The sequence below is a fragment of the Lycium barbarum genome, chromosome 8 (genome assembly GCF_019175385.1).
Source record: "Lycium barbarum isolate Lr01 chromosome 8, ASM1917538v2, whole genome shotgun sequence".
Lineage (NCBI taxonomy): Eukaryota > Viridiplantae > Streptophyta > Magnoliopsida > Solanales > Solanaceae > Lycium > Lycium barbarum.
In genome coordinates this window covers 47,550,814-47,622,902 of record NC_083344.1, presented here as the reverse complement: position 1 = coordinate 47,622,902, position 72,089 = coordinate 47,550,814, and the positions used below count along the sequence as shown (strand labels likewise).

Here is a 72,089-nt window from a genome sequence, read left to right as displayed (position 1 = left end):
TAATATGAATATCTCGCGGATTCAGGCCTTCGCCCAGAATCTAGAGGATCAGAGACGCCAACAGCATTTTACTGAGAGGATAGAGAGGGAGAAACATAAAAGAGTATGGTCCACTGGATATATGGGAGATTCTCAGGGTGTCTTCAGGCCAGGATATCATGGTAGGCCACCTAGGCCTCCACCACCTCAGTTCTAGGGCTACCGATTTGACCGTTATCTTTCATCAGGACTAGGCGAGAGTTCTTGAGCATCGGGGTCCCAACAACAGAGGAGTTCAAGGCAGTTGAGGTCCCAGCCACAATACTGTGATAACTGCCGTAGGACACACTGGGGGCGGTGTTAGTCTGGCTCTAATAGTTGTTACTCATATGGTCGTCCGAGTCATGTGATGAGAGAGTATCCACAGAGAGGACGGGGTGGCATGCACAACCGACGGGTTCTGTAGCAAGGTCATCCTCGTCAATGTGTCCCTCAGGGTGCGGGTCACAGTCATAAACTAGTAGAGGTCGAGGTAGAGGCGGAGCTTCCAGTTTAAGCGGTGTACAGAACTGTATCTATGCCTTGGCAGGTCATTAGGATTTGGACTCCTCACCAGATGTCGTAACAGGTACCTTGACAGTCTGTTCATATAATGTTTATAAATTGCTAGATTCGGGGTCCAACTTTTCATATGTTACTTCGTTCGTTGTGGGGAAGTTTAGTATAGTAACCGAGTCGTTAAGTAAGCCATTTTCTGTAGCTATAACAGTTGGTGAGCCTGTTATTGCTAGAAAAGTCTACCGAGGTTGTACTATGGTAGTTTGTAATCGTCCGACCTCAGCAGACCTTATAGAGTTAGATATGGTGGACTTCGATATTATTATGGGTATAGATTAGTTAGCGTCTTCGTATGCTAATGTAGGGTGTTGGACAAAGATTGTCACATTCCATTTTCTAAGGGAACTAGTTTTAGAATGGAAGGGTAATGCGGCTACACCAAGAGGTAGGTTTATTTCCTATCTCAAGGCGAAGAATACGATTACAAAGGTGTAACGACCCAAACCGGAGGGTCACGACCAGCACCCAATGCCTTACTAATCGAGCGCCAACAGACTTTACTATCCATTTATCACTAGAATTGTCTAAGCCATTAAGGCTACATTAGTATGCATCCATAAAAGGGTAATGGAAGCTTAACTTATGAAAGACAATCCAAAAGGATATATATACATACATGCGGGTGAAAAAGGTCATCATGATAGACTGACATGTCATAAGGCTTACAAGGCCGACATAACCATAACTACACACATGACACAGTCTGCAAAGCCTCTAAGGAAACATGGTCATCATACATAAGTCGGGACAGGACCCCCGACATACTTATAAGACAAAATAACATATACATAACCCTAACTCGGTAATTCTTCAAGAGAAAATGGAGCTCACCAACAAAAGCTGATATTTGGAGGCAACCTACCGTAGAGGGTCCTCTACCAGTTTGTCTGAACCTGCGTGGCATGAAACACAGCGTCCCCAGGAAAAAAGGACATCAGGACAGATAATGTACCGAGAATTTAAAGCGGAAATGAAACATAATAGTAGGATATCATATAGGAGAGAGATACGAGTCAACCTCAACCTCTGAAGTGCCACTGAGGGCCATGATATGCACAAAGATCATACTTATCTATAATGTCATTTTATGAGACTATATCCACGTCGTAACTCTAACTACTCGATTGCCCAACTGATCAGTGGTAACTACCTGACAGGCCGTAGCTCGGTGATAAATGCATAACTGCCCGACCAGCCGTAGCTAGGTGGTAAATACATAACTGCCTGACCGGCCATAGCTTGGTGGTGAATACATAATTTCCCAACCTACCGTAGCTCGGTGGTAAATACATAACTGTCTGACCAGTTGTAGCTCGGTGGTAAATACATAACTGCCTGACCGGCCGTAGCTCGGCGGTAAATACATAACTGTTTGACCGGCTGTAGCTTGGTGGTAAAAAGGAATACCATAGCCATGCCCTTATAGATGATGTATATGAGTATATAACGCCATTACTCATTACATATATACAATGCATGAAGATCCTTTCAGGATCATTAGAACATATTCTGGAGTGACCTATAGTCGTTCACCTCCAATTACGTTATGAACATTAACATCTTTATCATATGCCTCAAGACTTAGGAACATATTTAGACATGCATTGATGATACATTTCATAGGAATGAATAACATGGACATCCTTAACTACTAAGAGTAGAACCATTTATGGAATAACATTACATTTAGTTTCATTAATTAGATCATGCCAAAGAAGGAAGGAATTCCCTTAACATACCTCGATCTCCTTGTCTCCTCAATACTTTCAAAGCATCCCACAATACAACTCAATCTACATTAATGCAACAAGGTCCATGATTAATGCCAAGAAGGAACTTAGTGTGAATCTCTAAGTTAGTAACTTGTTTATATATATTTGGGCAGCATCTCCCCTATAACTTTGACTTCCTCCAACTCCACACATCATCAAAAAAAAAAAAAACCAGAGAAACACAACAAAAACAACATCAACAACATGGTACAATATATCATTAACAAGTGATCAACATATCACGACGAGCGGCAAGCTTGGATTGGAACCCATACAACCCTTATCACCCCTTATGAATTTCATACTTTAACTCAGCAATATCAATAACATGATGACAAGTATACTCATCCAATTTTCCAGCCTTATATCTCAAAAAATAACAAGAAAATAGTCCATAAAGTTCAGCAACCTTAAAACTGATTTTTCAGATTACTAAAACACGTTTCCGACTTGTCTTTTCTCTTAATTCGAGCAACACAACCAACAGTACATAATTAAGCCCCTTCTCATACAAACCAGCCATAAACGCAACTTAAAAATAAGTTCACAACACATCATAACCATTGCTTTAAAATAGTCCCATACCACACGATATCGACAAGCTCGTTCTACAGCAATTTAGACAACATCTCCCCCGTTTTCCTTACTTATCCAATTCATAACAACAACAACAACAAACAAAAACAAAATAAACAGTCAACAACCACATATTTTGCCCATGAAAAATAATAAGAACAGCCTCCCAAATGTTATACAACAACACCCTTCACTCAACTTCAACATTGCAACATGTATTTACACTTTCATAGTTTTATAGCACATCTAAAGCTCCATTAAGCTCAAAAACATGAAGAAGAAGAGAACCCTTACCTAAAGTGACATGAATCAGCTCATTTACACCTTAATTCGAGGTGAAGAAATCTTCTATATCAATAACTACTTGCATAAGAAGAGTTCTACTTGTGTTGCGATCTTTCTGAAGGCAAAGTTGTGTTGTAAATGGGTGGAAATGACTATTGGATAGTGGGGGAACCTTTGGAGAGCTCTTAAAAGTTGTAAGGAATGCGGTGGGGTCGAAAAATGACCTGAAATAGGCTCAGCACCACTTTAAATAGGTGGATAAACATCCACCGCCTAAGTGGGTCCGGGGGGGGGGGGGGGGAGGCTGTCTGCGCAGTCGCGTGAAAACGCCAATATCTCTCTACTCCAACGTCGGATCAACGAACGATTTAATGCATTGAAAACTAGACTCATAGGACTTAAATTTGGTGGGTTGATCACCCTGTAAATCCAAGAAGATTGGGAGAAAATCTAAGTGGCATCAGACCCAAATTTCAGTAAACTTATGAATGTAACTTGTGACGACTTTTGTTTTACAACTCGCTTGACTTCAAAACGTAACACACGACTAAAGGACCTAATAAAATGACCTTATTAGCATGTTAAGAACCCCTAGTCTTACCCCCAAAAGTGCGGGTTATAACATTCCTAGTCTTGCCAACTTTCGATGAAACTTATTTTCTTTGATTCGTTTAGAAGTTAAACCTTCCAACCCTCTTGGTACTTGATGATCATGATCTTAAATATTTGTAACCTCTAGGGTATCATGATTAAATTACTTCATATAATTTCGAAGATGATCTTGTTTCCGAGCTTAAATCAATTGACTTACGACGAACTTGACATATGAAAATACGGGATGTAACAAAAGGGTTGTATCTATCACATCATCTGAGTTAGAGATGTAGAGGCTGAGCTAAAAACTCTTCAACCTGTTCCAATGGTTAATGAGTTCCCAGATGTATTTTCAGATGAGCTTCCAAGTATTCCGCCAGAGCGGGAGATCAACTTTGCTATAGTTGTGCTGCCTGACACTCAGCTGATATCGATCCCTCCTTATAGAATGGCTCCTACTGAATTGAAGGAATTGAAGGTGCAACTGAAAACTTTGCTGGAAGAAGGCTTTATTAGGCCTAGTACTTCATTGTGTGGTGCACCAATATTGTTTGTAAGAAAGAAAGATGGTTCGTTAAGAATGTGTATTGATTATCGGCAGCTGAACAAGGCGACAATAAAGGAAAAGTATCCGCTCCCGAGGATCGATGATTTGTTTGATCAGTTACAGGGTGCCAAATAATTTTTGAAGATTGATTTGATTTCTGGCTATCATTAAGTTAGAGTTCGGGAGAAAGACATCCCAAAGATAGCTTTTAGAACTAGATATGGTCATTTTGAGTTCCTTGTAATGTCCTTCGGGTTGACTAATGCTCCAGCAGTATTCATGGACCAGATGAATAGTATATTTAGGCCCTTTTTAGATATGTTCATGATTGTATTTAATAATGATATCCTGGCTTATTCTCGATCAGAAGCAGAGCATGCAGATTATTTGCGAGCAATACTCAGGGTTCTTGAGGATCAGAAGATGTATATGAAGTTCTCTAAGTGCGGGTTTTGGTTAAACTCCGTGGCATTCCTAGCTACATTTTATCGAATGAGGGCATCAGAGTTGATACTCAGAAGATAGAGTCTATGAAGACTTGGCCTAGACCCATAACTCCGATGGAGGTTCGAAGCTTCCTGGGTTTAGCAAGGTATTATAGGAGATTCGTAGAGGGTTTATCTTCCCTTTGAGCTCTATTGAAAATGTTGAATCAGAAAGCAACTAAGTTATAGTGGATAGATGCCTATGAGCGGAGTTTCCAAGAGTTAAAAGACAAATTGATATCAGTACCAGTTCTATCACTTCCAGAAGGATCAGAGGGATATGCTGTTTATTGTGACACTTTGGACGTCAGGTTAGGTTGTGTTTTGATGCAACAACGTAAGGTAATTTCTTATGCTTCGAGGCAGCTAAGAAAGCACAAGAAGAATTATCCGACCTACGAGTTAAAGTTGCTAGCAGTAGTGCATGCGCTTAAGATTTGGAGACATTATTTATACAGCGTCCACATTGATATTGTTACACCCCTCGTGTTCGTAGTAGTAGAACCTATGGTTTCCTAGTCGGGTATCCCTTGGAATAGAGACCCGAGCCCGAGTTGGAGTAGAAAGTGCCTTACCCCGTGTACGAGGGTACCAGTATATATTCTTGAAATTTATAGAGTTAGAAGTTGAGTGAATTGAATCGACACGATCTGAACTAAATTAGGAAATCTGCAGGACGCTAGTCACCGTCGATGGGTCGTCGACATGTTCGATGGACCGTCAACGTGCGGCATCGATGGGATCCCGCAGCCATATATCTACAGGCGCAAGTCGACAGGTTAAGTCGGACGACCTTTGACATGTTGATGGACCGTCAACATGTTGACGGGCCGTCGAACCGGACGTTGTAGCCTTTTTGGCTTCCAAGTATAAATAGGTGGTCCACGACCCTATTTCATATTTTCCTCCTTAAAAAATCAGAAAAACCCCTATATATTCTCTCCCAATATTTTCTATCATATTAGTGAAGATTTGACAAGACTCGGACCCTGTAAACCCGAGATGGTGAAAAAGAAGGTTGCTTCTAGGGTTTCTTCAAGGTTGTGAAGTTAGGGAGTTGAAGTTGAAGTGATTCTTAGGATTCTTGACCCCTCAAGGTATGTAAATGATTTCTACCCTTATATTTAAGTTGAGTATCAAGGTTTTTAGTGTTATTAAGTGAAGAGAAGGTAATTGTGGAAGTGTTAAGTTGATGAAGGGCAATGTAGTGATATAGGGTTATATTAAGAGATGATTGGAAGCGGGTTTACATATATCTTGATATATATATATATATATATATATATATATATATATATATATATATATATATATATATATGTGTGTGTGTGTGTGTGTGTGTGTGTGTGTGTGTGTGTGTGTGTGTGTGTGAGTATCGTAGTGGATGTGGGATCGAATGAGAAGTTGGAGAATTGTAAGCTTACAAAGGAAATTGTTGTCTATAGTTCGTTGAGCTTTATACGTATTTGAGGATGGTTAGTAAGCGAAGTAAATAGTCTATAGATAGTTGTACATAGTAGTTAGATGATGTAGCCTTATCGGCTTCTATTCTTTTGTGTACAGTATATGTAGCAGCCTAGCAGGCTTGCACTGTTCTTCCACATGTCGTGTATATATATGCAGATTGTACAGAGTTCTGATGTCTCTCTCTTATGAGATCAGTTTATGCCATTTATGAGCTTTGATGTTCAGTATGTTCCAGATACGTGTTTAGGGGTGTTTGGTCGCTAGAGGTCAGACTCCTGTCACGGCTCATCGGTTTGGGTTGTGACAGAAGTGGTATCAAGATCACAAGAGTCTCTAGTATATCTTCAAGCAGAGGAGTTGAACTTGCATCAGAGGTGATGGTTAGAGTTATTGAAGGACTACGATGTTGACATTCTGTATCATCCAGGGAAGGCTAATGGTTGAAGTCGATGCCCCCAGTCGTAGATCCATGGGTAGTTTATCATACTTACGGGCCAAGAAAAGAGGGTTAGCTTGAGAACTCCATCAACTAGCTAGAATCGAAATCCGACTATTGGACACAGCTGATACCGAGGTTACTGTTCAGGAGATAACGGAATCGTCCTTGGTAGCAAAGGTAAAGGAGAGACAGTACGAAGATCCTATGTTATTACAGCTTAAAGGTAAGGTCCCGCAGAAGGAGAAGACACCCTTTGAGGTAACAAAAGACGGTGTCCTAAGATATCATGGTAGATTGTGTGTTCCATATATTGCAGGGTTGTCACGACCCAACCGGAGGGCCATAAAGGGCACCCGGAGCTAACCCACCGGGCACCTCTCATCGTACATTCACATTCATATCTAGGTGAGCCACATGGCCTATTAACAATTCTATGCCTCAATAATACCAATTCTAACGGCTAAAACACTTTTATATATCAACGTCAGCAACTATGCCCATACACATATACACAAGCCGATAAGGCTAACAGAATAATATATCAAAACATGAGCCGACAAGGCAAAAGACATCTACTATACATCACTGTCTACGAGCCTCTAAGAAGAGTATGAAACTTCATCATAAGGATGGGACAGGACCCCGCCATGCCCATATATACACAAAAGAATAATACCTAAAAGCTGCAGCTTCGAATCAAATGGAGCTCCTCTATGCAATCTCTGAACAAGCAGTCTATGGGTCAAGTCTATCTCTCTGTCCACCTGCGGGCATGACACAGCGTCCACAAACAAAAGGACGTCAGTACGAATAATGTACTGAGTATGTAAAGCATGATCAACATCATAATAGAAACGTAAGAAATAACATAACATAGAGAGGTCATGAGATAATGAAGCCATTTGTACCTCTAGCGTTGTTCATCATATTTACTTACCCCCTTTCTAATGGGAACCTTCCATATCATACATTTCTACTTGTAGTAGTATCATACCCGACCATAGAGGTTTGGTGTCTCACATAGCCGAGCATGATAAGGTTCGGTGTTATACGTACCTGGCCCTACCATGGCTCAGTGTTATCCGTACCCAACTACAGTGGTGTGCACGCGATAGATATCATACCCGGCCATATAAGCTCGGTGTTCTTAGTAGTCATACTTTAATATATAAATATATATACATAGGAGCACATACACGTTCTCAACATTATCATCGTCATCATCATTTTCATTATATCCCTCCTTAGAGAATCAACTATCATAGGATGGGACCAAAGGTATCATGAGATTTATCAAGGATCATGAGCCTTAGCGATTCTAGGAATGAAGTCATTTGGAAGACGTTATAGAACTGATATGAAGGTATTTAGCAATGGGGCCATGCCTTAATGAAAGAAGGGTTAGACTTACATACCTCATTGTCTTCTTAACTACTTAACGTTCACCGTCGAAGCTTGGAAAATCTACATTTAAAAGGATTCATACCTTGGTTAAGCCTTAAAGATACTCTTTAATCCAAACTAGAACAATTCATGAGTTAACGAAAAATGGGCAGCATTTCCCCTATTTCATCGACTTCCACCATATTACAAAACAACTCCCAAACATCCATAATAACATCCACAATATCATAATCAAGTAATCGCATTCCATTAAGTTTTTGAAATTCATTCCCATATTCAGCTTATACTAACAACTTCACGCCAACCCTTATCACATTTTCATACAACGCTTCCTTATCATTATTATTACCTACTATAACAAGATTATATCCATATCATACTAAGAATCATGACTCAAGTTAGCTTACTACTAAAAAACATCATGAAAACTACATTTAAAACTCATCTTCTACTTTCTCCTTCTACCCAAGTTGTTCAACAACTAAGCATTCTTCATAACATGAAATAAGCATGAAAACTAACCTTTTATCTCACAAGAATAAGCTTTGGAGCAAGCTATCAACTTATATGGAAACCCTAGCTTCAATACCCAAAGAATCCTTGAAGTCTACTAACCCTAGCAAGACTTCTGACACATCGATATCTTGATTCTTGCCTCTTGATCTTTAATCTCCCTTGGATTTTGGCTTGGATTAGTTTATGGAGTTGAAGAGGGGGTTTTTGGAGAGCTCTTGGATCTGATTTGAGAAAATAAAATTCCCAAATGAAGTGGAATGAAATATATAAAGTGTAACTTAAAATCCCGTCGGGCAATCCTTCGCCCACTTTGACGGGCCGTCAAAATTCCTACGGGCCGTCAAAATGCTCCGTCGTACTGCCCGGCCAAACATTGCTCACTGTGACTGTTTTACGCTGGGAAGGTGCAATTTGATGGGCCGCAGAAATTTCTGCGGTCTATCAAACTGGTCCGTCAAAATGTTCTGCTCGGACAGTCTGTCTTAAAACACCCATAACTTTTTACTCTGATGTCACATTGATGAACCGTTTGTGGCGTTGGAAACTAGGCTCAATGAACTTCAATTTGGATAAAAGAAACACACCAAAACTCCTAATATTCTAGGAGATATACCTCTCCAAAGTTGGAACAAAATCCTGTCAAAAAATTTTGCCAAGTTTTCCCAAAGTTCCGACAAACTCAATTCCTTAATTTGCTTGTTCTCAAATCCTTCTATAGCTTATTTCATGAGCTTAAACCCCCCATAACCATAATATAGGAACATATAATCTCATATATCCTAGAAGATAACTCCAGTTTCCATGATTAGGACAACTAACACCTAGCGAATCTCAACAGACGAAACTACGAGGTGTAACAAGGGCTACGCCAGCAGATTATGGCGGAAGCTCATCATTCCCGCTATTCTATTTATCCATGGTCGACAAAGATGTACCACAATATTAAGGAGATCTACTGGTGGAATGATATGAAAAAGAACATAGCTGAGTTCATTGCCCAGTGCCCAATTGTCAACAGGTGAAGGTTGAGCATCAGAAACCCGGTGGGCTATTGCAGGATAGAGAGATTTTGAAATGGAAATGGGAGATGATCAATATGAATTTCATTATAGTTTTAAACCAATACCAGTATAAGTTTGATTCTATATGGGTGATAGTTGACAGACTTACAAAGTTAGACCACTTCTTGCCAGTCAGAACCACTTATACGACTGATGATAATGCGAGATTGTACATCAAAGAGATAGTGCGACTCCATGGTGTCCCAGTGTCTATTATATCAGATAGAGGAGCCCAGTTTATAAATAAATTTTAGAGATCCTTCTAGAAAGGTTTGGGGACACAGATGAACCTTAATACAGCTTTCCACCAACAGATAGACGATCAGGCTGAGCATACTATTCAGACGCTCGAGGATATGTTACGAGCGTGTGTACTGGACTTTAAAAGGAGCTGGGAGGACCATTTTTCGCTCATTGAGTTTTCATATAACAATAGTTATCACTCCAGTATCCATATGGCTCCATATGAAGCCTTATACGGGCGAAAGTGTAGATCTACCAAGGGATGGTTTGAGGTTGGTGAATCAGAGATATTGGGACCTGACTTGGTCCAGCAGGCTGTGGAGAAGGTTAAACTCATCTAAGAGGGGCTATTAGCAGCTTAGAGTCACCAGAAGTCATATGTAGATATTCGACGACGAGACCTGGAGTTCCAGGTTGACGACTGGGTGTTCTTAAAGGTGTTGCCGATGAAGGGCATTATGAGATTTGGTAAGAAGGGAAATCTTAGACCTAGATACATCGGTCCTTATAGGAATTTTTGCAAAGTGGGCTAAGTGGCATACGAGTTAGATCTATCTCTAGACTTAGAGTCAATGCATCTGATCTTTCATGTATCCATGCTTCAGAAGTGCATCAGAGACCCTTTTCGAGTTGTAGCGGTACATGACATTAATATCATAAAGGACTTATCTTACGCTGAAGGCCCAGTTGCTATCCTAGATCGGCAGGTTTGAAGATTGAAGACCAAGCATGTGGCTTCAGTAAAAGTACTCTGGAGAAACAAAAATGTCGAGGAGATGACGTGGGAAGCCGAGGAAGCTATGAAATCTAGATATCCTCACCTATTTCTAATTACAGGTTCTAGATAATCCTAGCTTAGTTATTGATCATTTTAGATATCTCGTGTAGTTTTGAGTTGATCCCTGTCCCGTTTATAAGCAGATGACATTCAGGACGAGGCACCATCGCACTAGTAGAAATAAAATTGTTGTACACGAGGTGAGTATCATTATTTTGAATTGTGAGTATCATTATTTTGATATTTGACATTCATATTCATAGGTCGTGTGAAACTAAGAGTTATTGCTACTTGTTATAGCCCTGTGTGGCATATATGTTGTGTTTGTTGGCTACGTGGAAGGTTCGTGACAGTACAGTTACAAAGGAGACTCTATCAAAATTTTGTAAGTCCCCAAGAGTTAAACATTCAAAAATGGATGTTTCTAAGGCGGGAAGGATGTTATACCTCGTACTTTATTACGTTGAGTTTCATCGTAATTTAACCGATGTAGACTTGGAGAATGAGATTATGTTTGAGGTTATAAGAGATTCGTCATGTTAATCCTAATTGTACAAGGGTTTAAGACCATGTTTAGTAGGTATTGGAAGGGTTAGAGGTTAAACGAGCCGAAGATAATACATTTTGTCAAAAATTGAGTTTTGGGCTGCAATGTACAGCCCGTACAAGTGAGGTACAACCCGTATCTTTATGAGCCTCCACCGTAGGTCTTAACTAGAAACTTGGTATTTTTCATTGCTGGATACAATCCAAATGTATGGACCATACATCATGGCGGCTAAAAAATTTCTTTGATCTATTTAGGTCGTGGGATGCATTTGTGATTCAATATTCACTTTCCTCATATCTCAAACACTCCCTAACCCTCTCCCTAAGTTCTCCTACTAAGTTATACTAAATCCTAAGGGGAATCATGGTGGTCAATACACCAAAAGGCTAGTGAACCTTGTTAGAGTAGTGTTGATCTTCTTGTGGTGTTGGAGTTTCCTTCAAGGTGAAGTAATTTGAAGTTTGAAGTTGTTCTTGTTGTTTGAGGTAAGGTTTCTTCTCTTCTCTTCTTCATGTACTAGTGACGATAGCCCGGGTTTTGTCGGGCCCAACATGAACAAAGTTATATTATTTTATTATACATTATAGATAAATCTGTAGATGTTGTTCCAAACTTTTAAATTTAAACTTATTTTTTCCGTGCAAAATGTATGTTATCGGAAAGCCATATCTTTTTAGAATTTTATTTCTTATGTTCAGGTGTGGCAAAATTATAATATTTTTCCTTAAGAGATAATTCTTAACTTTGAAGTTAATGCTAAATCACTTGTTGAGAAGGACAGAAAATCATAATTTTGTTGGACTCGACTATTACTTGAAAATCAAATTCTAAATGGAGCTTGCTTTATCATCACGTTGGGCTAATCAACATGAGTAAATAAGGAATTTGTTTAACTTATGCTGAATGATGTGAAAATTTATTTTTATCTATAGAAAAATTTGTTGACACTTTAAACATGAAATTCAGTAAGAGTAATTTTGATTGTGTTATCAAAATAAGATTTTTATTTTCTACAGCATAAAAGATTTTACGGAGTTCATGATACTTTTGTCAAATTTTTATTAAGCTCCGCTAGTCCCCTATTTTAGAGTTGGATTATGATTCTAATATCAAAATTTCCAATCCCCTTTCATGTATACTACTTATGTCTGCAAAAGTGTGCTTTTTCTTTTATGCTCCCGCCTTCCCAAATTATATGACAATTTTTTTTAGTCAGTCAAAAAACGAATAACGTCTTTCTATATTTAGAAACATTTTAACTTTAAACTAACCTTTTTACCCTAGTGAAATAATTTTTAGCTACACAAATTTCTATAGTTTGTTCAGATCCCAAGTTTCAAAAGTCTTCCTTTTGTTTCTTAAATTTCATGTCAAGTCAAACACCTTCGTATAAAATGAGAAGGATGGAATACTACTTATGAAGTTGACGTTTAAGAATAAGAAGAAAATAAATTTGATAGCACATAGACATGACACTTGTGAATTTATGAGAGCATGTGTCACTTCCATGTGACATCAGCAGCTATAATGCCTTTTTGGGCATTGAAAGAAGGCGTATTCATTGAATTTACAGAAGTGTACAAATGCATTTATTGTAAAAAAAAAAAAAAAAGGCAAAAGGAGGGGTAAAATGTGATTTTTACAACTCAATCAATTCTAGCAATGAGAATTAGAGCAAAATGCTTGGTTATTCGGTAAACACAGCGAAAAATCGAGTCCCAAAACCAAATAGTGCAATACAACTCAGCAACAAAGACCGGTAATTACAAAAGTACCCCAAGCAGAAGGGCGAGTTAGTCCATTACTATGAACGGGAATCTCCTCTCAATTCGCTTCTATTAATAGTAGTAAATTGAGTTTGTTTAGGATTTAGTCAAATTGTTTGATACAGAAATTGTGGAAGGAAAGTTAGAAATCATGCTAGAACTCTTGATGTATTGTGGACTGTTTTTTAATGTGTTCTTGAGTTGTTATGGTTGAAATTCTTGAAATATTTCTTGAGTATGTTGTTGTTGATGTTATGGATCTTGTTGTTTAGTTTTCGAAGTGAAAGAAGTAGGGGAAATGCTGCCCGATTCTTTATAGAAATGAGTTGTCATTCGATATACACCGTATACTAGTATTCTACAAGTTGACGAACGTATTTTCGTTGTTATAGGTTGAAGTGATATTCGAGGCGAGTTCATTGTTGTGTTCTTATAGATGACAAGAGGTATGTAAAGGCTATCCCTTCTTTCATTGGCATGAATCCATCATAACAGAGAGTTAGACGAATAGTATAAGAGAAGCGTATATCGTAGAGTTCTTATGTCTGTAAGTGCTTCACTTTCCGTATATTCTATCATGTCTTGCCGAGAGAGTTCCTATCCCCTCCATGCTTACTCCATGTTGATAGAGAGATAGCGGATCATATATATATATATATATATATATATATATATATATATATATATATATATATATATATATACTATTGTACGTTTACAGAGTTATTGTTACACCTCGGAACTTTGGGTTGCCAAGCGGTGGATGGACTAACGTAAGTTAAGGTGTACATGATGTCCCTACAAGTAAGAAGGGATGCTTAATGATTCTAATTAAGATTCCAAAGAAGTTGAGGCAAGGGAGAAAAGTTCGTCAAATGAGACTTCACTGCAGTCCTGAGAAAGGGGGATTCGACGGTCGTTCTTTGTACCATCGGACGGGTCGACGCTTCGTCGATTGTGCCGTAGAATTGAGTTAGCGCAAAGGCCATTAGACGGAGCCTATCGACACTCCGTCGATCAGTTCAACGGACCGTCTTTCTCACCGTAGAATTAAAAGAAACGACAGGTTGCTCACTGGAAATTTAACGACTTCGACGATCAGATCAACGCTCCGTCGATTCGATCGACGCTTCGTCGATTGTACCGTATATCTGGTCGGGGACAGATTGGTTCATTAAATAAGGGATTCAAGTCTTATTTCATTTCATTTCCATATCACACCCCTTCTCTCTAGAACATCTCTCTACATTTATTCCACAAGAATTCAAGAGGTATTAGTGATCAACCACATAACTAAGTGAATCAAGTGTAAGAAACCCATTAAAGGTTATCCAAGTCAAGAAACCTCATTGAAGATGAATTAGGGTTTTGGCTCATGTGAAGTATTTCCACCCAAAGCTTGTTCCTACAACATCTAAGGTAAGATTTATGGTATTTCCATGTTGCTTAAGGTATTTGAAAGTTCAAATACTTGGATTGTAGAAGGATATAGAAAAATGGGTCATGGATGTGGAATAGTGCCATCTTGAATAATAGCTTGAATTGAGTTATGATCCTTGCTGTGTTGTGATATGAATATGTTATAAATGATGTTAAGAACGAGAGATAAACATTGTGTATGAATGAATGTAAATGTGTGTTATGGCCATGAATATGGATGAATTGGGGCGAAATGAAAAGTAAGGATAATGTAGGTGAATAAAGGCTATTGTGATGATATTGTGAATGTTATTATTGATGTTTGGGAGTTGATATACGCTACGAAGGAATGTCGTATAAATAAAGGAGACGCTGTCTGATTTTCTCTAGTTTTTGTCATGTATGCTAGCTATCGATTTCTAATGATAGTATGACTTTAATGAAGGTAGAAACGCGAACGTTGAAGGAGATCGTGCAAGTGGTAAATAGTTGAACGGACAGGTATGTAAGGCTAACCCTTCTTTCATAAGGCATGGTTCCTTGACCAATCATCTAAATCTCTCATAAGTCAATGATGTCCTCTAAATGATTATATCTTCAGAGCTATTAAGCTCATGATTCTTGATACGTTATTGTACTAAGTTCCTCATATGACGAGTAAGCCTATAAAGATAGATGTAATGAATGACGATACTAGTGATAATGATATGGATGACGACTATAATAGTAATAGCGATGACGATAACGATGACGATGATGATAGTGATGATAATAGTAAGATGCTTATGAGCTATTATATATGTGTATCTATGTATGCCTATTATGGAACCTCGAGCTTATGAGGCCGGATAGATTATGCATATGATTTATGTAACGCGCACACCTCTGCAGATGGTACGGATAACCCTGAAGCTTTGGTAGGGCCAAGTATATGTAACCCTGAAGCCTTGGTAGGGCCAGGTAGATATAACCCTGAAGCCTTAGTAGGGTCAGGTATGTGTAACCTTGAGCCTTGGTTGGCCAAGTATGTATGAAACACCGATCCTTCATGGTCGGGTATGCTATGCAAATGCTTTGTTTATGATATGATTATGTATATGATATAGATATGAGTATGAATATGAACATGAAACGAATACGAATAAGACTATGTATATGAATACGATTATGGACGCAATGTAAATGAGTACGGATACGGATATGGATGTATGTACACGAATACGCGCCAAAAATGGAAAGTCCCTATGACAAGCTAGTAAGTGCTTATGACGTTGATACTGCCATCTCCCCTCCTATGCTATTTCTCATATTGCCTATCATGCTTCTATATTGATGTTGATCATGCTTTACATACTCAGTACATTCTTCGTATTGATGTCCTTTTGTTTGTGGACGCTGCGTCATGCCCGCAGGTGCCCAGTAAGACAGACTTGATCCATAGCTACATTCTCAGGGACTACATAGCAGAGCTCCATTTCATTCGAAGCTATAGCTTTTGGGTACTTATGCTTTTGTGTACATAATTATGGCTATAGCGAGGTCCTGTCCCGCCTATATGTTATGACATACTATCCTTAGAGGCTCGTAGACATGTGTATATGGTTAGATGTGTTTGGCCTTGTCGGCCTATATTTTGGATTTCATTTTGTTAGCCTCGTCGGCTTATGAATATTGATATGGGCATAGATGCCGATGATGATATAAAAGTGTTGTTGTCCAATGGGACTCGTATGATTGAGGAATGGAAATGTACGATTTAGTATGTGGCTAACCTAGTTGTAAGTGTAAAGGTACTCTAAGGGGTGCCGGGGTGGGCTAGCACCGGGTGCCCGTCGCGGCCCTCCGGTTGGGTCGTGAAAAAAGTGATATCAGAGCAGTTCAGTCCTAGGGTGTGTCTACGAGCCGTGTCTAGTATAGTCTTGGTTATTGGTGATATGTATTACGATTGTACTAAGTTCCTCATATGACGAGTAAGCCTATAAAGATAGATGTAATGAATGACGATAATAGTGATAATGATATGGACGACGACTATAATGGTAATGGCGGTGACGATAACGATGACGATGATGATAGTGATGATAATAGTAAGATGCTTATGAGCTATTATATATGTGTATCTATGTATGCCTATTATGGAACCCCGAGCTGATGAGGCCGGATAGAATATGCATATGATTTATGTAACGCGCGCACACCACTGCAGATGGTACGGATAACCCTGAAGCCTTGGTAGGGCCAGGTAGATGTAACCCTGAAGCCTTGGTAGAGCCATGTAGATTTAACCCTGAAGCCTTGGTAGGGCCAGGTATGTGTAACCTTGAGCCTTGGTTGGCCAAGTATGTATGAAACACCGATCCTTCATGGTCGGGTATGCTATGCAAATGCTATGTATATGATATGATTATGTATATGATATAGATATGAGTATGACTACGAACAGGAAGACAGACTTGATGCTTAGCTACATTCTCAGGGACTACATAGCAGAGCTCCATTTCATTCGGAGCTATAGCCTTTGGGTACTTATTCTTTTGTGTACATAATTATGGGCATAGCGGGGTCCTGTCCCGCCTATATGTTATGACATACTCTCCTTAGAGGCTCGTAGACATGTGTATATGGTTAGATGTGTTTGGCCTTGTCGGCCTATATTTTGGATTTCATTTTGTTAGCCTCGTCGGCTTATGAATATTGATATGGGCATAGATGCCGATGATGATATAAAAGTGTTGTTGTCCAATGGGACTCGTATGATTGAGGAATGGAAATGTACGATTTTGTATGTGGCTAACCTAGATGTAAGTGTAAAGGTACTCTAAGGGGTGCCGGGGTGGGCTAGCACCGGGTGCCCGTCGCGGCCCTCCGGTTGGGTCGTGAAAAAAGTGATATCAGAGCAGTTCAATCCTAGGGTGTGTCTACGAGCCGTGTCTAGTAGAGTCTTGGTTATTGGTGTGTTGCGCGCCACACTTATAAACAAGAAGCTGCGGGTATGTTAGAAATAAATGACCTTCTTTCTTCATAAGAATCGTGCGATAGAGCCGTGATATAAGAACTTCTCATTCCTTAACCGTGTGTTGTGTATTTCAGAAATGCCTGTAAAGAGAAAGGCTACAGCAGCCCAAAAGGGCAAGACGGTGGCAGAAGAGCGGGCTGAAAGAGCACCGCCACAGGTAGTAGAGGAAAGTGAGTCCTAGAGTGCGGCTCAATCTCAGTCCTCCCGTTCAGTACCTATATTAGAGGAGCGTGAGGGAGCCTCAGCCCCAGCTTCAGCATCTCCGGTTCCTCCACCGGATGCTTCAGGCCAAGATGTGAAAGAGGCCATACAGTTGCTTACTCGATTGGTTGCTGCTCAGAATCAGCGGCAAAGTGCAGGGCAAGGTGATAGGGTTGTTAGTGCAAAGGCCCGTGACTTCATTACCTTGAACCCTTCGAAATTCTTTGGATCAAAACCGGATGAGGACCCTCATGACTTTATTGATGGTATGTTGAGGACGCTTCGATTGATACATGCTTCGGACACCGAATCGGTGGAGTTAGCGTCATATAGATTGAGAGATGTTTCGATCCATTCGTACACAGTTTGGATGGCTTCATGGGGAGCCAATGCACCTCCCCTGGTATGGCAAGAGTTTGTTGATGCTTTCCTCCGACATTGTATGCCTCCAGAAGTTCGGCGAGCTAGAGCCGATAAGTTCTTGAATTTGAGGCAAGGTAGCATGAGTGCTTTAGAGTATAGTCTTCGCTTCAATTCTTTGGCTAGGTATGCTTCGGCCATGGTAGCGGATATGGGTGACCGAGTGCACCGATTGGTGAAAGGCCTAGGGCTACATTTGATGGATAGGTGCTTGACTGCGTCCCTTCAGGACAATATGGATATTGCACGCATACTGGCTCATGCTCACAACTTAGAAGAAAGTCTGCAACAACAAATAAGTGAACGTGAGCATGATAGGGGACATAGCAAAAGGGCTAGATCTTCAGGTCCGATGAGCAAGTTCATAGGTGGGCACAGGCAACAGTTTTCTAGGTATTCAGGACATTATATGATTAGTGTGCCTCCACGGTTTTCAGGCCAGATATTCGATAGATCTACTCATTCCGGGCCGAGTCAGAGTTTTTCAGGGTCTCAGTTCAGAGGTGATTCGGGTCAGGCAAGGCCACCCGTATCACGATGTTCCCAGTGTGGGAAGTTACATTGGGGTCAGTGCAGGTCGGGTTCAAAAGTTTACTATTCATATGGTCGACCAGGCCATATTATGCGTGATTGCCCCTCAGTTCATGGTAGGGGTAGGACCCAACCTTCAGGGTCAGTAGCCGGATCTTCATCTTCTATACGCCCTATGGGGCCGGGTTCACATGCGCCAGTCGGCCATGGTAGAGGCAGAGGGAGAGTCCCCAGTTTTAACGGTCTTCAGCACCGTATTTATGCTTTGGCTGGACGCCAAGATCTTGAGTCTTCTCCTGATGTGGTCACAGGTATATTATCGGTATTTTCTCATGATGTATATGCTTTGATAGATCCGGGCTCCACATTGTCATATGTTACTCCGTATATTGCGGGTCAATTTAGAGTCAAACCGGAGTCGATTAAACCTTTTGAGGTGTCTACACCCGTGGGTGAATCGGTAATAGCTAGCCGAGTATATAAAAATTGTGTAATTGTGATTTGTTATCATCGTACCATGATTGCCTTGCATGAGTTAAAAATGGTGGATTTTGTGGTTATTATGGGCATAGATTGGTTGGCTTCTTGCTATGCCAATGTTGATTGTAGAATGAAAGTGGTTCGTTTCCAATTTCCGGGAGAACCAGTTTTAGAATGGAAAGGGAACACTGCGTCACCAAAGGGTAGGTTTATTTCCTATCTAAAGGCAAGGAAAATGATCACGAAAGGATGCATTTATCATCTAGTTCGGGTTCAAGATGTAGAATCTAAATCGCCAACTCTTCAGTCAGTTCCCGTGGTGAATGAATTCCCGGATGTGTTCCCGGAAGAGCTTCCAGGCTTCCTCCCGAGCGGAAGGTTGATTTTTCTATTGATGTGTTGCCAGACACCAAGCCTATATCTATTCCTCCTTATAGAATGGCTCCCGTAGAACTGAAAGAGTTGAAGGAGCAACTGAAAGACTTGCTTGAGAAAGGCTTTATTAAACCTAGTTCATCCCCGTGGGGAGCGCCCGTATTGTTTGTCCGAAAGAAAGATGGCTCCTTGAGAATATGCATCGATTATCGACAATTGAATAAGGTGACGATTAAGAACAAATATCCTCTTCCGAAGATTGACAACTTATTTGATCAATTACAAGGTGCCAAATGGTTTTCAAAGATCGATTTGAGGTTTGATTATCATCGGGTGAGAGTTAGGGAGAAAGATGTCCCTAAGACAGCCTTCAGAACAAGATATGGCCATTTCGAATTCCGAGTGATGTCGTTTGGGCTAACTAATGCACCGGCAGTATTTATGGATTTGATGAACAATGTGTTCAGGCCCTTCCTAGATCTGTTTGTGATTGTATTCATCGACGATATCTTGGTGTATTCCAGATCCGAGGCGGAACATGCAGAACATTTGCGTACAGTCCTCAGAGTTCTTCAAACTCGAAAGTTGTTTGCAAAATTTTCCAAGTGTGAGTTTTGGTTGAACTCAGTGACATTTCTGGGACATATTGTTGCAGCCGTGGTATTCGGGTAGATAGCCAAAAGATTGAGGCCGTGAAGACTTGGCCAAGGCCCACAACTCCTACGGAGGTTCGTAGTTTTCTGGGCTTAACAGGTTATTACAGGAGATTTTTTGAAGGTTTTTCCTCCATTTCTGCACCACCCACAAAGCTGACCCAGAAATCAGCAAAGTTTCAATGGAAGATGCTTGTGAACGTAGTTGCCAAGAGTTGAAAGATAGATTGACTTCTGCCCCAGTCCTGACACTTCCAGAGGGATTGGAAGGATATGTTGTTTATTGCGATGCTTCAAGCATTGGGCTAGGATGTGTATTGATGCAACATGGCAAGGTGATTGCGTATGCTTCAAGACAATTACGGAAACATGAGAATAATTATCCAACCCATGATCTAGAATTGGCTGCAGTGGTTCATGCATTGAAGATATGGAGACATTATTTATATGGTGTCCATGTGGATATTTATACAGATCATAAGAGTCTTCGGTATGTCTTCAAGCAGAAAGAGTTAAATTTGCGGCAACGACGATGGTTGGAATTGCAAAAGGATTATGATGTTGATATCCTATATCACCCCGGAAAGGCAAATGTTATGGCCGATGCTCTTAGCCGTAAATCTATGGGAAGTTTGTGTGATGTACAACCAGAGAAGGGAGAAATAGCTCGTGAACTCCAGCAGTTAGCTAGCCTAGGAGTTCAAGTAGTAGACTCAAGTAACAGGGGAACTACCATTCAGAATTTAGCAGTCTCGTCGCTAGTAGCGGAAGTGAAAGAGCGACAATACGAAGATTCCATGCTAATGCATTACAGAGATACACTCCCTCAGAAGGAGTCATCATCATTTGAGATTTCAGAAGACGGAGTTCTTCGATGTCAAGGCAGGTTATGTGTTCCCGATGTGGCAGGTTTACGCCACCAAATATTGAGAGAGGCTCATTGTTCCCGTTATTCTGTTCACCCCAGAGCAACGAAAATGTACCATGATCTTAAGTCTATATACTGGTGGAATGGGATGAAGAAGGATATAGAACGATTTGTAGCTCAAAGTCCCAACTGTCAACAAGTAAAAATCGAGCACCAAAAGTCGGGCAGATTGTTGCAAGCTATAGAAATCCCAACTTGGAAGTGGGAAGTGATTAACATGGACTTCATTACAGGCTTACCCCGTTCTCGACGTAAGTATGATTCCATATGAGTGATAGTGGATAGACTCACTAAGTCAGCTCATTTCTTACCAGTCAGAACGACATATGTGGCAGAGGACTATGCAAAGCTATATGTTAAAGAGATAGTGCGACTTCACGGTGTTCCAGTATCTATTATCTCAGACAGAGGAACCCAGTTTACGACTAATTTCTGGAAGTCTTTCCAAGAGGGTTTGGGGACTCATGTGAGCCTTATCACGACATTTCATCCACAGACCGATGGACAAGCTGAACGTACCATTCAGACTCTTGAGGATATGTTACGAGCATGTATGTTAGATTTTGGAGGTAACTGGGATGATCACTTACCACTCATTGAGTTTGCTTACAATAATAGTTATCATTCTAGCATCCAAATGACACCGTATGAAGCGTTATATGGGCGAAAGTGTAGATCCCCAATTGGGTGGTTTGAAACAGGAGAGGCTAAATTGATAGGGCCAGACTTGGTCCAGCAAGCCATAGAGAAGGTAAAGCTCATACAAGATCGGTTGTTAGCAGCCCAAAGTCATCAAAAGTCCTATGCGGATAATCGTCGAAGGGACTTACAGTTCCAAGAGAGAGATTGGGTATTCTTGAAAGTGTCACCAATGAAGGGTGTAATGAGATTTGGCAAAAAGGGGAAGCTTAGTCCCCGGTACATTGGACCTTATGAGATCGTGCGCAAAATAGGCAAAGTGGCCTATGAGTTAGATCTACCTCCGGATTTGGAGTCAGTCCATCCAGTTTTCCATGTCTCGATGCTTCGTAAATGTATTGGAGATCCTACTAGGATCGTGCCAGTAAATGATGTTCAAGTGACGGAAAAGCTGACTTATGAAGAAGTACCCATTGCCATTCTAGATAGGCAAGTACGGAGGCTTAGAAACAAAGGAGTGGCCTCAGTTAAGATGTTATGGAGAAACAATAAATGAGAAGAAATGACATGGGAAGCGGAAGAAAGTATACGATCCAAGTACCCGCATTTATTTCAACCCTTAGAAGAAATCCAAGATGAGACGTCAAGATCATAAGGTATGTATGTTTTCCTTTTTATGCTTTTGGGTCGTGTGTGGCCAAATGCTATTGCTGTTAATGTCACACCCTAATCTCCCTAGGGTGTGATGGGCACCCGACCCCATATCCGGAGCCGAGCGAACCCACCGACTCTCATTATACACATAATCTCTTCGGACTCGGAAATCAAATAAAAATGAAATTCAAAGTAAATGCTTTCAGAATATTCTTTTCATCTTCCTCAAATCAAATAAAATGTGTAATCATATGGAATTTATTTCGTAACACAAAATGACATATCGGCTGATGGAGCCGCTTACAGACTGACTTCCAATACCCACGACTCTGTCTGCAAAGTCTCTAACATAAATTAGAAAGCATACATATATACTCTAACTTGGAAACACTCCAGGAACAAGTGGAGCCTGCCAACTTCGCTGGAACATCTTCTGTAATAGCTTCAACTCATCTGGGTGTACCTGCGCGGCATGAAATGCAGCCCCCGAAGAAAGGGGGTCAGTACGGAATATGTACTGAGTATGTAAGGCATGAAATACGGGAAACAGAACCATAATCGAAACAAACAGTACAGGAGGGGGGGTACATTATCCAGATTACCAAAGCGCTTATTTTCCAATCACAAATCGTGTATGCAGATGTCATATGTCAGAAGAAGTACAAAAGGTACAGAATGCCAAAATGCTTACTTTCCAAACACAAATCATGCATGTCAGAATCATATATCATATATATGCATATAACAGATCCCGACCCTCTTTTTCGGAACGCAGTGAATAGAATCATCATATGCCATCCTGGCCGCCACCCCGTCATCATATCATCATATATATACGTGCCCCGGTCCGCAAGTGAGAGGGACGCGGTGAACAATGTAGAGGAGTACGCACGAGAACCTATCCTGGCCCGGGCTCAGTGAAATCCAAACTGAGGGTTGCACAAACAGAATAATGCAAAACCATATGCACACAAATCAAGACTCGATAGACAAGCATACTTACCGACTCCTGAAGGCTCAGAAACAAGCTTCGGGTAAATCCGACTTAGCGTGAGAAAGTTATGGACGTTTGAAGTACAAACCCTTCTACGAGCATTTCCGAAGCCATTTTTGATAAATCGAAGCAATAATCGTATCAAGTATCTTTCGGATATCATATAGATCAAATTAAATATGACTTTTAGAATCATATGTACATATCATTTGAAAATCAAAACATTAATCATACTAATTGTCTTTCGAATGCCATTCGAAAACGTATCAAACAGAACTTCGGACATTAATACATACAGAACTCTTTAGGGACAAAACTCAGAATCCAAGAGTAAAATTACCCCAAAGTATATATCATATCATACCTTATGTGGCTCTAGGACATGCCAAAGAAAGAAAGGGTTAGCCTTACATACATGTCCCACGACCAACTAGCTACGCTTATTTGTCCAACCTTGCTAGTCTACATTCAAGAGAATTGGCATAATCGTTAGATTCATCGACATATACTTGTCTTAGTCTTTCAAATGAATTCGCTTATATTCTACCGAAATTTCGGCAGCATTTCCCCTGTAAATACAACATCCCCGAGAATCTAACTCGGCCAATTTAACAACAACAAACCCGAGAATGCAACTCGGCCAAATTATCAATAACAATACCAACAATCATATCTTCCAACTTCACAATTATTTCAAAATACATTCTAACATTAACAATCCTTTCTACACAATCCGACGACATTCCATTTATACTCAATTCGATCACATGAAATCAAGCCAACATCAATGCTCACACATTCAAATACTTGCCCAAGACCTTACAACACAATTCAAGAATACTTCAAATAAGTCATGCAATATTCAAACAATCTAGCCAATATGCCATTTCACCCGAAACCTTCCAAGTTCAACAAGAACATTAGCAACACATTTCCTTCTTTCACTTTCACACACTACATCAACAATTCACACGTTAACAACATCATTCTCATAAATTCAAGAAACTATATTAGTTTCACATTAGTTTCCACAACAAGCCATAAACAACTATAACCTCAACTTTGAATCATTAAACTTTTATTTGCATCATAGAAGCCACAACACAACATCCCAAACATACTAAATAAAATTAGTTCTTCACACCTTCACAACACAACATGTACACGGCCACAACACAACCCACACGGCTCAACACCAACATTCAAGGTTTCATGGTTTTCATTCATTTTACATCATGGAATTCACAGCGCAACAATCAAATTACTAAATAAAATCAATTCGTCACATTTACACCACACCACTTCCATTCGTCCACATACTATATCCATATTTTCATGAACTTTACCCATTTCTACATACTACAACACTTCACAAATCACCTATAACACATGAAAAGAAGATTAAACGTTACCTTCTTCCATCCATCTTCTTGCTCGGCTAGGGGTGAAATTGCACAAATGAATGGTTTGCTTGCTTCAACAACCTCTCCATGTTAGTGAGGACCTTCCATTTAGTAGAAAAGCTAGAAGAACACAATTTTTCTTGATCAATTTCCATGGGCCAAATTTTGATAGCCATGGCCGAATGGTCTCTTATGTTTCTTGCTTTCTCCAGCTTCTTCATCTTTCCAAAAGATGAAGAGAAATATGTCTTATTTATCCTTTTTTTTTTCACCATTTATCCATATTTATACTTTAGTCCCTCAAGTAAGAATATGGACACATGGCCCTATTCTTTCTCTCCAAGGTTCTAGATTTTTTTTTTGTGGAGACATATGACCAATATATCTTATATATATATACACATAATTCATCTAGGTGGGGCTGACCAATATATCTTATATATATATACACATAATTCATCTAGGTGGGCCAAGGCCCACCTTAAGTTGGACGGCCACCATGGCCATTTTTCTCAAGCCCAATTTTTTTTTTTGTTTTGTCTCAAGCCCACCTTGTTTCATGACCAATTTTTTTTTGTAATTCATGAAAAACTATTTTTCTAATTTCCAAATTTTCCCTTAGCCTTCCTTAATATTTCCACATCCAAATTTTCATAACCAACATATATGTTAAACAAGATCAAAAATTTTGCCTTGCTCTTAGCTTCCCGCAATTATCTTGAATTATCCGAATGTACAAAATGCGGGGTATAACATCCTCCCCCCCCCCCTTTAGAACATTCGTCCTCGAATGTTCAACTGACCTCATGGGGTGTCATAATACTTCGGGAGGGTCCCTTTCACAGTTGTCCTTTCCTTCATGCCCGTTCCTTATCTTTCACCCTATTTTCCTTTATAATCGACTTCTCGGTCTTTACATGGATCCTCATTCCGTGTCATGGGTTTTTCTAATCCGCTGTGCCAACTCATGATCCTTGTACTCCCCAGATTATCTCTTTTCTGTTATTGCTTCGTCACTACACCCTAACAAAAGCCCTATCTTGGTACAAAATTTTCACTTAATAATCCAATATGGCCACCGGCTGTTTATTGCTTTCATTTTATCTACAGTATTGCAGTCTCGTTTACCATGCTATAAGTGTCCATCGGCCTTTAGTGTTCTCTTTTCTTCGCCCCCTGTTTCTTTATGTTTTTGTCGCTATCCCTTTTTAATCTTTCATTCTAAATATTTGTCCAAAAACGCATGTGCGTAATGTTTCTTTACCATTTATCATCCTTCGCAGTCCAGTCACACTTATGGTAACTTACGATCCAAGTTCGCAAAATCCTTGAGTTCTTACTACAACTTTTCTTTACTTCCTTCCCTTGCATTTCTCAACTCAGGTGTACTTTGTCTTTGATTTCTTTGTATTGGCGCTCGTTTCGTCCATCGTTATTCCTTGTTGGTCTTCCGGTGTGGATTCTTTACAAATATGATCGAGCATCACTTTACGTTCTCAGGCTCCGTATAACTAGTGGTCCATGAACTATTTTATAGTATCCGACGAACTCTTTTATGTCATTCATAGGCACTACATCCTTTTTTTCTTTCAAAGGTTCCCGACTACCAATTGTCGATACTTTCGTTATAATAGTCGTTGTTATCCAAAATATCCTTTGAGTCTCATCGTTCTCTTCATTATCCTTCGTAAGTTTAGTTTGTAGACTTTTCTTGCCCCTTCTGTTACCTCTTAAAACATGTCGCGGCCTACTTAGGTACGGCGCCAATTGCCCGATGTGAGGGACTCAAATTGTAGCATAATTCATGTTGGCATGAAGCATTCTCTAAAGGTGTCTTCTATACTTTCCCTTCATGTCGGCTTCTACTTCTTCCAGGTATCCCTTTAAGTCCAATATAATATGCTCTCCCCCCCCCCCCCCCCTTTTTTTAAAAGGGGCTCCTTGTATGCCAACAGTATTCGAGTGTCTTCGTCTACGATATTCGCCTTATTCCTCGTTTTTCTTTCCAACTCTGTGCATAACATGTCGAAACTTCTTACTATAAGTTTTCCTTTCATTTTTTTATTTTTTTATTTTTTGTCTATATCATCATGTTGTCCACTATTAATCCTTTCACCCATTTAATTCACATACTCGTAAGTCTTCTTAACTATGCATTAGTATTACAGTTGTGCACCCCCGTTGTCTCGAGCGTCCTGCTATTTGCTCTTAGCACAAAATCCTTACAGTTTACACTTTCTCTATCCTTGCTCATCGGACCTTTAACTATGTTTATGGCACTATGACCGGGCGGTCCTCCATGCACATTCCTTGCATTTCATTTCCATTATTTCTAAGATCAAAACCTTCAGACCTCACATGAATTCTCGCTCCACACCTTTAATTTCCAAATCCTTATTCTTTCTGTGGTATGTAACCGGGTCCCTATCGCTAATTCATTAAGGTATCCTCCTTACTTTCATCCTTACCCTTCCTTGGTTTCTTCCTCCCCAAAAACTTTTCTCTTTTTGCCATTTGTTGCGTTGACTTTGAAGTTCGTGAAATATTACTTTATATGCGCAATTCCGTTTTACTCTCAAGTCATCCTTTCAGAAAGGCACTTCTATATCCGAGGCAACCGCATTAATATGGCTACACATTTATTCCTTTATATACCCTTCAAGGGCCGAAATTTTCTAACACCGTCACAAGGCCTTTTCTTGCTTCACATTCCTTGTCGTGGTCACTATTCCTTTAGCCCTACTTATTGGAATTGGTTCTCGAACCTCATATACTCCTCTTTTGTCCCATATTACCATACTTTATCCTTTTCGCGTGCCTACCTTTGAATTCTTATCCAAGTAGTCTCGTATTTTGCCGGTAATTTCTTTCGGGGCTTCACTCACTAAGGTTTCTTACCTTCCACCTTTTTCCGACACTTTGATCTCTTTATCTTCCATCTACACTCTTTCCTTCTTTTCCAAATATCATTGCGCTAAGACTTTTCCATTCTTAACCTATGGCGAAAATAACATCAATTTATCTTATAACAGTTGCACCATTCCTCTTTGTTGTCACTTAAACTTCGGTACTCTTACTTGGTTAATGCCTTCTTTACCGTAGCGCCGGTTGCTAGGACTCACATGTCCACCGACACAAGCACCTATGGGGTATCCTATGCATTCATATATATATATATATATATATATATATAATTATTATCAACTAGCCCACAAAATACTTCCAAACGCTATTCAAGCCTATCCTAATTCCATAGTTGTGACGCACTCTCTATTTCTTCACCAGTCTAGTTTGCCTCGTCCTGCACGACCTCTTATGGTCTCCTACCATCTCGTATACTCTAGTTTCCCTTAGGTTACTCTAACTTCTCATTTGTCCCTTATATCTGGATATATAGAATTTCTTGCATACTTCCCAGGAGGTCACCCATCCTAAAATTGCTCCCACCCTAGCACGCTTAACCTCAAAACTTTGGTGGGATTCGGTGCCTTAATGCTGATATAATCGCGTCCACTTCCTCGCATGACCTTTATTACATGATCTGGGGCAAGTCGAGGTTTCACAGACTCCGAGGCATTTTCGTATCACGTCTTTTCTTTTACAATTACTGTTTTGCCCTTTTCCGATCCTCAACATTCACCTTTCACTTATATGCATAACTACCCTTCACCCTAGATTCCTAGATTCCCGATAATAACAAATATACCTTCGTCACCGTTACTTATGCATACTCGATTATCAACCTATTTGAGTTTCCACTTCACCATCCTTACATAACAATCCGCAACAAACCAATTGTCGACTTCCTGAATCCCCCAATAGACCTTGCTCTTACTAAACCTCGGATGTTATCCATTTTAACCCTTCGGACTACTAATCAAATAATCATCTTCCTCGTAATTTTTCGTCATGCCATACCAAATCTATAACTTCTCTAAAACAACGCACCTCACTTATTGTCTATTTATGATATTCCCTTCTCGCGCTTCCTCCTATTAGGTATGCCAAACTAAATGACCTGATTTTTGAAAAATTCTGATCGAGTCTCCTTTATAGTCCTTACTATCTAAAGTCTGCGCACAGCAAATACCAATAATTCCTCACAGGGCATACAATCATACGGCATATTCCGGCCACCCAGGGCTTCCAATTCCGGACGACAGAACAAAATATCGATACTTACTCCTATGACTTTCCATGTCGCCACTCACCTTTTCCGTCGTATGTAAGGCTTACATAAGGAATTTCATTTGCCTATGACTTGGCTCTATCGCACGATCTAAGACAGAAAGAAGGTCAACAATCCCTAGATGCCCTGTAGCTTCCTGTTTATAAATGTGGCGCGCTTCACACCATAAACAGGACTCTACTGGACACGACTTTGCAGACAATCCCTAGGACAAACCTGCTCTGATACCACTTTGTCACACCCTAATCTCCCTAGGGTATGATGGGCACCCGACCCCATATCCGGAGCCGAGCGAACCCACCGACTCTCATTATACACATAATCTCTTCGGACTCGGAAATCAAATAAAAATGAAATTCAAAGTAAATGCTTTCAGAATATTCTTTTCATCTTCCTCAAATCAAATAAAATCTGTAATCATATGGAATTTATTTCGTAACACAAAATGACATATCGGCTGATGGAGCCGCTTACAGACTGACTTCCAATACCCACGACTCTGTCTGCAAAGTCTCTAACATAAATCAGAAAGCATACACATATACTCTGACTTGGCAACACTCCAGGAACAAGTGGAGCCTGCCAACTTCGCTGAAACATCTTCTGTAATAGCTTCAACTCATCTAGGTGTACCTGCGCGGCATGAAACGCAGCCCCCGAAGAAAAAGGGTCAGTACGGAATATGTACTGAGTATGTAAGGCATGAAATACGGGAAACAGAACCATAATCGAAACAAACAGTACAGGAGGGGGGGGGGGGGGTACATTATCCAGATTACCAAAGCGCTTATTTTCCAATCACAAATCGTGTATGCAGATGTCATATGTCAGAAGAAGTACAGAAGGTACAGAATGCCAAAATGCTTACTTTCCAAACACAAATCATGCATGTCAGAATCATATATCATATATATGCATATAACAGATCCCGACCCTCTTTTGCGGAACGCAGTGAATAGAATCATCATATGCCATCCTGGCCGCCACCCCGTCATCATATCATCATATATATACGTGCCTCGGTCCGCAAGTGAGAGGGACGCGGTGAACAATGTAGAGGAGTACACACGAGAACATATCCTGGCCCGGGCTCAGTGAAATCCAAATTGAGGCTTGCACGAACAGAATAATGTGAAACCATATGCACCCAAATCAAGACTCGATAGACAAGCATACTTACCAACTCCTGAAGGCTCAGAAACAAGCTTCGGGTAAATCCGACTTAGCGTGAGAAAGTTATGGACGTTTGAAGTACAAACCCTTCTACGAGCATTTCCGAAGCCATTTTTGATAAATCGAAGCAATAATCGTATCAAGTATCTTTCGGATATCATATAGATCAAATTAAATATGACTTTTAGAATCATATGTACATATCATTTGAAAATCAAAACATTAATCATACCAATTGTCTTTCGAATGCCATTCGGAAACGTATCAAACAGAACTTCGGACATTAATACATACAGAACTCTTTAGGGACAAAACTCATAATCCAAGAGTAGAATTACCCCAAAGTATATATCATATCATACCTTATGTGGCTCTAGGACATGCCAAAGAAATAAAGGGTAAGCCTTACATACCTGTCCCACGACCAACTAGCTACGCTTATTTGTCCAACCTTGCTAGTCTACATTCAAGAGAATTGGCATAATCGTTAGATTCATCGACAAATACTTGTCTTAGTCTTTCAAATGAATTCGCTTATATTCTATCGAAATTTCGGCAGCATTTCCCCTGTAAATACAACATCCCCGAGAATCTAACTCGGCCAATTTAACAACAACAAACTCGAGAATGCAACTCGGCCAAATTATCAATAACAATACCAACAATCATATCTTCCAACTTCACAATTATTTCAAAATACATTCTAACATTAACAATTCTTTCTACACAATCCGACGGCATTCCATTTATACTCAATTCGATCACATGAAATCAAGCCAACATCAATGCTCACACATTCAAATACTTGCCCAAGACCTTACAACACAATTCAAGAATACTTCAAATAAGTCATGCAATATTCAAACAATCTAGCCAATATGCTATTTCACCCGAAACCTTCCAAGTTCAACAAGAACATTAGCAACACATTTCCTTCTTTCACTTTCACACACTACATCAACAATTCACACGTTAACAACATCATTCTCATAAATTCAAGAAACTATATTAGTTTCACATTAGTTTCCACAACAAGCCATAAACAACTATAACCTCAACTTTGAATCATTAAACTTTTATTTGCACATAGAAGCCACAACACAACATCCCAAACATACTAAATAAAATTAGTTCTTCACACCTTCACAACACAACATGTACACGGCCGCAACACAACCCACACGGCTCAACACCAACATGCAAGGTTTCATGGTTTTCATTCATTTTACATCATGGAATTCACAGCGCAACAATCAAATTACTAAATAAAATCAATTCGTCACATTTACACCACACCACTTCCATTCGGCCACATACTATATCCATATTTTCATGAACTTTACCCATTTCTACATACTACAACACTTCACAAATCACCTATAACACATGAAAAAAAGATTAAACGTTACCTTCTTCCATCCATCTTCTTGCTCGGCTAGGGGTGAAATTGCACAAATGAATGGTTTGCTTACTTCAACAACCTCTCCATGTTAATGAGGACCTTCCATTTAGTAGAAAGCTAGAAGAACACAATTTTTCTTGATCAATTTCCATGGGCGATCAGATCAACGCTCCGTCGATTCGATCGACGCTTCGTCGATTGTACCGTATATCTGGTCGGGGACAGATTGGTTCATTAAATAAGGGATTCAAGTCTTATTTCATTTCATTTCCATATCACACCCCTTCTCTCTAGAACATCTCTCTACATTTATTCCACAAGAATTCAAGAGGTATTAGTGATCAACCACATAACTAAGTGAATCAAGTGTAAGAAACCCATTAAAGGTTATCCAAGTCAAGAAACCTCATTGAAGATGAACTAGGGTTTTGGCTCATGTGAAGTATTTCCACCCAAAGCTTGTTCCTACAACATCTAAGGTAAGATTTATGGTATTTCTATGTTGTTTAAGGTATTTGAAAGTTGAAATACTTGGATTGTAGTAGGATATAGAAAAATGGGTCATGGATGTGGAATAGTGCCATCTTGAGTAATAGCTTGAATTGAGTTATGATCCTTGATGTGTTGTGATATGAATATGTTATAAATGATGTTAAGAACGTGAGATAGACATTGTGTATGAATGAATGTAAATGTGTGTTATGACCATGAATATGGATGAATTGGGGCGAAATGAGAAGTAAGGATAATGTAGGTGAATAAAGGCTATTGTGATGATATTGTGAATGTTATTATTGATGTTGGGAGTTGATATACGCTACGAAGGAATGTTGTATAAATAAAGGAGACGGTGTCCGATTTTCTCTAGTTTTGGTCATGTATGCTAGCTATCGATTTCTAATGATAGTATGACTTTAATGAAGGTAGAAACGCGAACGTTGAAGGAGATCGTGCAAGTGGTAAATAGTTGAACGGAAAGGTATGTAAGGCTAACCCTTCTTTCATAAGGCATGGTTCCTTGACCAATCATCTAAATCTCTGATAAGTCAATGATGTCCTCTAAATGATTCTATCTTCAGAGCTATTAAACTCATGATTCTTGACACGTATTCCGATTGTACTAAGTTCCTCATATGACGAGTAAGCCTATAAAGATAGATGTAATGAATGACGATAATAGTGATAATGATATGGACGACGACTATAATGGTAATGGCGGTGACGATAACGATGACGATGATGATAGTGATGATAATAGTAAGATGCTTATGAGCTATTATATATGTGTATCTATGTATGCCTATTATGGAACCCCGAGCTGATGAGGCCGGATAGAATATGTATATGATTTATGTAACGCGCGCACACCACTGCAGATGGTACGGATAACCCTGAAGCCTTGGTAGGGCCAGGTAGATGTAACCCTGAAGCCTTGGTAGGGCCATGTAGATTTAACCCTGAAGCCTTGGTAGGGCCAGGTATGTGTAACCTTGAGCCTTGGTTGGCCAAGTATGTATGAAACACCGATCCTTCATGGTCGGGTATGCTATGCAAATGCTATGTATATGATATGATTATGTATATGATATAGATATGAGTATGACTACGAACATGAAACGAATACGAATAAGACTATGTATATGAATTCGATTGTGGACGCAATGTAAATGAGTACGGATATGGATATGGATGTATGTACACGAATACGCGCCAGAAATGGAAAGTCCCTATGACAAGCAAGTAAGTGCTTATGACGTTGATACTGCTATCTCCCCTCCTATGCTATTTCTCATATTTCTTATTATGCTTCTATATTGATGTTGATCATGCTTTACATACTCAGTACATTCTTCGTACTGACGTCCTTTTGTTTGTGGACGCTGCGTCATGCCCGCAGGTGCCCAGGAAGACAGACTTGATGCTTAGCTACATTCTCAGGGACTACATAGCAGAGCTCCATTTCATTCGGAGCTATAGCCTTTGGGTACTTATTCTTTTGTGTACATAATTATGGGCATAGAGGGGTCCTGTCCCGCCTATATGTTATGACATACTCTCCTTAGAGGCTCGTAGACATGTGTATATGGTTAGATGTGTTTGGCCTTGTCGGCCTATATTTTGGATTTCATTTTGTTAGCCTCGTCGGCTTATGTATATTGATATGGGCATAGATGCGGATGATGATATAAAAGTGTTGTTGTCCAATGGGACTCGTATGATTGAGGAATGGAAATGTATGATTTAGTATGTCTCACCTAGATGTAAGTGTAAAGGTACTCTAAGGGGTGCCCGAGTGGGCTAGCACGGGGTGCCCGTCGCGGCCCTCCGGTTGGGTCATGACAGTTATACACCTATATCAAAATTCATGCCAAGCCTATACGGCTGGAGAGAGTATCCTTATGCCCGACCTATACGGTCGGAGAGAATATCCTTATGCCCGACCCATATGGTCAGAGAGAGTATTCTTATTCTCGGCCTATACGGTCGGAGAGAGTATCCTTATGCCTTGTCCATACAACCAGGGAGAGTATCCTTATACCCGGCCTTAAGGCTGAATTACGACTCATCTTGGCCGCATTTTTTCACATTTTTAAGTTTATCCAGAACTATGCCAATATCGGGCTCATTTTAAAGCTCGTACTTAAGAAAAAAAAACTACGAATTGCGAATTTTATTCCTTACAAATATTATTTTACGAGAGTGTTTTAAGTTAATACGTCGGTTTGAAATTATGTAAAGAGTATACTACATTCTTTTAAATAAAGGGGAGCTTAAGTTTTAATATTTCACTTAAACCCCGCCCCCCCCCCCCCCCCCCCCCCCCCAAATGCCCCTTAATCCTCACAGCCAAACAGGCCCTTAATGTCAAAAACACAAAACCGACTTCTTCTTCAACATTTTTTTCCAACAACAGCAAGAACCAAATGAACCCTAGTAATTTCCCAAAAATCCAGAATCAAACGAATCCTAAGCCTTTCAAACCAAAAAATTCATCGAATTTCCAGCTGTCTTCCTCCATTTTTTGGCTACGACTCAACAGATTTGTACGTTTTCAGTGGTTGTCTATACATTTTGGTACGAATTCGTACTTCTTCACAGCTGTCCATTTAGAATTCAAATTCTTAAAGGAATTTCAGCCAAGTAAAAGTCCCACATCGTTGGTTTATACAAGTTTGAACATTTTTGGGTTCTATGAATAGAACCTTCATATTGAAAAACAAAATGGCTTTGAGAACCAAAAAATTGGTTCTTATACCATTAAATGGGTTTTTCGTAACCCTAAAAGTAAGGACACTCAGAAATCCGGTTAACCTGTTGAATTTCGAGGATGTTCTCGCTCAAATATAATTTTTGGAAGTGTTTCCATTCGTCGGAATATGACTCGGGGAAAGGTGGTTCATTAACTCCCGTCGCCCCCGTCGCTGCTCGTCAAAAAAGGTAACATTCAAACCCCATTTTATTCCTGTCATTCATTTTTGCATTAGCATATAAGTGTTTATTTTGGTTTGTTTTGAGAAGATTTATTTTAAAATATGTAGCTTAATGTTGACAGAAAAGTGGTGCTGTTTTAAGCTTTAAAGGCTGTTGGCAATCGTTTAAGTACTGCAGTACTGTTGGTTTAACCGTTAATATGATTTGTGCTTTGCTTCTCTCATTATGATTAGTTTAGGTTATTACCAATGTAAGAACTGATTCACAAGTCATTTGGGGAATGAATTAGCATGAATGTTGTTTGGTAGTTAACATACATTTGGTTTCAATTAATCATCATGGTTGGTTTAAATAAGTGTTCAATGAAGTACTAGCTCGAGATTGTGACATGAGCATGAGACTAGGATGTTTAACCCGTGTGTGTCCTTGAAAGCTTCTTGTTAAACCTGAGATGAATGCTGCCTTAAGCCTGGATTATAGTTTGTTTGTGTGTCTGTTTTAAGTGTGGGTTAATTCAAGTCTTGAGAGGTCTCCTTTTTGTTTAACTGAAGCAGGAATCTTTAAGTGTAAAAATATCCCATGATCATAGGTATTAAAGGGATTCAAACATTGTTTTGGTGTAAACTCATTTAGCTTGCTAGACTGTCTATGTGTGGTTATGAAACTAAGATGTAGTTGAGCCCCTTTTCCTTTCTTTCTGAAATACAAATAGCTTAAAGTTTGGATCTGTGGAAACCTTGTATCGGTGTGTTTTGTTGTCACCAAACTGCTATTATTTGTTCAAAAGTGTTGGGAATTCACCTCTGTTTTGGTTACATGATATGACAATACACTAGAAGTTGATAAATGGTTTAAAACAAGACTGCTTGGTTGCTAAATGGGATTCTGTGATAAAATATTAAGTTTAAGTCCACACTAAGCATCTAATCTAATCCCAAAGACTCTAAGAGGTTATCACTTAATTTTAGGGTGAGGTAAAGGGGAAATCTTGAGTCTGTTAACAGTTTAAACAACCAGAATATTATTCTTGAGTCTGTTAACAGTTTCTGGGATCTAGCCTAAGTAGAATTCACAATTGGCTAAAGAGTTGGTTCTAATGATAATCATTCTTCTCTTAAACATGAGGTTGCTTTAAATATAGTTAGGAATTATTTTGGTCCCTCTTTGTTGTAGGCTGAGTTTAAGGACCCTCATATCATCATAATAATTTGGTAACTCTAGCTACTGTGATTAAGAGCTAGTTATAGCTAGTTTGAGTTGATGTAGAGGTAGTATACCCTTTTCATTTCCAGTTCATTGTTTTTAAATCTTGTGAAGGTGTGTATTATTTTTTTTGTTATTAGTTGGTTTAGTTGCAAGTAATTAATTAGGTTATGTGATTAGTTGTTATTACCATTAGCCTATTACTAATGTTAATCTGCTGTCACTATCAATAATATGATTTTTTTAGATAGCATACTGTTGGTTTTTTTTCTTTTTTTCTTAGTGATTAATGTTGGTTAACTGACTATTAGAACTATTTAAGAATGCAGTGCAGAGGGAATACTAAAAATTAAAAACAAATCACCCTTTTGTGTCACTGTTATGAAATGTGATGAGCTTTTATGTAGTTTTAAACTCAAGTGTATCAGTTTGGGTGGTGGAACTAAAAGTTCCCTCTCTTATTGTGATCATGAGCATAAGCTTTGTTTAGAGTTGAATAGAGATCTGTTTGGGTTTAGTTTTGGCCTCTCCTTGTTCTCCTTTTCTATATTTACGACCTAGAATTCAATTAGTTCTTGTGGGATAATAGAATCTGTGTTTGCCTGAAGTTGGTATACTAAACTTAATCCTAGTCATGCCTTAATAACCTTTGAAGAAGTCACTAATAGATTGAAGTGTGATATGAACTTGCCATTTTGTATTAACTGGTTTGTAGATATTGCTAAGTCCTTTAAACTGATGACAGCTCTAAAGGTCTCAAGTGATTTCCCTCTCAAACTTCTTGTAGAAATTCAAACCAGGCTCTCTGTTTAGCATAGACTTAAAATGTTGTTTGACTAAATATTGAGTACTCAGATGTGTTCTCTATTTGAATGCCCTTTTTAGCCATCAGTAAATTTCTGTTTCAAGGTTTCCTAACACAAGAGTGGCTGCTTCTTTTCCTCCCTCAAGGGAAGTTTGTTTATTTTTTCTCAAAGATTCATTTCTTCACTTTGGTTTTCTTCAAGACTTTAACATTAGGAATGTGAATCTCCAGTATTACTTACTGGTCTGTTTAAGGAAAGAGTGATCATTTAGCATGTTTCTTTTAAGGTTTTTTCTTTAGAATTATGGGTTGATTAACTTTAAGACAAAGTTGGCTTCTTCTTTACAGTATGTTTTGAGTATGTTAGGGCACACAAATTGACTGGCCACACTGTTAATTGTAGTAGGCCATTGATAAGTTAATATGGTGATGTACCTATTTTAAAGGAGGTTTTTAGTCTAAAATCCTGGTCCCACTCTGTAAAACTAAGATAAAATAGCCATGGTGTTTTATGTATACACTCAGCTCTTTGTTAGGATAGATTTAGGTGCTGATCCCATTGACTATGTCTGTGTGTATGAGTTCCTAACAGTCTTGTTCTGCTTGCTCAGGATACAAAGTTTGCAATCTGTCTTTTTTACTGTTTGGGAGCTTGGGGTTTCTAAACTAATTTTGCTGTGCATCTGCATTATCTCTTATCTCATTTTTGTATACTGAATGTCTGAGTTAGGTAGTTATTTTTGTTGGATATTAGCTGAGTAGTGTAGAAAGTTTTTAAGACAGGGAGGTGTTTCTTTAAGTATGTTAGTCAGGGGATGGATTCCTCATGGGATCTATCTCTCTTTAATCTTATCATTACTCAAAATTTAGTCCAAAACCCTTCCCCCTTCTCCCTAGCAAACTGTCAAATTCTTTTAACCTTTATGAACATAGCTAGGAGTCCTTAGCATGAAGGATTTTAATCCAGTTAAGCCTTCACAAATATACATTTCCTTGTAGTAGCAGCTCTCTGACTCTTGACTAACAAATTATTGTTGGATCATCTCCTTGTGTGGGTTAGCTTCTGAAATTTTAGTTTAGTAGTATAGGACCTGGCCTGTTCATTATAAACCTTGTTTAGAAAAATGTTAAGTAAAATGCTTGCCCAGATGTTTCTTTTGAGAGCCATTTACTTATGCCTCTAAACTCGTATAAGGATTTGACAAAGAATCCCTTGGTCTTCACTTTGGGAAAATTTAGATTTCTCAGGAGTAATAAGTTGGCAGATCTCAAGTTTGATTATATTTGTGTTAAAGATGGAGTTGTGTCTGCATAAGTTTCGCCTTGAATGTTTATAATTAATAGTGTGCTAACAGTTTAAGCCCAAAGTCAAGCTCTCCTTGAATCAGTAAAAATTACTCTCTTAGTGAATCTGCTAGTCTGTTTTAAGATGCCTTGTTTGAGTAAGAGTTTTTTTTAAAAGATTAAGTAGTTGAAATATCTTTCAGGTTCACTTTTTCTTGAAAGCATACTGAGTGGGGTTAGTATCTTTACTTGCTGGCAACTATTCCCAAATAGTTGACCACCAAATATTCTCTTAACTTAAGTTTATTTCCAGATTCTTAGCATTATGTGCTTATGACTCTTGCAACTTGCAAAATTTGGATACTTTTGTGTCATAAAGCTGTCTTATGTGCTCATCTACTTTAAGAACCTTGAACCTTGCCTACTATGTCGAAACTCACCTAAGTTGGGTTCGGTTAAGCCTCTTTTGATAGCCTGCCATGCCCAAGGTTCGAGAAACCTTTTGATCTTGTGCGGCATCAAAATATGGAAGGTGGTAACCCCCTTCATTTCTTAGACCTCTGAGTTTGAGATTCTATTGTAGTGATTGAAATTCTTATGTCTTGGAGCTTGTCTCAAGGCATATGCCATGTTGGGTTGATGAGCCTGCTGCTATGGGTTGTTTCCCTTTAGCTATTGCTTTACTGTTAGGTCTTTGAGATCATCTCTGGTGCCATGTGAGCAAATTCATAGCTGCAAATGGGTGCAAGCTTGCTGCTGCATTACTGAGACTTATCAGCTACTGTTGATGGGGTTGGCTGATCCTCTTGGCAACTATTTCTTGAGCGGCATGTCAAGATGAGGCATTTGGGCTAGAACGGAAGCTATCTTTGGGGCTGAATTCTGTTACACTTTGGTGCTAAGCGCAGCTCATTAACAGATGTTACGCTTGATGAAAAAAAACAAGCTGCTGCTATATTGTGCTGATGTTGCTTTGCTGCTGCACTTACTGAACTCAAAGTGCTACGCTTTGGTGAAGTAGTTGTTGGCTTGAACCAACAGATTCTACACTTGATACGCTCGCTACATTTGGGCTTGAAACTGCGGCTATGTTTGAGACGTGTTACTGCCTTTGACAAGCTAAATAGGCGTTCCTGAACCAGCCTGTTGCTGCACTCCTTAACCAAATGTTACACTTGAGAAAGGAGAATATAGCAGCAACTATGTTTTGATATATTATTGTTTCTGATAAGGAGCAGATTGCTGCATTTATGATACTTCACTAATTTGAAAAGATATTACATTAGGGCCAATGAAAAAGTATTTAACTTGAGGCCACATTTCAAAAGAACAAATTTCTATACTTGATTTTCATTTACTGATTTGAGTAGATACTTAACTTGAGAATGCCTAGTCCGGAAAGGTTCTATCCCTCGGTGGGCAATGATGATCATAGTCTAGTTATAAAATAGGAACCGACATGCACTTGGCGAGGCAATAGAATGACTGACGGGTCGCTATTTCGCAGCCATGACCTGTTCAGGGTCCTTTTTCCCATATTTAAAAGAAGCATGATTCTGAGCCTTTCATAATCAAAGCTCCCACAGTTTGATGCGAAACGAGGGATAATATATATATATATATATATATATATATATATATATATATATATATATATATATATATATATATATATATATATGTATGTATGTATGTATCTGTGTGTGTATGTGTTTATAAATGCCACCCTCATACTATCATTTCTAATCTTGCGAGGTACAAATAAACAAGTTCGGGAAGTACTACAAGGACGAATATTACACAATTGGAGCATACGCATGGAATCTAAACAAATGGAAGGACAAAAGGAGAAGTATCAAAAGACGAGGCGAAGACTTGGGCATTTGGAGCTTTCAGGCGTAGAATAAAGGAAGAACGGAATTACAACTAAAAGTCCAAGAAGTCGAGGAGATAGGCTTGTCCGATTAACCTTTCTCCACCTTCATGCTCTCCCTCCCTTTAGTTATTTTGAAAATATTTTGTTTACTTGTTTTATTTAAGTATCGTTGGAACCTTTATAGATTAGAACTTAAGATTAATTCCAAATTTAGAGTTGCCAAAACAGATTTTTTAAAGCCTTGAATAAAACAGATATGAAATACTAATTATTCTTAATGAAAGTTTGTTTATTCATAATTTGACTCTAAAATAAGGTTGATGCATTAACTTTAGGAGTTTGAACATAAATGACTTAGATTTAAGAATTAAATTGAATTTAAGGAAGAATAAGGGATTGAAATAGAATAAGGTAAATTGACGGGATTTATAGCAATATGCCTTAATAAAAGGAGACCTTTACTTAAAAAAAATAAGAGATTGTCCAAAATACTTTTAAAGGGTGGGCTTATGTGGTGTTGTACTTAAGTTAAGTGCCTTCAGGTCTTAACCTAGGTGTCCAAGTCCGAAACCCACATGTGATATTTTTGCATGAATTATGACTAACCTTATTGTAGAAATCTAGACTTAAGCGATTTTTATCTAAAAAAACTTATTATCATAAGACACACTATTAGAACCCGTAGGTAAACCGCAATTAAGCGAATCCTTAATATCGGGGTGCCAAACACCTTCCCCGGGGATCAGCAGAACCCTTACTCAGATTTTGGTAGATTAGGTTTCTTTTAAATAAAAATTAGGTGGCGACTCTAAAATGTATCATTTAGAGCACCATTAAGTAGTTGGTGCGTTTTTTCGAGGCATGTGCGAGTCGTTAAACTTTAAAATCCCAACGCCCGCTATATAAGCATTGAGTCAGATAGAGTATTCTATGGCTTTCCCCTTACTATGTTTATCAATTCAGTTTCAGCTTTCAGTTATTCAGTTGCCTTAGATACTCAGTACATTATTTCGTACTGACATTCCTTTTGCTGGGGGCGCTACATTTCATGCCGTCAGGTTCTGATAAACAGTCGGATAGACCACCCCAGTAGACAGAGCCAGACATCAGCTTGATTGGTAAGCTCCATTTCATCTGGAATTACAAGGTCCAGATTTTGGGGTCCTTCATGCATGTATAGACTTGATGGGTAGGTCGGGGCTCTTTCCCCACCACAGTACAGTTCTGTTATCCTTAGAGGCTCGTAGATGAGTCCTGTATGTCTTTTATATCAGTGTAGCAGTCTTGCTGGCCCTTGTATGTGCTCATTTTGGTATTGGTGTTTGCAGACGTTCATGGCGGCCTCGTCAGCCTACACAGTTATGTATATATGCTTTTGGGTGTAGTTTCCCTTCAGATGAGATAGATGTTATTCTTAGATGATTCAGAATATGGCCTTGTCAGCCTTGATTGGTATTATTTGTTTGCAAGCAGACCTTGTCGGCCTAAGTTGAGGGTTACCTCCAAAGTGTACAGTTACAGAGTGGTACGCTCGGGGTCAAGTATGGCACCGGGTGCCGGCACGCCTCCCCAGGTTTGGGGCGTGACATTTTCGATTGTAGAGGGGCAAATATGACCCTCTTCCGTTGTTTCAAAATAATAAATAGTGTCGTGTGATTTGCTCCAGCCATTGCGTCTAGATTTTATTACACACAGTGAATTTTATGGCATCGGAATTAAAGTTTTGATTTAAACGTTGCTCTTTTAACGTTACTGGTTTTAATTTCTATTTAGTCATTGCACATTTTGCTTTAATAATCTATCTATCTAGAATAGGAGAGGCAAAATAATGGCTGGATGACAAGTGTCATCACCACAAAAATCATAATTTAAATCACAGAAAAAACTTCTGTGGTTAAAACAAACTACAAGGAGGATAAATACCAATTTAAAATTCCAATTTTAAAATACAAAATAAAAAAATAAAAAACTGCAAACTCACAAAACTTCCCCTATATAAGGGATAACCAGTTTCAAAACAATCCCAATCCCTCACCCACATTCCCATTTCCCTACCCATTTCCGCATGGAGTAGAAATATAGATAAAATAAAACAAATTTATTCAGATAAAGGCAATAAACTACAACTTTGATTAGTTTAGTAACATCCGTTATTTTACTCATTGTGTGTCACGACCCAAATACCACAGTCGTGATGGCACCCACACTAACCCCCTTGGTGAGCGTACCATCTTCTGATACCATTTATTTAAAAAATTACGGATCAACATAAATAATAAGAACAACAATTAATAAGTCTAATTCATGTCATAACATAACAAAAGTGCGGGAAAATACAAAGTCATAAAACATCCCCCAAGAACTGAAGTCACAGTACAAGAACAACTATCCAAATATGTCTAGGACTAATACATAAGTCTGAACATAAGTGTTATATCCCGCATTTTGTTCATACGGATAATTCGAGATGAATTGCGGGAAGTTAAGAGCAAGGTTGTATCTTTGATCTTGTTAAGCACACAAGTTGTTTGTGAGAGTTATGGATGCGGAAATATTGGGGAAGGCCTTGGCAAAATTGAAAATTGGAAAATGGTTTCATGAATTACAAAAAAATTAGCCACAAGTAAGTGGGCTTGGAAAATTAAAAAAAAAAAAAAAGGCCCATGAAAGTGGCCGGCCATAGGGAGGCCTTGGGCCAAGCCCATGTGTAAAATTAATCCAAGTATTAAACGAAGAGGGGCACTAATATTTCATGACATTTCAAGAAGTTTCAAGAAAAAGAAAATTGAGAGCTAGAGGGACAAGGCCATTCAGCCAAGAGGAGAAAGAGAGAAAAAAAATTGAAGTTCTTCAATCTTGAACCAAAAAATTATTTCTCCTAGTATTCCTACTAATTCAAAGGTCCTCTTCAACGTGGCATAATTGTTAGCAAGAAAAACACCAATTCTTGCAAGGGGCAACTCAGGTCAAGAAGAAGATAATTGGAAAAAAAGGTAAGAACCAACCTTCCTTTCTATATTATGGATGCTTGTGAATGTTGTAGTGTGTAGAAATGAGTGAAATTCACGAAAATATGAAGTTGTGCATGGTGGCCGTGTGTATATGTGTATGGCCGTGGGTATGTGTGTGTGGAGAATGGTGATTCAATTATTCTATTTAGTGCTTTAGTTGTTGCTGTTATGTATTCCATGTTAGTAATGAAAGTTTGATAGTTTTAGTTGAAGTCCCAAGTGTTGGAGAGTAGTTATGGAAGCCAATGTGACCAAAATATTATTTCTTGCATATATGGAAAACAATGTTGCTAGTGTATGAATTGTTAGTATAATTCATGAATTTGGAAGAAGAAAATATGTTGTTGTTGTTGCTATTCCATTTGGAAGAATTCGGGTGGCATAGCATATGGATTGGATTGTTTGAATATTGTACGGATTGTTTGAAGTATTCTTGAATATAGTTTGAGAGGTTGTGGATTTGAACTTGAACATATAGGCGATTATGAATTGAATGTAAATGGAAGGTCGCCAAAGTGGATGAAAAGAAATTGTTAAAGTTAGTATGCGTTTTGAATCGATTGTGGATATTTTTAGAATAATGGTTGGTATTGTTGTTGATATTTTGGCCGAGTTAAATTCTCGTATTTGTTGTTGTATTTTGGCCGAGTTGAATTCTCGGGGATGTCGCATTTACAGGGGAAATGCTGCCGAAATTTCGGTAGATTAAGTGTTGGTTTCGAATTGGATACTAAGCGCTTATGGCTAATGTCGGTATATATGAATATTGTTGTAGATCTTGCGAAGCGGAAAACTTGAGTTCGGATTAGCATAGGAAGCGGGCAAGGTATGTAAGGCTTATCTTTCTTTCTTTTGGCATGGTCTTTATGTAACGAACGAATGATGTATATGTACGACCGCAAAGAAATTCCTATTCTTAGAGCCACTAGGATGGCTAACATCTTTGACTCCCGTAAGTCCTTTCATATGTCCTTGACATGTATCTAGGATGTCCAATGATTTAGTCGGTCTGTTTCCGAATGGCATTCGAAAGACGGTTAATATGACTAAAGCTTTGATCTTCAGATACTAGCACGTTTGATTATGTCGTTGAGTCCTTAATATATTACGATATGTACTTATGGTTCCTACAGTCTTATTTGATGTGATCCATAACGATGTCCGAAGGGTTCTTGATATGATTATTGCGTCGGTTTTCCAAAAATGGCTTCTGAAACGCTTATAGAGCGCTCTGTACTTCTAACGTTCGTAACTTCCTCATACTAAGTCGGATTGACCAGAAACTTGTTTCTGGGCATTCAGATGTCGGTAAGTATACATATCCATTGAGTCTTGATTTTTATGCATTTAGTTTCGCACTACTCTGCTCGTGCATGTGTTATGATCTCTTTCGCCGAGTCCCGGGCCGGTGTGTATCGTGCGTATGGCTCGCCGGGTCCCCCGCTTGAGGGTCGGGTGCCATTTATGTATTCCGAAGTTAGATGTGTTATGGTGTTATGGTGTGTTTATGGTTCGCCGAACCACATATGATATGATACTATGATATGATATTATGATGTGTGTCGGAGATTACGGAGCAAAACTTCCGGAGTTAGATGTGTGTGGCGCCTAAGGCAGGGCGGCACCACGTTTCCCCGGGTCCCGTAAGGGACCGGACACCGTTCTTTGCATGCATGGTCTGTGTTTCCAGTAAGTTGTTTGATTACTTTACATTTCGTGCTTACTTTCTGTATTTTTCTCCTGCACTATTTATTTCGCTTGTGATTCTGTTCATATTATTCCATGCCTTACATGCTCAGTACATATTTCGTACTGACTCCCCTTTCTTCGGGGGCTGCGTTTCATGCCCGCAACTACAGACGTTCGTTTTGCCGATCCGCCCGCTTAGGACGTCTACTCAGCTGTCTTGGAGTGCTCCCCTTGTCCGGAGCCCATATTTTGGTACAGACTCTTCCGTTGTATATCTTTGTGTATATATTCAGGGGTACGGCGGGGCCCTGTCCCGTCATATGATTCTGTTATGTTCGTTAGAGGACTGTAGACATATTTGTGGGTCATGGGTCGTGTTTGTTTGGTTTTGTCTGTGATTTGTGCCTTAGGCGGCCCTGTTTGCTATTATGGCCGAAATGGCCCATATGTTTGTATATGTGTGTACATTCGGGCGATGTGTATTCCGCCTGCCTACGGGCTTTGGTATGATATTTCTGATACATGTGGCCGCTTAAGACGACGCCTATTCTCAGTATCTGTGTAAGTTAACGTATGCTTAAATATGAATAAGTCTTTGATATGTCTGTTCGGTAAGTGAGTGTGTGTAGGTGTCCAGTTGGGCACCAGTCACGGTCCACGGGGTTAGGTCGTGACAAAAGTGGTATCAGAGCGGTTTGTCCTCGGAATGTCTGCAGGCCGTGTCTAGTAGAGTCTTGTTTATCGGTGTGTGGTGCACCACATCCATAAACAGGAGGCTACAGGACATTTAGGATGTTACCCTTCCTTCGATCTTAGATCGTGCGATAGAGCTGTATTATTAGGATGGTTCCTTTCTAACGAATTGTCACGTTTTCAGCGATGCCTCCGAGAAAAGCAAAAGCTGCCCAGAAGGGCAAGTCAGTGGCAGTTAGAGAGACCAGCGAGGCCCAGAGAGCTACCAGGGCCCGTACCCCGCCTGTACTTGAGGATGTGCCCCCGTCAGCCGGTTCTGTTACACCGCCATTACCAGAGGAGATTGGAGCAGCAGCAGCTGCTGATCAGGGGGCGGCTCCACCGCTAGCTCCCGGGGTTCCAGTACCTGAGCCTCCAGCTCCACAGCTAGGGGCGGAGGATAGGGCTATGAGAGAGGCGGTCCAGCTGCTGACCAGATTGGTGGCGGAGCAGGGGCACAGGCACAAATTAGGAGGTGATCAGGCGCATAGACATGATAGTTCGAGGGCCCGTGAGTTCTTGACGTGTAATCCTCCAGAGTTCTTCGGGACAAAACCTGAAGAGGATCCCCAGGAGTTTATCAGACAGATGCAGCGCACGTTACAGTTGATTAAGGCTTCTGCGACTGAGTCCGTCGAGTTGGCTTCATACCGGTTGCACGAGGTAGCTGCTAATTTGTCACGACCCAACCTAGGACCATGACAAGTGACCGAGCTTACCTTGCCCGATGGCTCAATGTATACTACTTATAGTCAAATATGGCGTTCAATAGATTTTTTTTTTTTTTTTTGTAACTATGCCTGAAAATTTTAAATCCAAATGCTAAAGTCAATACGTAACTCAAAACATCTCAAAGCGTGTTACATATATATACACACACACACATATATACATATATATATATGACATAAGACAAAGCTAGCTGAACTGGCTACCACCACTTTTGTACAACAACGTAGTGACCAACAAAACCAAACCGTACCCATAACACCCACGCTGTTCGCAAACTTCTAAAGAGTACGACCTGCAAGATATGTACACAAAATTATACCAAAACAGGAACAGCCTCCGAAGCAAGTGGAGCTGTCTGACTCCTAGCGCTGACTCCCCCTACGTAGCTGGATCGCCGGATCGCGCCCCTGAACCTGCGGGCATGAAACGCATCCCCCGAAGAAAGGGGGTCAGTACGGAATATGTAAAGCGAGAATAAATGGTAAGCATCGCATACTGTAGGAGGGAAAAGGTCATAAGCAAACCTAATACCTGCAGCCTTCGCTAGAAGAAACATAAATGTGTACACAAGGTCTCACAACAGTCTTTAAGTAAATAATGCAATCCAACCAACCTTCCAAAATAATGCACACTAACACACTTTCTTGAAATAAATAATACAACACAACACACGTGCCGCTTCCGGCACAATATCAATAGTAGCCCCTTCGGGCAGCCGCTTCCGTCGTAGTAGCATAACAGTCCCTTCGGACGGCCGCTTCCGGCATGATAATGATCATGGCCCCTTCGGGCATGCCTCTTCTGGCATAGTTATAATCATGGCCCCTTCGGGCATGCCGCTTCCGGCATAGTGATAATCATGGCCCCTTCGGGCATGCCGCTTCCGGCATAATAATGATAATGTAAACATAAGTAGTAAATGAAATGAGATAGTAAAACCTCGCACCCCTTTCGGAGTGGTATTTAAAAGTCTAAATATTAAGATCTCACACCCCCGTCGGAGTGGTTTTGAAAATCAATTTTTATATTTCTTTATACAAAACTAGTTCTGTTAAAATCATTAGTGAACCACAACCGCGTTTCAGAAGCCATTTATAGAAAACCAAAGCTACAATTATATTAGAAATGTTATTGCACTACAAAATATATTATAGAACATAATGAGGTAGTCACACAACTGTCCTTTGGTAGTCGGGACAACAGCCAAGAAAGTTTCCTTTAACTATCGTACAAAATAAGTCAAATGGAGCAATACAAAAGGTCTCGAGCACTGTGGGGTCATCCGTGGAAGTTGCAAAGCGATTTTCTCACATTTGTGCAATTTATGGATGTTTGAAAAGTTTTCCCAACAAAGTGTAAGGATTATCATTCAATTGTACTGAATGAATAGTACCAAAATTCAGACTCGCATTTCTATGAGCAGAATAACCTACGAGGCTCAAATCCGAACCTAGTACACCTAGGACATGCCAAAGAAAGGAAAGGGACAAACTCAAGTCCCTTTTCCACCAGAATCTACAAATGGTCATGTTTACCAATTGTGAGTTATAGCTTCTAAGAGTTCAACTTGAATTCATGTTTATCTACCGAAATTTCGGCAGCATTTCCCCTATACATATAGCATCCCCAAGAATTTACTCGGCCATAATATCAACAATCAACACCCACAACAATACCAACAACCACAACAACCACAATAAAACACATTCAACATAATTATTCCTCTTTTCTACATGATGCAACACTTCCAATCCAACTTCACACTATCAAACTAATATCAACATTTTCCATATTCATTAACTAACTTAAGATTATTCAAGAATTCAAACCATCCCGCCAATTCCATATTCCATCCGAAACTACTACAAATGCAACGAAACAACAAAATCGCATTGTTCTCTTCCAAGTTCATTAACGACAACCATATTCCACATTTTTGAATTCTACTTCCATAGTTACGTAAAAACTATATTCAAACATATAATTTCTCATAACAACATACAACCAATTTTTAATGCCGACTCGGTTCACTAAACCCTTATTTACATCATAAACATCACAACAACACAACTAACAAATTAAATGGAATTTAATTCACCTTCCCTTCTCTACACTATACCACACGGCCACACACACACTTGCACACCCACACGGCCATGCACACACACATCAGAATTCCAAAATTCTCATCTAATTCCAATCATTACAACATATACACCTTTTCTATAACATAAAAGAATAAAATTCTTACCTTTTTCTTCAAACTTCAACTTGCCGCAAACGTTGTTTTCTCGCTTAACTAATTGTACCACGTTGAAGAGGATTTTGAGCTTCGTAGGAATACAAGAAAATTTTAATTTTTTGGATCAAAGTTGAAAGGCTTGGAATTTTTTTTTTCTTTTTCTCCTTGTGGCCGAAATGCTTTCTTTTCTTTGCTCTTGCTTTTGTTTTCTTGAAGCTTCTAGTGAATGTGAGGAATGCCCCTTTATTTATTTGATGGCCTTGAATTTAATTAATATATGGGCTTGGGCCATTATTTCCTATGCCATGGCCGGCCACACCACTTGAATTGGGCCTCTATTATTCTTTTTGTTTTAGCCCAAACTAGTGAGGGATCACACTCGGTAATTCACGAAGCTAATTTCCAAAATTAAAATTTTACCCTTGGTCTCCCTCCATACTACCGCATCAACATTTGTCCATGAACAACTTACATATATATTAAATGAGAATCAAAATACGGCCTTAGTTCTTATAAATCGCAATTATGTTGAATTTCCCGAATACGCAAAATACGGGATATAACATCCTCCCCCCCTTTAGAACATTCGTCCTCGAATGTTGAATTGATCCCGAAGGTTCTATCAAAGGTAATCTCTTATTTACTTACTCTAGTCCGGGTTTATAGCGATAGTTTCGCTGAGTTATGGGTATCTCTTCCCTTAAGGCGCCAACTAAGTGTCTCATAAAACTCTTTATCTTGATTCACCCAGTTACCTACTATACTTATATTCTGACTTATGTCGCGATACATCCTGTCATAGTAATAAAAGCAGTTCGTATATAATTCAAATCTACCAATAAATCACTTGAAAGAGGGTATACCTGGTAGTGCATCCTGCGAAGCCTCTGGACCCGACCTCCCACCTAGCGCATAAATACGATATGGCCCTGCACTGGAACTAGGCGCTCCACCCCTGCCCCTACCTCGGCCAGAAGATGTCTGAGGTCCTGTCTCAGGGGCTCTTACTGAGGGTGACGACGCTGCTACTGAATTTCCAGGAACAGTATGGCCCACTCCTTGCAGACAATCTCTAGCATAGTGCGTCGGATCACCACAAGTATAACACACACCACGTCGACACTGTCCTATGTGGCGTCTCCCGCAAGTCGCACATCGGGGAGGGGGCATCATCTCCTGCCCTGACCCTGCCTGCTGCTGAGAACCCGGCGCATAAGGATAATTTTGTCTCTGCCTAGGGAAGGCCTCCCTACCCCGCTGAGATCCTCGAAACTGTAAGGGTGCGCTATGTTGGGGCCTACCCTCTCTGGTGGATCCTTTATTCTGACCCTCTGACCTGGCCCTCTTGGACTGCCCACTACTCTGCTCCGAGGCAGCCTCTCGCTGACGCTTCCGATCTTCTGACCCCTGAGCGTAAGCCTGAACGCGAGCTATATCCATACCCGGCTGCATTGCCACTGCCATACAAGCGTCCTGCAACTCTGACTCTAATCCCATCACATATCGATAAACTCTATCTTCCATCTCCTGCACAATAGAAGGGGCATATCTGGCTAAAGAATCAAACTCCACACTGTACTCTCTAACAGACATGCTACCCTGCCGTAGGTTAAGGAACCTGTCAACTCTTGCCCGTCTCAATTCGGGTGGCATATAATGGCGCAAGAAGGCATCTGAGAATTCCTGCCAAGTCGGTGGAGGGGCATCCCTACCTCTCGATAATTTCCATGATTGAAACCAATTAATTGCTATACCCTGTAACCTATAGGCAGCTAGCTCATTAGTGAACCACAACCGCGTTTCAGAAGCCATTTATAGAAAACCAAAGCTACAATTATATTAGAAATGTTATTACACTACAAAATATATTATAGAACATAATGAGGTAGTCACACAACTGTCCTTTGGTAGTCGGGACAACAGCCAAGAAAGTTTCCTTTAACTATCATACAAAATAAGTCAAATGGAGCAATACAAAAGGTCTCGAGCACTGTGGGGTCATCCGTGGAAGTTGCAAAGCGATTTTCTCACATTTGTGCAATTTATGGATGTTTGAAAAGTTTTCCCAACAAAGTGTAAGGATTATCATTCAATTGTACTGAATGAATAGTACCAAAATTCAGACTCGCATTTCTATGAGCAGAATAACCTATGAGGCTCAAATCCGAACCTAGTACACCTAGGACATGCCAAAGAAAGGAAAGGGACAGCTTTACATACCTTATTTGCGCTTTACGTTCGTCCAAACTCAAGTCCCGTTTCCACCAGAATCTACAAATGGCCATGTTTACCAATTGTGAGTTATAGCTTCTAAGAGTTCAACTTGAATTCATGTTTATCTACCGAAATTTCGGCAGCATTTCCCCTATACATATAGCATCCCCAAGAATTTACTCGGCCATAATATCAACAATCAACACCCACAACAATACCAACAACCACAACAACCACAATAAAACACATTCAACATAATTATTCCTCTTTTCTACATGATGCAACACTTCCAATCCAACTTCACACTATCAAACTAATATCAACATTTTCCATATTCATTAACTAACTTAAGATTATTCAAGAATTCAAACCATCCCGCCAATTCCATAGTCCATCCGAAACTACTACAAATGCAACGAAACAACAAAATCGCATTGTTCTCTTCCAAGTTCATTAACGACAACCATATTCCACATTTTTGAATTCTACTTCCATAGTTACGTAAAAACTATATTCAAACATATAATTTGTCATAACAACATACAACCAATTTTTAATGCCGACTCGGTTCACTAAACCCTTATTTACATCATAAACATCACAACAACACAACTAACAAATTAAATGGAATTTAATTCACCTTCCCTTCTCTACACTATACCACACGGCCACACACACACTTGCACACCCACACGGCCATGCACACACACATCACAATTCCAAAATTCTCATCTAATTCCAATCATTACAACATATACACCTTTTCTATAACATAAAAGAATAAAATTCTTACCTTTTTCTTCAAACTTCAACTTGCCGCAAACGTTGTTTTCTCGCTTAACTAATTGTACCACGTTGAAGAGGATTTTGAGCTTCGTAGGAATACAAGAAAATTTTAATTTTTTGGATCAAAGTTGAAAGGCTTGGATTTTTTTTTTCTTTTTCTCCTTGTGGCCGAAATGCTTTCTTTTCTTTGCTCTTGCTTTTGTTTTCTTGAAGCTTCTAGTGAATGTGAGGAATGCCCCTTTATTTATTTGATGGCCTTGAATTTAATTAATATATGGGCTTGGGCCATTATTTCCTATGCCATGGCCGGCCACACCACTTGAATTGGGCCTCTATTATTCTTTTTTTTTTTGAGCCCAAACTAGTGAGGGATCACACTCGGTAATTCACGAAGCTAATTTCCAAAATTAAAATTTTACCCTTGGTCTCCCTCCATACTACCGCATCAACATTTGTCCATGAACAACTTACATATATATTAAATGAGAATCAAAATACGACCTTAGTTCTTATAAATCGCAATTATGTTGAATTTCCCGAATACGCAAAATACGGGATATAACATAATTGGTATGAGTCCTAGGAGTTGTCCAGGGGTGACGGCGCTCCCCCAGCAGTGTGGGACGAGTTTACTCAGGCCTTTCTTGGCCACTTTCTGCCTCCCGAGTTGCGGCGTGCTAGGGTTGACAGATTCTTACAGCTGAGGCAGGATGGTAGGAGCGTCCGAGAATATAGCCTAGAGTTCGACTCACTGGCTAGATATGCACCTGCTATAGTAGCTGATATGGCTGACAGGGTGCACCGGTATGTGATGGGGCTAGATCATTATTTGGTTGATAGCTGCTTGGCGATGGATTCCCAGCCAGGGATGGATATCGCACGGGTACAGGCATACGCCCAGGGTATGGAGGACCGACTTAAGAGGCGACAACCCGATAGGGATGCTGACAAGAGCCAGCCCAAGAGGGCCAGATCAGCTGGGTATTCTGAGGAGTTTCGGAGTAGGCCGTCTCAGCAGCAGGGTAGTAGGTATTCTTCCCAGCCAGCACGGAGCACACCCCCACAGTTCTCGGGCCAGAGACCAGATTATGCAGGGTATTCAGGGGCAGGCCAGAGCTCCAGGATTTCAGGCTCACAGGCGAGCAGAGGTCCTGGTCAGTCGAGGCCACCTATACCTCGGTGTTCCCACTGTGGGAATCCCCACCCGGGGGAGTGTTATCGTGCTACAGGTGCCTGTTATTCTTGCGGTCGTCAAGGCCATATCATGAGAGATTGCCCGTTGCTGGGTGGTTCCAGTGGTGCAGTTCAGCCCGCGGGGTCGGTTGCCAGTTCATCCTCTTCTGTAGCTATGCGCCCTACGGGGCAGGGCATGCCAACACCAGCAGGCCGCAGTAGAGGTCGTGGCGGGGGTTCCAGTTCCAGCGGTCCTTCGCACCGCATCTATGCCTTGGCTAGTAGACAGGACCCGGAGGCGCCACCAGACGCGGACACAGGTATATTATTGGTCTTTTCTCGAAATGTATATGCATTGACAGGTCTAGGCTCTATTTTGTGGTATATTTTTCCCTCCTAGTAACTAATAGAATTGGGGTAAAACCCGGAGTGATAGGATCGTTAGAGGTAGCTATTCATACGAATAAAAAGTGAATGTTGAGAATTTAAAAGGCTAACTCGGTAGTCATATAATTAGAAAAATAAAGGACCCTCTCTAGGTCGGAATGGGACCCGCTATGGTGTTATGGTGTGTTTATGGTTCGCCGAACCACATATGATATGATACTATGATATGATATTATGATGTGTGTCGGAGATTACGGAGCAAAACTTCCGGAGTTAGATGTGTGTGGCGCCGAAGGCAGGGCGGCTGTTACATCCAGTATTTTTGCATATTCGAAAAATTTGAGATAACTTGACTTGTAATGAATGAGGCCATATTTGGACCTTACTTGGTATGAATGTGTAGGCTATGAATGCATTGGTGTGAAATTACGAAAGGAGGCCAAGGGCAAAATTGGAATTTTTGGAAACTTGCTTCATGAATTACAAGATGTAGCCAATTGGACTCAACAAAAAAAAAATAATAATAAGAAAATGAGGCCCAAACAAGGGAGGCCCAACCGGCCATGTACACTTGATCCAAGCCCATGGATTATTTAATTTCCATGTGATGAATTATCTTATATAAGTCATCTATATCACTTAGAAGGTTCAAGAAAAACACAAAGTAAAAACAAAAACAAGAGAGCAAGAGAGAGCACGGCCAAGGGAGAAAGAAAGGAAAGAAAAGGAAAAAAATTCTTGGAGCTAAATCCTTGGTTCAAAAATCCATTTCTTGTGGGATTATTACTAATTGCAAGATTCTCTACAAAGTGACATAATTATTTTGGCAAGAAAGTAGTGTTGGTGGCAAGTGAAGAACTTGAAGAAAAGGTGAGAATCAATTCATTTTCTTATGTTATGAAGTTTGGTTTATGTTGTAATATGTAGAAGTAAGTAGAAATTATGAAAATATGGAAGTTTGCAAAGTGGGTGTGTTTATATGAAGGAGGCCGTGTGTGTGTATATGTCGTATGTTTATGATGACTTGAATTTATGTTGGAATCTAGTTGTAGTTATAGTAGAAATTGTATTGGAAATGAAAGTTGAATGAATTAGTGGAAGTTGGAAAATGTAGTGTGTGGCCGTGTGGTGTATGTTGATGATGGAAGGTGAACTAAATTTTGTTAGTATGATAATTGTGTTGATTATGAAGTGAATGAAAGAATAATCGTTTTTGTTGCCATGGAAAATTTGTTGTTAAGTTGTTGTAGGAAGTTATACAACTTTATTGTAACTTATGTAAATATGGAAATGAAAGTAGTAAGAGGCAAATTAGGATTGTCATTGATGAAGTTGGAAGATATGAATATGTCATGAACATGTTTGCTAAAAGATTGGAAGTTGTGGGTGAATTATGTCTTTGGTAGGAGACTTGTATATTGTGTATACTTTATGTATATTTGGTGAAAACGATATGACATGCCTCCGAATCATGTTGTAATGGCCTTGATAGGTGATGAATATGAAAATGATAAGATTGGTTTGGAAGTGTAAGGTCGGAATGAAAGAAGTTATGTTATGCCGGAAAGATGGCTAGTTATGCCATATTATGTGTTTGTAATACTTGTTGTTGTTATTAATGTTGTTGTTGGGTTGCTGTGTTGACATATTAAGCCGAGCCAAGTCTCGGGGATGTATATGTATAGGGGAAATGCTGCTGAAATTTCGGTAGGCAAACATGTGCTTAAGTTTGGAGTCTTAAGGTTTGAAATTGACAATTGGTAAACTTGACCATTTGTAGATTCTGGACGAAATTGGAATCGAAGACAAGCGAGCGTAAGACGCAATCGAGGTATGTAAAGCCTTCCCCTTTATTCTTAGGCATGTTCTGAACATAATAGGCTCGACCGCGAGCCTTAAATACGACTCCGTTCCTCGGAATTCGAGATGGAAATCCGCTCCAATTCCTTCAGTAAGATTGAATCACTTTCCTTATAACTTGTCCCCAAAGTGAACTTTTGTATGCAATCTTCCCAAACGGAGTCGGAATACTTCCAAATGACTATGGATGACCTCATAAGGTCTATTATCAGTAATTTATGCATGTCGCCTCGAGTTGGTCCGAGGTGGGCCCACGGAGCCCCGATACCTATTGTATGACCTAAATTATCTTATTTCTGTCCGTTCTTCACAAACAACATCTGAACTATTATTCTGATCACGATATGACTACTTTTATATAAATCTTGCAAAATGGTTTTGACATCTGAAAATCCGATTCTGGTTATAATCTGTCATGCCTTCCCAAGTAGGATATAGACGCGTATTATGAACGCTATCCGAATACTCTGATTTGACTCGCCATTTGGCCTACTTCAGTTTGATTGAGTCGGTATAACGATCCGTATGTATGTGGTTTCTCATTAATCTGTTCGTGGATGTCTCAAAGCTTCCTTTCACCGGATCCCGGGCCGGTTTATATCGTGCGGATGGGCCGCCGAGTCCCTTGTCGGGGGCCGGGTCCCATGTATGAATTTCGAAGTATGATGTGTCCGGTTCCGGGGTACTGTGGTATATGTCCGTCCCCGGTTACCGTGTATATGTTACGAAGTATGATGTGTCCGGTTTCCCGGCGTGTGATCTGTCCCCGGGGTTACCGTGGTTATGATATGATGTGTTATGTGACGGAGATGTTCGAAGATATGAAATCTTCTGAAATATGATATGTTGTGGCGCCAAAGGCAGGAGTGGCGACCACGTTCCTGTGCCCTATTATGATTCTGTCTGTCTGATTGGATTCTGATTCTGTCTGTCTGTCCGTATGGATTCTGATTCTGTCTGTCCGTATGGATTCTGATGTTGTCTGTCCGTATGGATTATTATTCTGTCTGTCCGTATGGATTATGATTCCGTCTGTCCGTATGAATTGTGATTCTGCCCGTCCGTCTGGACCATATTTCTGTCCGTCCGACTGAGTTATGATTCTGTCCGGTATACTTCTGTCTGTCCGTCTGGACTATGCTTCTGTCCGGTATATTTCCGTCTGTCTGTTGGGTTATAATTCCGTTCGCTATATTTCTGTGCTTCTGATTCAGACTATGATTATGTTTGTTATATTTTCGCTTTACATACTCGGTACATCTTTCGTACTGACCCCCCGGTTCTTCGGGGGCTGCGTTACATGCCCGCAAGTACAGACGCACCTGGAGATATGCCGCCAGTCTAGGGCTCAGATTCTGCTATTTTGAAGAGCTCCTTGATCCGGAGCGTGTACTTTTGGTATATATCTTCTGTCTTCTGTATATTCTGTATGTATGGTAACTCCGGGTACGGCGGGGCCCTGTCCCTTCATATGACTCTGTATGTCTGTTAGAGGCCTGTAGATATATATGTGGGTTACGGGTTACATCTGTTCAGGTAGGTGCGTACGATTTTGTGACTCTGTCTGTTATGTTAGCCTCATCGGCTTATGCAAAAGTTTCAGTATGTATATGTATATATATTTTCGCGCGCGCCGTATCTGTATTGGCTTGAATCTGTAAACTCATATTTGAAATATTCTGCCTGGTACGCCGATTCTATCAGGTAGGTACGTATGGGTATCCAGTTAGGATACCAGTCGCGGCCCACGGGGTTGGGTCGTGACAGAAGTGGTATCAGAGCGGTTAGTCCTCGGTATGTCTACAAGCCGTGTCTAGTAGAGTCTTGTTTATCGGTGTGTTGTGCACCACATCTATAAACAGGAGGCTACAGGGCATCTAGGATGTTACCCTTCTTTGGATCTTAGATCGTGCGATAAAGCTGTATGGTTAGGATGTTGCTTCCCTACGAATCGTTGTATCTACAGCGAGGCTCCAAAAAGAGCATCAGTGTCAGTATTTGGAGAGAATGTTTCTTACCCTCTTCCTGCAGGCGATTGTAGATTGACAAGAATGAAGAGGACTGCTTCTGATAATGGGGATGGGGGTGCTAAGAAGGCCCCTAGGATATCACCAGGACCGAGTAGGCAGATCCCCAGCTACTCGATTGAGACAGACCCTTCGGAGGATCCAGAAACAATTCCTCCAGAGTTTCTGATCCCCAGAGCAGAGGATCCCAGAGAAGATAGTTATGATACTGACCCTTCGGAGGACCCGACGACGATACCTCCAGAGCTTCGTACTCCCAGGGAGGAGGATGGCCATGATGCAGATCCTCTCGAGCATTCCTCTGGGACGCCGGAGGAGGAGGTTTCCGGGGATGTTCCAGTAGCTCCTGTGATAGAGCACTTTGTTAGACAGGCTTCCCCGGAGAGTGTTACGCCCTACTCCAGTCCATTGTCCTGGCCATCAGTGAACCAGGAATTGCCGGGCTACCTATACTCCTCTGATTCGGACGCGGGTAATAGCGGGGGCCAGGCGAGTGGGGGCCAGACAGAAGACGATGATGATGGACACAGTTCCCACGGCAACTCCCCAGGTTAGACCCGAGATTGATCATTTATGAGTACATAAGTTTCCTAGAATTTCCGATGTGTGTATGATATCTGTAAAATAGTATTCGATGACGACGACGGAAAGTTTAAAAGTATTAAAGACCTAGTGGTTAAAGGCAAGGGTGACTGAGATGTCTCCACTATTAGTGTGAATCTAGAAACCCCAGATGAAGGTGAATATTGAAGATTCAGAAAGACAACATGGTAATTGTATGGTATAGCTCGGGGTGGGACCCACTACGAGAATTTTCCGAAAATTTACTAAGATCCCGATCTGCCCAAATTACGTGATGAAGGTCATGCGGGGCAGTCGACGAAATTATATTGGCCTTAATGGGTCCAAACGCATGAAAGTTTCGAGGTTAAGCGTGCTAAGGCTAGAGCAATTCTGGGATGGGTGACCCCCCTGGGAAGGATACTAAAATTTTTACAAGTGCAAGTATAAGATGTAAATGGAAATGTGGGGTAACCTAAAAGGAAAAGATAATGTGCGGAGTAATTAGTACCCTTACAGGAGTCGCGTAGACCGAGGCGGACTAAATGGGCGAAAGGAAAAAGTGCAATACCGCTCGGGAATTTGGGCGAACTTGAATGGCGGTTGGAGATGTTTGCAGGTAACATAATAATAAACGTATATGTATGTGTGTGATTTTTGTCTGGTGACCATATGGATTAAGAGCCGAGTTCCGGCGACTAATGTTGTGATAGACGAAAGGTTTTACTAATCAGAATGTATGAAACGAAGCGGAGGTAAGGATATGAATGTTGTAAAAAAAAATGGATAAATCCTGATTACTTTATAAGTTAGTCTAGTGCGGCGATATCTGGAAAAGAGAATAAGTGTGGATATTAGAAAAGATGAAGGATAAGAGATGCGATTAAGCAAAACTTTCGAAGGAGTCGACAAGCGACACGTAAGATGATTTGTATGACAATCTGACGAACAAGTTCAGGAATGAGTGAACGAGCTTTGATGAAACAACTCGTGGTATAATGATCAGAGTGAATAATGAAATGTCGACGAGGAAAATTTCCGTAAATCGCTGAAGCATTAGTGGGAGTGGTCTGATTCTAATCAAAACTCTGTCTGTTATACTTCTGCACCTCTGACTTTGATGAGGTTCTGTCTATTACGCCTCTGTACTTCTGAATCCGATTATGTTCCTGTCTGATACATCTCTGTATGTCTGACTCTGGATACGAATCTGTCTGATGCATCTCTGTACGTCTGATTCTGATTACGAATCTGTCTGATATATCTCTGTATGTCTAACCCTGATTATGAGTCTGTCTAACACATCTCTGTATCTCCGACTCTGATAACGAATCTGTCTGATATATCTCTGTACGTCTGACTTTGATAACGAATCTGTCTGATACATTTCTGTCCGTCTGACTTTGAACACGGATCTGTCTGACATACTCCCATACGTCTCATTCTGACTACGAATCTGTCCGCCATAGTTTAGTACGTTTGCCTCCGATTACGAATCCGTCCGATATGCTTCTATGCGTCCGATCCCAGTTATAAATCTGAGTGGTATGACGTGGGATTATGATAATGTGGTAAGGAACCGAGGAGTGTAACAAGAAGTGATATTAATTACAATGTTTGAAAAGCTTCGAAGGAAAGGAAGAAGGGACACAACGTCTGTGAAAGAGCGAAAAGCATTCATCCGTTACTAGAATATAGTTCATGGCCCAATGACTATGTGGGATATGAGAGAATACGTTATGAAAGCATACGAGTCAGTAATGTGAAGAATTACTCCATCGTATTGGTAAAGAATCCATATCGGAAGGTCAACAAAGGACGATTATAAAAAAAGAACCCTCCCGAAGTAGTATGATGCCCCATGAGGTCAATTTAACATTCGAGGACGAATGTTTTAAAGGGGGGGAGGACGTTACATCCAGCATTTTTGCATATTCGAAAAATTTGAGATAACTTGACTTGTAATGAATGAGGCCATATTTGGACCTTACTTGGTATGAATGTGTAGGCTATGAATGCATTGGTGTGAAATTACGAAAGGAGGCCAAGGGCAAAATTGGAATTTTTGGAAACTTGCTTCATGAATTACAAGATGTAGCCAATTGGACTCAACAAAAAAAAATTATAATAAGAAAATGAGGCCCAAACAAGGGAGGCCCAACCGGCCATGTACACTTGATCCAAGCCCATGGATTATTTAATTTCCATGTGATGAATTATCTTATATAAGTCATCTATATCACTTAGAAGGTTCAAGAAAAACACAAAGCAAAAACAAAAACAAGAGAGCAAGAGAGAGCACGACCAAGGGAGAAAGAAAGGAAAGAAAAGGAAAAAAATTCTTGGAGCTAAATCCTTGGTTCAAAAATCCATTTCTTGTGGGATTATTACTAATTGCAAGATTCTCTACAAAGTGACATAATTATTTTGGCAAGAAAGTAGTGTTGGTGACAAGTGAAGAACCTGAAGAAAAGGTGAGAATCAATTCATTTTCTTATGTTATGAAGTTTGGTTTATGTTGTAATATGTAGAAGTAAGTAGAAATTATGAAAATATGGAAGTTTGCAAAGTGGGTGTGTTTATATGAAGGAGGCCGTGTGTGTGTATATGTCGTATGTTTATGATGACTTGAATTTATGTTGGAATCTAGTTGTAGTTATAGTAGAAATTGTATTGGAAATGAAAGTTGAATGAATTAGTGGAAGTTGGAAAATGTAGTGTGTGGCCGTGTGGTGTATGTTGATGATGGAAGGTGAACTAAATTTTGTTAGTATGATAATTGTGTTGATTATGAAGTGAATGAAAGAATAATCGTTTTTGTTGCCATGGAAAATTTGTTGTTAAGTTGTTGTAGGAAGTTATACAACTTTATTGTAACTTATGTAAATATGGAAATGAAAGTAGTAAGAGGCAAATTAGGATTGTCATTGATGAAGTTGGAAGATATGAATATGTCATGAACATGTTTGCTAAAAGATTGGAAGTTGTGGGTGAATTATGTCTTTGGTAGGAGACTTGTATATTGTGTATACTTTATGTATATTTGGTGAAAACGATATGACATGCCTCCGAATCATGTTGTAATGGCCTTGATAGGTGATGAATATGAAAATGATAAGATTGGTTTGGAAGTGTAAGGTCGGAATGAAAGAAGTAATGTTATGCCGGAAAGATGGCTAGTTATGCCATATTATGTGTTTGTAATACTTGTTGTTGTTATTAATGTTGTTGTTGGGTTGCTGTGTTGACATATTAAGTTTGGAGTCTTAAGGTTTGAAATTGACAATTGATAAACTTGACCATTTGTAGATTCTGGACGAAATTGGAATCGAAGCCAAGCGAGCGTAAGACGCAATCGAGGTATGTAAAACCTTCCCCTTTATTCTTAGGCATGTTCTGAACATAATAGGCTCGACCGCGAGCCTTAAATACGACTCCGTTCCTCGGAATTCGAGATGGAAATCCGCTCCAATTCCTTCAGTAAGATTGAATCACTTTCCTTATAACTTGTCCCCAAAGTGAACTTTTGTATGCAATCTTCCCAAACGGAGTCGGAATACTTCCAAATGACTATGGATGACCTCATAAGGTCTATTATCAGTAATTTATGCATGTCGCCTCGAGTTGGTCCGAGGTGGGCCCACGGAGCCCCGATACCTATTGTATGACCTAAATTATCTTATTTCTGTCCGTTCTTCACAAACAACATCTGAACTATTATTCTGATCACGATATGACTACTTTTATATAAATCTTGCAAAATGGTTTTGACATCTGAAAATCCGATTCTGGTTATAATCTGTCATGCTTTCCCAAGTAGGATATAGACGCGTATCATGAACGCTATCCGAATACTCTGATTTGACTCGCCATTTGGCCTACTTCAGTTTGATTGAGTCGGTATAACGATCCGTATGTATGTGGTTTCTCATTAATCTATTCGTGGATGTCTCAAAGCTTCCTTTCACCGGATCCTGGGCCGGTTTATATCATGCGGATGGGCCGCCGAGTCCCTTGTCGGGGGCCGGATCCCATGTATGAATTTCGAAGTATGATGTGTCCGGTTCCGGGGTACTGTGGTATATGTCCGTCCCCGGTTACCGTGTATATGTTACGAAGTATGATGTGTCCGGTATCCCGGCGTGTGATCTGTCCCCGGGGTTACCGTGGTTATGATATGATGTGTTATGTGACGGAGATGTTCGAAGATATGAAATCTTCTGAAATATGATATGTTGTGGCGCCAAAGGCAGGAGTGGCGACCACGTTCCTATGCCCTATTATGATTCTGTCTGTCTGATTGGATTCTGATTCTGTCTGTCCGTATGGATTCTGATGTTGTCTGTCCGTATGGATTATTATTATGTCTGTCCGTATGGATTATGATTCCGTTTGTCCGTATGGATTGTGATTCTGCCCGTCCGTCTGGACCATATTTCTGTCCGTTCGACTGAGTTATGATTCTGTCCGGTATACTTCTGTCTGTCCGTCTGGACTATGCTTCTGTACGGTATACTTCCGTCTGTCTGTTGGGTTATAATTCCGTTCGCTATATTTCTGTGCTTCTGATTCAGACTATGATTATGTTTGTTATATTTTCGCTTTACATACTCGGTACATCTTTCGTACTGACCCCCGGTTCTTCGGGGGCTGCGTTACATGCCCGTAGGTACAGACGCACCTGGAGATACGCCGCCAGTCTAGGGCTCAGATTCTGCTATTTTGAAGAGCTCCTTGATCCGGAGCGTGTGCTTTTGGTATATATCTTCTGTCTTCTGTATATTCTGTATGTATGGTAACTCCGGGTACGGCGGGGCCCTGTCCCGTCATATGACTCTGTATGTCTGTTAGAGGCCTGTAGATATGTATGTGGGTTACGGGTTACATCTGTTCAGGTAGGTGCGTACGATTTTGTGACTCTGTCTGTTATGTTAGCCTCATCGGCTTATGCAAAAGTTTCAGTATGTATATGTATATATATTTTCGCGCGCGCCGTATCTGTATTGGCTTGAATCTGTAAACTCATATTTGAAATATTCTGCCTGGTACGCCGATTCTATCAGGTAGGTACGTATGGGTATCCAGTTAGGATACCAGTCGCGGCCCACGGGGTTGGGTCGTGACAGCGGCGCCACGTTTCCCCGGGTCCCGTAAGGGACCGAACACCGTTCTTTGCATGCATGGTCTGTGTTTCCAGTAAGTCCTTAGGCGGCCCTGTTTGCTATTATGGCCGAAATGGCCCATATGTTTGTATATGTGTGTACATTCGGGCGATGTGTATTCCGCCTGCCTACGGGCTTTGGTATGATATTTCTGATACATGTGGCCGCTTAAGACGACGCCTATTCTCAGTATCTGTGTAAGTTAACGTATGCTTAAATATGAATAAGTCTTTGATATGTCGGTTCGGTAAGTGAGTGTGTGTAGGTGTCCAGTTGGGCACCAGTCACGGTCCACGGGGTTGGGTCGTGACAATAAGGGAACACTGTCTAATGAAATGAGGAGTAGAAAATATAAAGGTAGACTCCAGGGCAGCAGGCAGGCAGGTAGCTCACCCTCAGAATCTCTGCAGAAATAGCCTCAAGGCTGGAATCGGGGTCTCGACGAGGGTCCTGGCTCATACTATGCACTCAGAAAAAGTGCAGCAAGAGTAGTATCAGAACACACATGTACCGTGTCACGACCCAATTTCAGTAAGTCGTGCGGGCACCTACCTTTCCCACCTCGGTAGGCGAAACCTTAATTCAACATTCATAAATAATAGAAAGTAGCGGAATAAGTAAAATAGCGAAAGTCTCACAATTATAATATAAATAAGAAAATGCGGAAGTAAATGAAATCCGCCCCAGTATCTGGTCTGCTCATACAAGAGCATCTAACTAAAATCTACAAGTCTGGAATATCAATAATACATCAAGTCCGAATATGTCTCGGAATAGGAAATTAAACATAAACAAATAAGATTCTTTAAGGCAGCAGACGTCTCGTGCTTACCTTGTAGACTCTAAGAAAATCTCAGAGTGACTTTCAGCCACGAGAAATAGAAGTAGATCCAACCTCGAATTCTGCCTTCATAAAAGAATGCAGCAAGTGCAGGTTAGTACAAAACCACAGTACTGGTAGGTATCATTGGTTGACTAAGTATAGCTAACACAATTCAGATAATAAAGCAAGATAGGCAGATAAATCAACAAGTATAAGTCAAACACAATCGGAACCAAGTATACGTCATCACCTAAGTAGAGTATCTAAACCCAAATGTGCCAGTCTCAATATGTCCAATCCGAAAACCAATATCATAAGTAAAACACCAAGTCATCTCAATATAAGCCATGATGCAATGCAATGCAATAATATATGAATGCAAATGCAATGCCATTCAATGTTGTGTACACATGTACTCTGGACGGAATACCTCCTTGTCTCGGTAGCACAACCCAAGTGTCACTCGTCTCGGATCTTTGCCCAATAGACAGACGAGACTATGGATCTTTGCCAATGGATGGTTCTCACCGGCACCACCCCGGGGGACCCGCAGAGTCTATGCACTCACTCAATCAATGATTCCAAAATGAACATCGGATATCGGACTCTCACGTCACTCAAGTAAAAAACAGTGTATCATGAATGAAAGAAAATGCATGTAATGCATGTGTCAACATCAATAATCTGATCAATATCACAAGTACCAACATGGGTATGCCAACAACATATCAATGTCACAAGTACCAACATGGGTACGCCAATAATATATCAGTGTCACAAGTACCAACATGGTTACGCTAACAATATCAGTGTCACAAGTACCAACATGAGTACGCCAATAATATCAGGAAAGACTACATATGTCATATAGAACTTTATCCTCGTATCGACATCAACCCGTAAGATACTGCAATATCACAATCAAGGTGGAACAACAAATTCCAATTTCTACTAACAACACTTGGCCTCAAGCCAATAGAATAGAACAATCAAGTCACAACACAACGGGGTGGCTAGCCCCAATCACACTACAGGGCCCAACCTAAGACAATATCCAACCCAAATTCATACCCGAAGGTTTACATGTTTTCTCCGACAATATCATCTAAATATATGCTTCACTATACGAAGTCTCACCAAGGGTAAGCCGTAACCTACCTGGATGGCCGAACAACAAACACCGACAATCACTCTATAGCTTTGCCCTTTCGCTGAGCCTCAAGATCAAAGAAGTCTAGGTATATTTGAAATCTAGATTATAAATCACGAAGATTGATACCTATATTGCTGTCATTCAAATTAGGTCAAAACCAACCCTAGAATTTAGGAAAACAGGCCCTATAAGGGCAAAACGGAAACTCGGGGGTAAATCATCAAATTAAACACTAGGTGATCAAACCCCATCAACTAATTGCTAGATTAACTCAATATTCACCCAATTTCGAAATTCAAGCAAAACCCCCAATTTTGGGTATAAACCCTAACTCTCTGAATTCAATGATTCAACACTAAAAAAGAAGATGTATGATTAACAACCGTAGATACACCATAATCTAGCATAAACCCCATCAATTTCATCATTAATAAGCCTAGATATAAAATCTATCAAAACTCACTTTTAATCTTCCATCACTAAGGGGCTAACAAGGAAAGAGGGATCCTAAGATGAATAGGAACAATGAAATAGCAAGAGGTTTGGGAGAGCTTACCCCCAAGAATCTTCACTAATAATTTCCAAGAACAGTCCCCAAGAGCCCTATTTTCGTAATGGTATAAATGATAGACTGAGGGCTTTTTAATACACACTTAATGAAATAAGAGGCCCAATACCGCCACAGCGGCATCTGGGTCGCAACAGTGACACCGCCCTAGCTGTCACGACCCGACTAGGGGCCGTGACGAGTACCCGATACTTGTACCGAGCACCCCTTGCTTATCCTTTTACTTTTTCCTCTTAGCAGGCCGTATGAACTGTGCCATATTTTTGTTTTTGAACATTAGCAGCATCATTATGAGCATAGACTAGTCAACTTCATTATCACTTTCTACAACAACATTAACATGCTAGAACACCATATATCTAACTGTACCTGACTGACTGTACATATCTGTCTACGAGCCTCTAGACATAGTACACTTATACATAGAAAGGGTCGAGTACTGTCGTGCCCGAAAATACATACACAAAATAGTACCACGAAAGTGGGGCTCCGGAACAACTGGAGCGCTGTCAACACTGCTGGTAAGGCTTCTAAGGATCAAATCCGCCTGTCTGCTGACCTGCGCGGCATGAAACGCAGCGTCCACAAGAAGGGACGTCAGTACGAATAGTGTACCGAGTATGTAAGGCATGAATAGTAGCATACGGAAAGTATAAAACGGAAATAACGACATAAGAGGATAATAGCACATGTCCTGAGGTAAAAACATAACCTGTATATATATATACCCTTGGCAGGTGCTATGCGTACTTAGCTTTCCTTTAAGAATCTTTCCTTGTTCATATACATATACATATAAAATAGGACATCTCATATTGCCGAGGCGTCGGCAGCCGATCCATTTAACCATAAATATACACATCCCGCGTCCGGGCATCCCGCGTCCGGGACGATATCATATCATGTAATGCCAACTGATCAGGTGGATATGCGTTCATAACGCTCTGCCCTTACCTCCATTTTCCCCGTATACACATGCATATATCATGTACATATATCAGCGTCTATAGCGCTCTAGCTCTTTTATCATATACATATACGTGTGTCGTGTAGGTACATCAGCGTTTATAGCGCTCTAGCTCTTTCGTCATGTGCATGTTTTAAAAAAATATATACACATATCTTACATACATTTACATGTCTTATATGCATTTACGTATCCTATATACATATGTCTCATAGGCACGCAGGAAAGCCCATAGAAGAATCATGTAGTCATCGGAGTGACGTAAGGTCGGTGACCTCCAATTATATTATAGAATACTCGTGATCGCTTTGTCTCACCTTGAAGGAACCAATATTTTAAGGTGAGACTACCAACGGGGAATAATATTAAAGTAAACGTAGAATGAAATCGGGGCATCATAGATGACGGTTCATAGACTTTGAAATCTTTTAGAAAATAAAGTCATAGCTAGGAAATATAAATAAGATTCAAAAATTAGTTTATCATTTTCATGTTTACATAAGATACTTAGCTTAGTCATCTTAGTCTTAGAGTCGTTCCGGTAGTACGTATCATAGGCATATTCTCTTATCTAACATCATTGTTATCATTATCGTCATGGAAGTGCCCTCGTTAGAGGAGTCATAGTATTTATCATTTGGTATCGAAATCGGGATCAAAGGTTCCCTTTGGATTCACTTCAAGTAAGTCAAGCAAGACTGTAAGGAAAAATCTGAGAGTAGCGGGCCCATCTCGGGCCGGATGAGGTAGCGTATACGATTTACGTATGTTACGTGTCATAGCGTTACTTGTGAGGGTCTTAGGGTAATCGGGTCCCATTTATACAAGTTCTAAGGGTGTAGGAGGTTTTTCCAACAATTGGCACACTTTCTAGTTCAATTTTATTGAACAAAAAGTGGAAAACTTTAGGTGCGGATTCCGGGGAACCGAGTTGTCCCCGAGGCTCGTACCCAACTTATTTCAACTAAGACATGCCATAGAAAGAAGGGTGAAGCCTTACATACCTCTTTCCGCTTCTTTTGCTATTCCGAATTCAAGCTGCAAATCCGCCAAAATCTGCGATTTAGTCACATTTACCCAAACTTTCATTAGGGTACTTAGAGTTAGAATCTTAAGGAAACACTTGGCTACCGAAATTTCGGCAGCATTTCCTCTGTAAATACACCATCCTCAACATTTACCTAGCAAGTTTTCAATCAACAACAACCCGGGAATTCAAACCCGGCCAAACTATTAACATAACTCAACCACACTAACAATTTCCATATTCAATCCAAGATACATTATAACAACTTAATCAACTTACTACTTCTTTCAAAACCTTCCAACTCCAATGAAAACATCAACAACCTTATAATATATATTCCAACAACACCATACTAATATCATTATCTTCCATACATGTAAGAACATAATATTCAATTTACATAATCTTCCAAGACAAGCCTCCAACTACTAATACTTCACTAAGCTCATTAGGCTTTTGTTTGCAATATAAAATCCACAACACAACAACCAACATACTAAATAAAACTTGCTCACCATGCATTCATGATTCACCAAATATACACGGCTATACATGTGATATACAACTCACCGCCACACAACTATATTCTTGCTATTCATGAATTTCACTCACTTTTGCACACTACAACATGCAAAAATATCCATAACATGTAAAGAATAAGTTCTTACCTTCTTCCTTGATCTTTCACTTAGCTAAGTCTTGCAACTTGCTAGAATATGAATTTTTCTTGCTCCAAAGACCACTCCACCTTGCTAGGAATCCTTTAATTGGTAGAAAATAATTTTTGAAGAAATTTTTGTCAATTGTCTTGTCAATTTTTGCACTTGGCCGAAATGGCCTTGGAGATTTCTCCTTCTTTCCTTTTTCTCAAGTGTTCTTGAAGTTTCTAATGAGATATGACTCATTAATTGATCCTTTATATTAATTATCACATGGATAATTAATAAAATCATGGGCTTGGGCCATGTTGGCCGGCCATCCCTCACAAATTTGGGCCTTATTATTATTTTTTGATTTTTTTGGGCCAACCCGGTTGGTCCCGAGTTGGGCCTAGCCCACTGACCCTTCGACCTTAACACGTCCATATCTCCTTGTACCGACGTCACTTGGGGACCCACGACCTATGGTTGGAAAGCTAATTCAATTATCTACAACTTCTATATCTTGGTACTCTTCCAAATTCCAAACTTATAATACCGTTTTTGCCCCTTGAAGTCAGATCACCCGAAAACGTTTTCCTAAAAATATTCGTTTGGAGGACTTCCACTTTGATTTGGCCCAAGGGTCATTCTTGAGTCGTGTTTAACTTCTCATATGTGATTCATATGAATTTTTTTAGATGTCCCAAAAAAAATCTCGATGTGTGGGTCCCACCTCAGCAAATAATCTGACGTTCAAAAATACGGGATATAACACTAGCGCCCTCACAAGCCATCGGGACGGTCTGGGCCAAATAGGCTTGGCCGCCCCAACGGTCATCCCACCGCAACAGCGGTGCCACTGGGACGACACTGGTGCTGCTATGGCGAACACCAGCTACCAGAACCAAAATATTCTCCCAAGTCTCAGCCAAAATCCCGAACCACTCCTTTGGCCATCTGCTCACAAACCACACACACAGACCCATATAAAAACACGCTACGAACGCACTCGTGACCTCGAAATTTCCAACGGAGGTCTCGTTGACCGAGTCAACCCCTGATACCTCATTTCCATCTTTCCAACCCAAGTCCCAAAATGCATCCGGGTGCATTGGGAACCAAACCAGATATACACACAAGTTCTAAACGACCATCCGAACCTCTCAAAATTGACAAATTTTCAAAAAAGGTCCGTTTATTCAAAAGTCAACTTTGAGTCAACTCTTTTTCCCTTACAGCCCAAATTTCACAAAAGTCGTCTGAATCAAGTCTAGATACCTCGGGAAGCATGTCAATGGTCTTCTCGGGTCAAAAGTGAGCTAATCAAGCTCGGAAAAGGGTCAAAAGGGCTGGAAATGCAATAACGGCCAAACCATCAAGAGTTATAGAGTATCACAAAACCAAGTCAAGCCTAAGGTGAATCTCCTACACCACAAGTCTGCCAAGTCCTCAATAATTTCTGAAAGTATCCACAACACGAATATAGCCAACAATCCAATAAATTGATGTATGATGTGATAATGAGACATACAATACAAATGAGATGGATGTCGTGCAATGCAATGGCCAATAACTCAAACATGTACACACATGCTATGGACGGAATCTCGACGTCTCAATAGTCATGACCCACGGGGGACCCGCGAAGTCCATGTACCGTCACTGTACCGCCTGACTTTACCGCCAGACAGTGACCCTGCCTCTATACGTCTGCATATACCTCAAACCGATAGCAATAACAATATACTTTCATCTTTCTCTTTCTTTCTTTTCAAACGTTTCCTTAACCTTTTCCCATCAAACTATTCCACAATTCCCTCGTCGAACTGTTTCCACAACATTTCCATCATGTATGAATTTATGTATGCAAGAATGGGAAATCAATGCAATTAATGCCAATGAATATGCTATGGAGATCACAAAGCACCATGAGCCAATCAATTCTTGCATAAATCATCAATCGTTATCGAAACGTATCAATATAAAGTCTCAACTACTACATATGAGTCTATCAAATCCCACAACTCCAAATCGTGTAATCAAATAGACCACATGTCAATCAATGCACAAATAACGGCGACAAGCCCACATAATCATAAATCATACCAGCCTAATTGGATCACAACTCCACACCATGTCCGAAGACCTATCATGCTTTCTCCTTCAATACTACGTAGCATATACGAATTGCTAATCAAAGTTTAACTAAAGTAAGCAATAACCTACCTTGATGCCGAGCACGAGCCTCGAACTGTCAAACTTGGGATTTCCCCTCCCAGAGTGCTTCCGAACACTCAAAGTCTAACAATTAAACGATCTACATTAGACTACAAATCCAATGATAAAAATATTGCTATACTTTTAGAAAACCCAAAATAACCCTAAAGGTGACTACGACTTTACGAGGGAAAAGAAATGGAAATTATAAGTTGGAAAAGGTCAATCTAAAGTTTAATAAGTCCAATTACTCATTATCAATACCAATTAGTTCCTAATTTTCCCTAACTTCATCAATAGAGAGAAACCCCTAAATTAGAAAGGAACCCTAATTTCCATGACTTTGATTCTTGAAATAAAGGAAGATTCAAACCTAAAAGCTAAATTACCCAATGATTAGATAGTAAAAATCAGTCAATAAAACAATACAACCCAATTAGATTAAGAGAGATTTTGTAATCAAGAACCTACGGTTCATAAACCCATTTTCCCCAAATAGCTCATTAACTACCATGGATTCCATTCTAATCATAGGAAAATCATAAAGAGAGGAATAGAAACTTACCGAGGAAGATTCTACCCCAAAAGCTCTGGAAATCGCCCACACAAACGCTCTTTAGGTTAAGAAATTGAGAATGGAATGAATAATTCGAAGTTGGGAAATAAAAAGGGAAGTTTCTGTTTAACGATTTCCGCATCCGTGTACACCCTGTTCGCGAATGCAGACTCGCTTCCGCGAAGAGGGCTCCGCCTCTGCAGAACCACATCATCACTTGCGTCTGCGGGCCAACTCCCACGTGGGCAAACCCGCATATGCCAACCCACTCCTGCAGAAACGGGACATCAGAAAACCAAGTTTTCACCAAGTTCAACCCAAAATCTCAACATCCATTCGAGACCACCCGGACACAAACCGAACATGCAGACACAAGTAAAAACAAACTACGAACTCAACTATGTCCTCAGAATTCCCAACGGAGGTCATTTTGACCTAGTCAACCCCCAAAACCCCAAAGACAAGTTTCCAACCAAAAATTCAAAATGCTCCCGAGTGCCTCGAGAATCGAACCAATCACCCCACCAAGTCATAAACGACCCTCCTGACCTCTCGAAATCGATGTAATTCTGAAAAAGGTCCGTTTACCCAAAAGCCAACTATTAGTTAAACGTTTTCACTTAAGGATTCTAATTCTCTCAGATCTTAATAAAACTCGCCCGAAGCTCTCGGGAACAGGGTTGACGGGGTAAAATGGTCAAAACGTGTTTAACGACCAGACGGGTCATTACATTGTGTACAATATAATATTTTTATTTTTAATTTCAGATGTTTAGTTATTTTCAAATTAAATGTATTTTTATATTTTCTGAGAATACGTGTTGATTTCATACTTCATTTGGTTACGAAATTTTGAAAAAAAAGAAAGAAGACTTACTTACTATTCTGATTTGTTTGTGATTGGTTATGCTTATGTTGATTTCATGCCTTTTTATCAATTTTTAAAAAGTATTTTGTTGCAGGAATAATATCAACATGTATAGTGATGAGCATTATGAAAGAGATAAATCTTGATTTTGATAAAATCTTGAAGAATGAAAGACAGGGATTGGTAATTGATGTCTGATTTAGTGTTATTTCAGATATAATAATAAAAGTTCTTTATATTAGATTTCGAGAATGTCACCCCCAACTCGGGAACGTGCGGGCACCTAATAATTCCCATCCCAGTAGGCAAACCCGTCCCTTATGCCACAAACCAACAATAAATAAATAAAAGAAAAACCCATGAATTGTCACGACCCAACCCCATGGGCCGTGACTAGTGCCTGAGCTGGACACTCGTAAACATACCTGTTAGATATAATAGACTGAAACTAAGGACAATATGGAAACTTGCAAAACCAAGACATTATCTCAGAATGCTATATATCATAATAAGCCCATCTCCTGAGAAGTCACAGC

At 40.0% G+C, this 72,089-nt stretch overlaps 1 long non-coding RNA gene across 1 annotated transcript; it reads left to right on the top strand.

The window, feature by feature from the left end:
- The first annotated feature begins 34,395 nt into the window (after positions 1-34,395).
- Positions 34,396-41,612, top strand: LOC132606138 (uncharacterized). The gene is made up of 2 exons (XR_009569609.1): positions 34,396-41,346; positions 41,486-41,612. It is a non-coding gene; the product is annotated as an uncharacterized LOC132606138 (long non-coding RNA).
- Positions 41,613-72,089: the final 30,477 nt, after the last annotated feature.